The following is a 72089-nucleotide window of genomic DNA, read 5'->3' as shown; positions in this document are numbered from 1 at the left end:
CCACATGGTATGGAGCCTCCGGAATTGCAGGAGCTTGGTCCTCATCTTTAACCCTTGCTCTTGGTAAATGTACCCTTCTTTGTGGCATGATCTAGAAGACACAAAATAGTTTGTTAGTTACAGGAAGTCTTAGGATAACTCTAGGGCACGACATGAATCATTAAAAAGGGAAAACTTTCCTAAACATCCCATAGTCTCTCATTCATAATTGTGGCATGCTTCAAAATAATGAACAAGACCCTATTTGATGCAGTGTGTTGGACACCGAGGACCATTCAAAAGCTAAAACTCTAATACCAAGTTTGTCATAATCCAAGCCTAGGTCCTAGATGTGACACGGCAAATGAGACACTCGGAGGTACCTTACCCAAGTCTATTAGCATTCATTTAGCTTTTCATAGGTAATGACCTTCAATAACAAGCATAAATAAAAAGAAAAAGAGGGACTAAGGGAGAACATCATGGAATAAGAGCCAATGTCAAACTTAATACGTCATACATTTATGTCCAAACATACCTCTACTAAAATACTTGGCGGGGGATAAGACATGTCCCTAGTTCACCCTCAATCAAAATGGAAACAAGTACCATGAAAGGTAACCAAAAGTCTTTACATAACACAAGCTAGAAATAAAAGGAATATTATTCCCGAAACATAGGAACTTAACAAAATACCAGCCTGCAACAATCCAACTAGCCACGTGGATGTGAATGTGGAGCAACGCCGGTCCCTACATGGTGATATCATGTAGGCAAAAGAGTATGCATTAGTACTTTGAATGTACTAAGTATGTAGGCATGCAATTCAATGAAATGTTAAGGTACTGTAAAATAAGGTACATAAATAGATGCATGTATAAACAATAAATATGAACAACATTTGAAATGTTTATTTGTGGTAAGATGACTATAATCGACATCTAAGACCATAAGAGGTATTACATGGTATCCAACATAATCCCCTATGTTGGCACGGGGAAACTACTTGTCGGGTAGATCTCCATCAACTTCATTTATTTTTTAAAATTTAGGGCTATATGTGGATCCACTAGCCTTGGCCTACAAGGGCTCCTATGATGGAATATAAGTAATGCAACAAAGGGTTGCTACTAGGATTACCTTATTAAATCTCACCTCAATGACTTCTTAGGTGCTAAGTCAATCCCACAGAAAAATTTAATATAATGTAAGAACATAATCATTTACATAAATTTAGTTCATCAAAAGATCATTCGATAGAATAGCTCATTAATAACCTTTCATTGATTCACACAAGTGAGAATTGACCTTTCACAAGTAGAATCCATCAATCATAATCATTTCTTTATTCTTTTATTTTATAAGAATACCCTTGGAGCATAAACCTTACTTTCATAAACATTCATTAGGAGTCAAAGCTTTCAATTCAAACTTTATTGAGAATATAGTAACACTAGGTGGGTTCTATTCAATCAACTTTCAAATCATTTAAATCAATGCTAGCATGCATGAGAGTGGTAGAATGCATTAATTAAGGCAACTTTAAAATAACCCAACAATACACCTTAAAATCCTTTTCATGCTTTCATATAGGACATTGATAAATCAACCATTCCATGAATTTGGAGTCAATATAGGTTAAGATATATAAATAAACCTCAAATATTCCATAATCCAAACTTTTGAAATCATAATATGAAACCCTTGGGAGAAACCTTGAGAGGAACTTAAGAGGATAGGGTTTTAAGTCTTAAAAGTTTGAGTGAATATAATGAATTTGGGAAGGCTTAGGATCACTTTGGCAGGTTAGATTAAGTCCCTAAAATGACCTCATTTTAATGTTAAAATATGGGAAAGTCTTAAAATGCCCTTTTAAAAAATTGGTCGGAACTGACCCTACGACCGATCCTTACAACTCGTAGGACTTTCTATGATCCATAGAGAGGACTCATCCTGTAGGGTACGAGAAAGACTATGAAGACTGACCCTCAAAAGTTTCTCTGCGACTCATCTCTATGAGTCGTAGACTCAAGTCATCCTGCAGGGTTTAGACACCCTGCAAATCTATGCCTCTAAAGTTTCTTGACGAGTCATTTGTATGACTCGTCTAAACTTCTACGAGTAGTAACATGGACTTGTATACCCACTCCTTCCCTTAGACAAATTGACAACCTCAACCTATGTCCTACGAGTCACTCATAGGAGTTTCTACGACTCGTAGAGTTAGTTATAGAACCTGATTCCAGTCTATTTCCTAGAATTTTTCCCTCATTTTGACTTTTTAACTCATGGGGTCTTACAATATCTCACACAAAGGTATATGGAATAAAGTTATAGGTTCTCATGATGATGTTTTGATGCATTGACCACGTGAGTGTTTAAATCTTTTAAAGGTTTTACTCAGGTTTTAAGATATTTATCATGCATCCCATGTTCATATTGATTATGACCTATTTTCATTGTTCATGTATACTTCTCACATACTTAGTGCATTCCATGTACTAATGCATACGTTTGTCTAAATTGTATTATAATGTGGGGTCCGATGATCATGCCCATTCTCCCATTCATGGCTAGAACTTATTACTATTCTTATTATGCTGAGTCATCATGTTTCTAGGACTTGACAATTTACCTTTCCTTATGTTCTTATGAATTTTTCATATTTTATATTAGGTGATCTAAGAGCTTATCTTATGCCCCCAATTTTATTAGTAGAGGCATCCTAGATGTTATTGGAGTCTTTGTTGTCGAATTCCTTGATATTGTCCTATCCTTTATTCAGATATTCTTATTGAGACTTTATTTCTGCAAATTTAACTTGGTTTTATTACTTTAAATACCTTATGTATGTTTATGTATGATATGCTAAGAGGCTTGGTTGGGGTTCTTCGGGATTCTATTTTCCATGTAACACTTAAAGTCTAGCCTAGGTCGTAACAGTCAGCACTATGTGAGAAATCAAACTCTTTGGGTTTTGAGGGGAGTATGGTCGCAAGACTAAAACTTAAAAAGAATTGATGGAAGGGCACCAGCAGGAGTGGAGCCTGCGGCTTAATTTGACTCAACTCGGGGAAACTTTCTAGGTCTAGACATTGTACGGCTTGAAAAATAGAGAGTTTTTTCTTGATTATATCAGTGCTGGTGCATGGTCATTCTTAGTTGGTGGAGATGTTTGTAGGGATAATTCTATTAACAAATAAAACCCCTACCTACTAACTGGTTATGTAGATATATCCCTTCGCGACCAGCTTCTTGGAAAGACCATGACCTTTTAGGATGCGGAAGTTGGAGGTAATGATAGATCTATGATGCCCTTAGATGTTTTGGGATACATATGCGCTACATTAATATATTCAACTAGTTTATAGCCTTGGCTGACAAGCCTGGATAATATTTGAAATTTTATTATGATGGGAATAGATCAATGCAATTTTTGGTCTTCAAAGAGGAATTCCAAATAAGTGTGAGTTATCAACTCATGTTGACTACGTCCCTGCCCTTTATATACCCCGCCTGTGCCTCCTACAAATTGAATTGCCCATTGAAATTTTTGGATCGTGGCGATGTGGGCGGTTTACTGCTTGTGATGTCACCAAAATTCCATTGAACCTTATCATTTAGAGGAAAGAGAAGTCCTACCAAGGTTTCTGTAGGTGAACTAGCGGAAGGATCATTATCGAAACCTGCAAAGTATAATGACCCATGAACAGGTGTAAATATTAGGGTAGCCGCACGTTGGGGGTGCTTCGACCTCCACTTCACGTATATCCCTTCCATCCCCAATGCATGCTTAATTTCTTGTTTTGAGCGACTAATGAACACCGACATAAAATGCACCAAGGAGTACTAAATTGAGGGCTTACCCCTTGCGCCCTATTTGCAAAATGTATGGCAGGATATGTGCTTGTTCTGAAGCAAAAATAACTCTCAACAATGTATATCTGGGCTCTCTCTTCAATGAAGAATGTAGTGAAATGGAATAGTTTGAATTACAGAATCCTGTGAACCATTGAGTCTTTTAACGCAAAGTTACACAAAAAGACATTATGTCGAGCGCACGTCCACTAGGGCGTCATGAATCACATCATCCCCTACACACTATAAGGCATTATAGGGTGGATACTGGTCTCTCATAAGCCTTGAACTTGTGGAAATCCTAACTATGAGTCCATGTCAGCAGATGTCACATCAATTGGTGAATGAAACTCAACTCTCTTAGTTGCGTAGATATAGTACATCACGATTATAGACTCCTAAACCCTCTTTGAGCTAAGACTTTCCATCTGCGATCTTAGTTCAGACAGGATTACCCGCTGAGTTTAACTAATCAATAAGTGAAGGAAAAGAAACTTACAAGGATTCCCCTAGTAACGACAAGCAAACTATAATATCCCAGATATGAGAAATATAGAGTATGATATAATAAGGTGAATAATTAGCCTTGGTGAATGCATTGATGGGTCAAGAGAGATTTTCATTAAGGGCATTACAGACTTTTACTCTATTTAGTGGGAATGAATCTAGACAGTTTTGAGGCTAGTTTCCTAATCTATTTAATCTCCAAAGCTCCTAATTCTCCTTATTCATTCACTAATCACCCATCAAAAAACATTCTCTCTCTACAAGACCTCCACTGAAGACCTAGCAACAATTCTCCCAATTTCTTTATTGATTTTCAAGTTTTTTTCTCCAAGTTTCTTGATAATTCATATTCAAGGTATGTGGGTTTCATACATGGGTACTTTCACCCATGAAGTTTAAAGAATTTCTGAAATCTTTCATTAATTTCAATTACATACTTGAACCTTCTAAATTTTGATTTCAAATGCATGAACTATGATGTATCTTGTGAATTCAAATCTATTTTTGGAATAAATTGGTAAATAATTGCTTGGTATTGATAGATTCTTCATATATAATCACTATATTTGTCACGACCAAAACTAGGGCCTAGATGTGACACGATAATTAGGATTCCCGAAGAAACTCCAATCAAGCCTCTTGACATATCACAACACATACATAAGGTAAAGTAAATATGAAATCTCATAAAAGTTCAAAAAGAAAAAGCATAACTACATAAAATCAAGACAACATAGACTCCATATACATATGCCTAACATGCCTTTACATGACTACATAGGCGAGGACTAGGACATGTTCGTAGCTCACCCTCAAAGAAAGTAATGACATAACATAGAATAGTCTTCAAACATCACCATAGTCTAAAAATGATAATAAAAAGGAAAGAATGATTCGGGTTTCCCTCGAAGCATTAGGACTCACCAGACTAATCTTTAATGGAACACCAACTAGCCATGAGAAGAGGATAGAGCATCCATCTCTACATTGTGATATAATATAGGCAAAAAGTATGCATTAGTACATTTGAATGTACTAAGTATAAAGGCAATGCAATGCATAGAAAATCATGTTTGTGCAAATGCCAATTTTAAATAGCATGATAGAAGAAGTAGTAAAAATCATAAATAGTCATAAGAAGGATCAATGCATATTAACCCTTAAGAGTATCATATAAAGTAAAGGATATGATTAGTCTTTTAAACATAAAAAGGACCATACATATGTGGGAGATAACCGTAACCGACATTAAGACCATGCTATCCATAACATGGAATTCGATGATACCCGCATCAAGATGGAGGAGGCTACTTGCCAAGGTAAACTTCATCCAATATTATCATTATTTAGACCAGGTACTCACCTCTAGTCCTTGAGATTGGGTACTCGTCTCTAATCTTTGAGATTGGGTACTCGCCTCTAATCTCTTGAGATTGGGTACTCGCCTCTAATCTTTTTCCTACAGCGGCACGTAGTTTAGGACATGAGTAATCACCAGTAGTCTACTCGGTGCTAAGTACACATATCATATCTTAATATAAACATATCACACAAATAGATCATTACAGATCTCAAGTCACCCATGAAGGATCTTGAGTAACCTTTTACATTAGAGTCTTGAGTTACCTTATAGGATCTTAATTCACTCTGTTCTAAGAGTCTTAAGTCACCTTCAAGGATCTCAAGTCACTCTTTCATTAAACTTGCTTGAAACATCATTAAACATATTTTTCACATAACATCATTAGAGTCTTAGGTCACCTTCCTCATCAAAGATCCTAAGTCACTCTCTTTCATAGACTTGCATACAACTCATGTTTAGAACATACTTGAAATTCATGATCATAGCTTATACTTAAAACTAGGGTAGAAACATGAATACATGATTAATTGACTTAAAAATTATGAAATAAACTTGAAAATATGCATGATTATATAATTTATATCAACCCATACATAATTCATGAAAATAACATTAATTGAAAGTATATTTAAAAATACACATAATTCATATCATGTACCCTAGAGAACAATGTAGTAAAATTCATAGAAAAACTTTTCAATTCCATACAATAATTATCAATTTATCTTAAAATAGACTCATAACTAGAATCATAATTCATATAATTGGAATGATGATCACAAAACCCATAAAATATATACTTTAACTGATTGAAAAATAAGAAATTTGTTGGGCTCCATGAGTTAAAGCACCCTAGGATCAAGTACCCACATACCTTGAGTGAGAAGAAAAAAGAATTAGGAAGAATTTGCGAGTTTGATGGAGAGCTAGATTGAATTTCTTGGAAGTCTTCAATAGAGTCCTTGAGAGCCTTTTGTAGATAGAGAAATATTTGAGTGGGTGAATTGTAGAAGAATGAATGAAATTCGAGGTGTAGGTTAGTTTATAGAGCTGAATTAGGTTCTAAAAACATCCAAATTTATTAACTAATAATTAGGAAAATTTCTAAAGTACCCTCACTTAAAATTAAATTTGGGAACATGTAAATCGCATTTAGGAAATGTGTTTTATGAAATATAAGGTAAATTGCATTCATCACATGCGATGTATGCCTAATTTGTCCAAAAGTAATTTTTGGCCAGATTTTGGGTAAAATTGCACTATAGGGGAGCATGTCTGTGGACATGCCACGCACCCTACTATTTTGTGCAAGTTCTTGAAAAAAATTATTTTTCGATATACGGGGTCCTAAAAATTCACTGAGGCCATTTTTGGAATGCTTAACCTTATTATATCATATTCCAATCTTCAAAATATTGGGATGCTACAATATTGGTATTTGAGGCGTGGGATCTCATTATGATGGATGAATAATCTTGAAAAATTTGGAAATTCATTAGGGAAAAGCTGGGGAGGTGCGCCACCAATGTGCCAGGAATAAACCCCAATAATTTAGGGGCTGGGGCGACACACAGTAGTGTGCCATCACCCAATAAGCCATAAAACGCATGCAGTGAATGCGATTTATGTTTTATGCATATATCACATTCACCAAATGCGATTTATATGTTGAACGTTTTTTATTTGATCCTTACCCCTTATCAACTACCCCTTCAAGTGCATGAATAACATTTTATTTATGATCTATCCTCTCATCTAAGAATGAATTGCTACCTAACTACTGATGTTACTTTTAAGTATGACTAAGTACGGTTTAATGTATGTTTCAAATTTGAGTTGCATGCAAGTTTATGTAGGAGTGACTTAGGATCCTTAATGAGAAAGGTGACCTAAGACTCTAATGATGTGTATACAAGAAGTATTTTGTAATGATAGAAGGCCTACACCTACATTGCATGATAATGAACTTAACGAAAAGGACTCAAGATTCTTCCTGGGTGACTTGAGATCCTTAATGAGATATTCCTATGAACATGTTATGAAGTATGATTATGAAATATTATGATTTTATGCAAGTATGAACTATTACTATGATTATGATAATGAAATATATTCCATGTGTTGATATACTTAGCATCGAGAGGAATTTGAAGTGAGGGCTCAACCTAAGCCTTGGTAACAACTTTTAGTCCGTTAAACTATGTTGCCACCATAGGCTACCTTTATGGCCTAGCTAGTGGATCCACATATAGCTCTAAATGTCAAAAATGATTGGATGGAGTCTACCTTGGCAAGTAGTCTCCCTCCTTCTCGATATGTGGATTATCGAATTCCATGTTATAGATCATAAGGTTTTAATGTTGGTTATGGTTATCTCCCACATAGTTATACTCTCTTTTATTTTTTTATGATTCAATTATATCTCTTAATGCTTTGAACATTACGATTTCTCTCATGAAGTTACTTATCCTCTTCTATGTTATGTTTATTATTTTGATCATTGCATCTTATGTTTTATGTTACATGGAAGCCCACATACTTAGTACATCCATACGTTCTAACCCAAATTTACCAATATTGTATTATAATATAGGGGTTGACAATCACATCCATTCTCCACATGGTTAGAATTGAGTTTCTACATTCCAATCTTGGTGAGTCCTCATATGTCGAGGGCAATATTATGAGTTACTTTTATGTCAAAGACTATTTTCCTTCATTGAGGGTGAGCTAGGAACTTTTCTTAGCCCTCACTATATTGTTATGTAGCGGCTTGTTGGACTTCTTGTGTATTGGTCAATGTTGTATTTTGTCTTGTCTATGATACTTCCGCAAAACTCTCTTCTAGTCTATTGAGTTTGATGCTTATTATGCCTTGAATGTTTTCATGTATGATATGTCAAGGGTCTTAGTTGGAGCTCTTCAGAGTTTTTAATCATTGTGTCATGGTTTGGCTCTAGTTCGGGTCAGGACAAACTTGGTATTAGAGCACAAGGGTTAAGATTATCTTAGGGAGTACAATATGTCACGCCAAGTAGAGTCTTGTTCATAGGTGTGAAGGGTGCCACATCTATGAATAGGAGGTTATTAGGTGTTTTTAGGAAACCCTAACTTGTTTCATGATCTATGTCGTGCAATAAAGTGTACTGTAAGACTTTCTCTCCTAAATGATTATTCTTTTTGATTTTCAGAAATGCCTCTAAGAAGAGAACCATTGCCAAGAGGAGTAAATGCTAAAGGATACCAAGCTCCTCTAGTTCCTCAAAAAAATGGTCCTTTGCCCGACCAAGTGACTAATGCAGAGTTTCGGACTGCTTTCACTATTTTAGCTCATGTGGTGGCCAATCGAGGAGGTGTTGGTCCTCCTAATGCTCATACTCTAATATTTAGAGTAAGGGACTTTGGAAGAATGAACACTTCTGAGTTCCATGGTTCACAAGTAGATGAACATCCTCAGGAGTTCATAGATGAGGTATATATGGTGGTGGACATTATGGGGGTGACTTTGAACGACAAAGCAGAGTTCGTGGACTACTAATGCAAGTTCACGTCCTACCAACTCAAGGGTATTGCCCAAGTTTGGTATACTTAATGGAAGTCTGAGAGAGTTGACCAAGGTCTTATTGGTTGGGAAGTCTTCAAGCTTATTTTTCTTGATTGTTTCTTTCCACTTGACCTAAGGGAAGGAAAGGTGATGGAGTTCATTAATCTTAAGCAAGGCCATATGAGTGTGAGGGAGTATGCCCTCAAATTCACCAAGTTATCTAAGTATGATCTTTCATTAGTTGATGATCTTCGTCCCCAAATGAGTCAATTCATATCGAGAGTGTCTAACTTGGTTACTGAAGAATGCCAAACCGCGATGCTTATAAAAGAAATAGACATATCTCGGATCATGACCTATACTAAATAAATGGAAAGAAAGAAGCTTAAGAAGAGAAATATGAGGCAGTCCAAGAGGGCTTGGTTTGAAGGCGGGTTCTCCAATACTAAGACCGATGGTGGTAATGACCGCTTTCAACAAGATAAAAGATTCCAAGGTCAAGGTTCCTCAAGCTTCATGCCAAAGATTTGGCAAAGATAGGGTGTCATACCATAAGGGCCAAGGTGGAGGTGTAAATACTAGTGGTACTACTCTTCTTAAGTGCACCAAGTGTAGAATAAATCAAGGGGTAAGTGTTTGGTTGGAACAGGTGCTTGTTTTGGATGTGGTAAAATTGGGCACAAGATCTCTGAATACCCTAACAAAGGGAAAGAATGATGTCTTCAAGGGCAAGCTACTAAAGGTGGACAAGCTCAAAAGGTGGGGGTCAATGCAAAAATAGGTTTTATGCCCTACATGCTAAGTAAGATATAGATGAGACTCCTGATGTTGTTATAGTTATGTTACGGGTCTTTTCCTTTGATGTCTATGCATTACTTGATCCTGTTGCCAACTTATATTCTGTTACTCCTTATCTTGCTACGAAGTTTGATATATTTCCTAAAATTTTATTAGAGCCCTTTTCAGTTTATACTCTCATTGGTGCATCGGTGTTAGCCAAGAGAGTTTATAGAAATTGTCCCGTGTTGGTCTTGCATAAAGTTATTCCATGTGATCTTGTTGAAATTGACATGAATGATTTTGACACTATTCTTTGTATGGATTGGTTAGATGCCGCTTATGCATCCATTGATTGTAGAACCCGTAGGGTCAGGTTTTAGTTTCCCAATGAGCCTATTCTTGAATGGAAGGGTAATAATTCAGTGATTAAGGGTCGATTCATCTCATGTCTAAAAGCCCAGAAAATGATTTCTAACGGGTGTATCGATCATATAGTGAGAGTTAAGTATTTTGATTACGAAACTCCTACTCTTGAGTTGGTCCTTATTGTTAGTGAGTTTCTCGACATGTTTCTCAATGATTTGTATAGTGTTCCTCCTGAAAAGAAAATTGACTTCAGTATAGATCTTCTTCTTGGTACTCATCCTATTTCTATTCTTCCTTACCGTATGGCTCCGGTGGAACTTAGGAATTAAAAGAGCAATTGAAGGACTTGTTGGATAAAGGATTCATAAGGCCAGGTATTTTACCATGGGGTGATCTTGCGTTGTTTGTTAGAAAGAAGAATAGATCACTTTGAATGTGTATAGACTAGTGACAATTGAATAAGGTGACCATAAAGAACAAGTATCCAATTTAGAGAATAAAGGATTTCTTTGGCCAATTGTAAGGGAAAAGTTACTTCTCTTAAATTGATCTCTGTTCCAGGTATCACCAATTAAAGTTAGGAGAGTGTGATATTCCCAAGACGACGTTTCAAACAAGGTATGGTCTTTCTGAATTCTTAGTTAGTCATTTGGAATGACTAATGCTACCACTATCTATATGGATTTGATGAATCAAATTTTAAAGTCGTACTTAGATATGTTGGTGGTATTTATTGATGATATCTTGATTTACTCTCGAAATAATGAAGACCATGTGGGTCACTTGAGGATTGTATTGCAAACATTGAGGGATAAATAATTATTTATAATATTTAGTAAATGCGAATTTTGGTTGAAGTATATGGCATTCCTTGGTCACATTATCTCCGGTGATGGTATCATGGTTGATCCAAAGAATATGGAAGCGGTAATTGGCCTAGAACATTGTCGCATTCGGATATTAGAAGCTTTCTGAGCTTAGCAGGATACTATAGAAGGTTTGTTGAAGGATTTTTGTCTATTGCTCCACCTTTGACCAAGTTGACTCAAAAGAAAGTAAAATTTCAATGGTCGAACAAATGTGAGAAGAGTTTTCAAATATTGAAGGATCATCTTACGTCGGCTCCTTTTTTGACATTGTCGGAAGGTTCTGATGGGTTTATTGTCTATTGTGATGCCTTACATATTGGTTTGAATTGTGTTTTGATGCAATATGGTAAATTTATAACACATGCTTCCAGGAAACTAAATGTGCATGAATGAAAGTATCCAATTCATGATCTTGAACTTGCGATAGTTGTGTTTGCATTGAAAATTTGGCGTCACTATCTTTATGGCATGCATGTGGATATGTTCACCGATCACAAAAGCTTGCAATATGTGTTTATCTAAAGAGATTTGAACCTTTTGCAAAGGAGGTGGCTTGAACTACTTATGGATTATGATATGAGTGTGTTGTACCATCCGGGTAAAGCTAATGTTATTGCTAATACTCTTAGTTGGTTGTCTATGAATAGTATTTCTCATGTTATTGAAGGTAAGAAAGAGTTGGTTAAGGATGTTAATAGATTAACATATTTGGGTATTCGTTTGATTTATTCTAAGGATGGTGGTGTTCTTGTGCAAAATAGTTCGGAATGATCTCTTGAGGCAGATGTTAAGGGAAAACAATACCATGATCCATTTTTGGCTGAATTGAAGAAGTCGGTTGCTAAAAAAGTCATTGAGGCTTTCTCCCAAGAGGGAGATGGGGTACTTCGTTATGAAGGTTGCTTGTGTGTCCCTAATATTGATGATCTAAGGGAGTTGATATTAAATGAGGCCTATAGTTCTCAGTATTCGATCCATCCGGGATCCACTAAGATGTATCATGATTTGAAGGTGTATTGGTGTAATGGTATGAAGAAAGATATAGTAGAGTTTGTAGATAAGTGTCATAATTGTCAATAAGTGAAAGTTGAAAATTAAAGGCTGGGAGGTCTAGCTCAAATATTGAAATCCTTACTTGGGTTTGGGAAGATGTGAATATGGACATTGTCAAGGGTTTGCCTTGTACTAGAAGGAAACATGATTCTATTTGGGTTGTTGTGGACTGAATGACTAAATAGACATATTTTTTTCCGGGTAAGACTTCCTATGGTGTCAAAGATTTTGCTAAGTTATATACTCGTGAGTTGGTAAAGGTTCATGTTGTTCCCTTGTCTATTTTATCGGATTGAGGTACTCAATTCACTTTATATTTTTGGAAGGTGTCCCAAATGGGTCTTGGTACAAGAGCCAAGCTAAGTACCACTTTCCATCCTCAAACCGATGGTCAAGACAAAAGAATGATTCAAACTTTGGAGGATATGTTGAGGGAATATGTTATTGATTTGAAAGAAAGTTGGGATGAGAATCTACCATTGATTGAGTATGCCTACAACAATAGTTATCACGCAAGCATTGAAATGGCTCTTTTTGAAGATTTGTATGGGAGAAAATGTACGTCCCCGGTGGGATCATTTGAAGTAGGTAAGGTAGCTTTGATTGGTCCTGATTTTGTATTTGATGCTACAGAGATGGTAAGACTTATAAGGTATAGGCTAAAGGTTTCCCAAAGTCGCCAAAAGTCCTTTTCAAATAACAGAAAAAGAGACCTTGAGTTTAGTGTGGATGATTAGGTTTGTTTAAAGGTTTCTTCCATGAATAGTGCAATGCATTTTTGTAAGAAGGGAAAGTTGAGCCCTAGGTATGTAGGGCCCTATAAAATCTTGAAGTGTATTGGCAAGGTGCCATATGAGTTAGACTTGACATTGGAGTTAGCTATGGTTCATCTGGTATTTCATGTATTAATTTTGAGGAAGTTTGTGGATGAACCAAATTTTATTGTGCCAAAGGAAAAGGTGAATATTGAAAAGAACTTGACTTATGAGGATATTTCGGTTGAGATTTTGGACCATCAAGTAAAGAGGTTAAGCAACAAGAAAGTAGTATCCGTTAAGGTCTTATAGATTAATAAAGAAGTTGAAGGTGCTACATGGGAAATGGAAGAAGACATGAGGAAACGATATCCTTACCTCTTTCCTTCCAGTCCATCCGAAGGTACTTAGGCATCTATACTCAAATACTCTAAAAACTCCTACGTTTTGACTTCCCCGTGTGATGACATATGCATTCATACCATGAAAATGATTTTTAAATGATGTTTATGTTTAGAAGTTGTAGTGTTATGTTCATGTTGGACTATTGTATACCCACTCTATTCTATGCCTAGCTCCTATCTAATTCGAGGATGAATGTTCCTAAGGGGGAGGTATTGTAATATCCCAGATATGAGAAATATAGAGTATGATATAATAAGGTGAATATTTAGCCTTAGTGAATGCATTGATGGGTTAAGGGAGATTTTCGCTAAGGGCATTACAGACTTTTACTCTATTTTGTGGGAATGAATCTAGACAGTTTTGGGGCTAGTTTCCTAATCTATTTAATCTCAAAATCTCTTAATTCTCCTCATTCATTCACTAATCACCCATCAAAAAACATTCTCTCTCTACAAGACATCCATTGAAAACCTAGCAATAATTCTCCCAATTTCTTCATTGATTTTCAAGTTTTTTTCTCCAAGTTTCTTCATAATTCATATTCAATGTATGTGGGTTTCATACATGGGTACCTTTCACCCATGAAGTTCAAAAAAATTCTTAAATCTTCCATGAATTTCAATTACATCCTTAAATCTTCTCAATTTTGTTTTCAATTGCATGAACTATGATGTATCTTGTGAATTCAAATCTATTTTTGGCATAAATTAGTAAATAATTGCTTGGGATTGGTAGATTCTTCATATATAATCACTATATTTCTATTTAGGGCATAACATCTCATTATGGGGAATGAGTACTCTTGAAAAACACCAAAAAATATGGGAATTCATCGGAGAAAAGCTAGGGTGGCACGCCACCAATACGCCAACAGTGTGCCATCACCCAGTAAGCCATAAAATGCATTTAGTAAATGTGATTTATGTTTTGTGCATAAATCACATTCTGCAAATATGATTTATGTGTTAATTATTTTTTTATTAATCTATAACCCTCATCAAATACCCATTCAAAAGAACGAATTGTGTTTTATTTATGATCTAGCCTCTCATATAAGCATGAATTACTATCTAATTACATGATGTTACTTTTAAGTAAGACTATACGAGTACGATTTTACGTATGTTTCAAATATGAATTGCATGCAAGTGTATGAAGAAGTGACTTAGGATCCATAATAAGGAAGGTGACCTAAGAATCTAATGATGTAGATACAAGAAGTATTTTATAATGATAGAAGGCAGACATATACATTGCATGATAATGAACTAAATGAAAAGCAAACTCAAGATCCTTCATGGGTGACTTGATATCCTTATTGAGCTATTCTTATGAACACTTGATGAAGTAAGATTATGAAAAGTTATTATTTTATGCAAGTATGAACTATTACTATGATTATGATATATATTTTGTGGGTTGATATACTTAGCACCGAGAGGACTTTGAAGTGGGGGCTCAACCTAAGCCTTAGTAGCAATTTCTAGTCCCTTAAATTATGTTGGCACTGTAGGTAGACTTTATGGCCTAGCTAGTGGATTCATATATAGCTCTAAATTCTAAAAATGATTTGACGGAGTCTACCTTGGATAGTAGTTTCCCCTTTCTTAATGTAGGGATCATCGGATACCATGTTATAGCTCGCACGGTCTTAATGTCACTTAGGACTATCTCCCACATAGGTATTCTCTCTTTAATGTTTGTTTACGATCTCAATTATGTCTCTTAATACTTTGATCTTTACGATTTCTCTCATGACCTTACTTATCCTCTTCTATATAATGTTTATTATTTTGATCATTGCATCTTATATTTTACATTACATGGCATGCCTGCATACTTAATACATTCAAATGTACTAACGCATATTTGCCTATATTGTATCATAATATAGGGGTTGACGATCACATCCATCCTCCACGTGGTTAGATTTGAGTTTCTACAATCTAACCTAGGTGACTCCTCATTTGTCAAGGGCGAGATTATGAGTTTGTTTCATGTCGAAGACTATTTTTCTTCATTGAGGGTGAGCTAGGCACTTGTCTTAGCTCCCTACATATTTTCTATATAAAGGTTTGTTGGACATCTTATGTATTGGTCTATGTTGTATTTTGACTTGTCTATTGTAAGACCCCAGAAATGTGGAAGGTCCTAAACCAAGGAACAAAGGAGGAAATCTCAGAAAGTTGCAGAAACTGGCACCAAGAGTTTACCACGGAAGCCTCACGGGCTGTGGTAAGCACCAAGAACTGTGGTAGAGATTCAGAGAGTCAAACTTGCAGAGAAGGAACCACGATGGAGGACCATAGACCGTGGTGAGCACTACAGACCATGAAGCTTTCCATGGTGACCCCTTCTTAAGAACCTTAGAAAACTTCCCAAGGAAAGGGCCACTGACAACCACCACGGATAATGGATCCCTCTACGGACCGTGGTGTAATTTCATGGTGGGCACTCTATTGGCCTCCTGCTGGACTTGCACCACGGCCACATTCCATGGGCCGTGATACACTTATTGGAATGTGATAGGTCTCCATGGAGAAAGTTCAGAGACCCACCCTGCAGGCTTTCCAAAATATTTCCCATAGCCCTTTACCACGGGACCCCACCATGGGTCGTTGTGAGTATCACAGAATGTGAAGGGTCCCCATGAGGCTAGCTCTGATTAGTTTTCTTAAGGGATATTTTGGCCTTTTCCTGTGTTTTAAATCAAAGTGGAGTCGTTTTGAGGGAAGGATTCACCCATCAAAAGACCCTAAACCCTTCTTAACCCTCAATCCTCGCACTTAGACTCAAGACACACAAATCCTCTCTTATCAAATTCTTCGAAGAGTTTTAAGCCAAGCTATGGTTTTATCTCAAAGTATCTTCAAGTCTCATTTCCTTCTCAAGGTCTCATTAGGGATTTTGTTTCCCCAATATATGTGGGTTTCATCCATGGGTTCTTCCACCCACTGAGCCCAAATATTTTCTCAATTATGTATTTCAATTTTAAATGATGAAATCTTATGGACTTTTACATGATTGTAAATCCATAGATTATGGCTTATTTGAAGTTTATTTACCTATATTAATATGTATTGACTTCGAATTTCATGAAATGAATTATTTATCAAAGTTCCTATATGAAGGCTTAAAGGTAGTTTAAGTATAAAATATTGGTTGTTTTAAGATATGTCAATTGATGCATTTAAATCAATCTCATGCATGCTAGCATCATTTTAAATATGTTTGAAGATCGAATGAAGTGAACCCACTTAGTTTCATTATGATTTAAATGAGGATGAATTGAAAGCTTTCAACCCTAATGAATATTTTATGAAAGCAAATGTTATATTTAAGTAAGTCTTATGAAAAGATTGAATGATGATAAAAGAGCTTCTTAGCCAAAGAAAGGACTCAATGTGAAAGGACAATTCTCACATATTTGAATTAAATGAAAAGTTTTAATGAGCTATTCGACAGAATGATGGTCTGATGTTTAAAGTTACGTAAATGGTTATGTTATTATGATATCTAAATGTATTCTGTGGGACTGACCTAGCACCGAATGTAGCATGTTGATGGGGACTCGACCTAAGGGTTTCTTAAGTAAAGTCTCGTGTTGTATTAACTATGCGCCAACATAGGAACCCTAATAAGCTATTTAGACTAATGGATCCGCGATTAGCAATTAAATTTAAAGTTAAAGAAATGATTAAAGTTAACAGAGTTCTACACGACAAGTAGTCTCCCCGTGCCAACGTAGGGGGTTATGTTGGATTTCATGTAATAGATCGCATGGTGTTAAATGTCGATTACAGTCATCTTCTCATAGAATAATGTTTTAAGGTTTCATATGATGATTTATCATGCATGCATTCACTTATTCATATTGCTTATAAATGTCTTAATGTTCTCCATTGTATAGCATGATCACATGCTTAGTACATTCAAAGTAATAACTCATACTTTTGCCTATATGATATCACTATGTAGAGACTGGCGTTGCTCCACAGTCTCCTTCCCATGGATAAGTTCGGTCGTTGAAGACTACTACTATTTGGTGAGTTCCCATGTTTCAGGAAAAATACCCATATCTTTCTAGCTTATGTTGTGTACAAACTATGGGGTTGCTTTTTAGTACTTTTGGCTTATATATTCAGAATGAGCTGGGAACGTGTATTAGCCACCACCAATTCTTTAATGTAAAAGGTATTGTTGGACACAATATATGATGTTTAAGTCGAATATAACTCCTATTCTATGTTGAATCCCTTAGTCCAATTACCACACTTATTTCCTCTTATTTGAATGATAATACCGATGAAAAGCTTAATGAATGCTAAGAGGCTTGGGTAAGGTACCTCCAGGTGTCTCATTCACCGTGTCATATTTAGACCTTAGGCTTGGGTGGTGACAAATTTGGTATCAGAAAATGAGGTTTTGAAATGGTCCTCGGAGTTGAACATACCACGTCAAATAGGGTCTTATCCATGGTTGTAAAGCACGCCACAACTATGAATGGGAGACTATGGGACATTTAGGAAAGTTTTCACTTCTTTCAAATTCACTATGTTCCCTATAGTGTCCTAATACTTCCTCTATTTAATGACCCATTTTGTGTTCTCTGGATAATGTCTCATGGAAGAGCACCTCCAAGAGCAAGGGTTGATGATGAGGACCAATCTCCTCTGATTCTCGATGCCCCACATCATGAGGAAGGGGTAACCCATGCAAAATTCCAGAATATCATCACATTGTTGGCTCAAGCCATAGCCAACCAAGGGAAACAAGGTGTTTCTCCTCCTCAAGTGCAAAATCCAGCTTCTACGATTCGGGATTTCAATAGGATGAACCCTCCCGAGTTTGATGGTTCTAAAATAGATGAGGACCCTATGAAATTCATTGAGTAGGTGTATCAGATTGTGTCTATCATGGGTGTACCTCAAAATAAAAAAGCTGAGCTAGTGTCCTATAAACTCAAAGGTGTGGCACGATTTTTGTACGAACAATTAGTTATTGAGAGTGGTGAAGAAATAAGGTCGATAGGATGGAAAGAGTTCAAAGGTACCTTTATAGATCGCTTCTTTCCATTGGATCTAAGCGAGGATAAGATCCAAGAGTTTAGCAACCTTCACCAAGGGAGTGTGAGTGTGAGGGAGTATACCCTCAAGTTCACTAAGTTGTCTAAGTATGCTCCTTTCATGTTCTCCGACCGGGCAAAGATGAGCAAGTTCATTTCTGGTGTCTCAAGCTTGGTGTCAAAGGAATGGAAAACAGCCTTGTTGGTCAAAGATATGGATATCTCCCAACTAATGATGTGTGCATAGCAATTTGAAGAAAAGAACTAAAGAAGAGGTTGAGAGGGTTCAAGAAGGCTAGAGTGAATGGTGGAGGGTTTAACCCTCAAAGGTCCGGTTATGGTAACAATGGCAAGGGCTAAGGTGGGCAATGGTTTGTGGGACAAGGTTCCACCAATACTCCTCCTCCAAGGATCAACAAAGATAAGGGTACTAACCCAATGGTCCCAAGAGAGAATGTTGGCATTCAAGCTTTCCCCACTTGCAAAAAGTGTAGAAGGACCCACAATGGGGAATGCTTAGCCAGCTCCAATGCATGTTTCAAATGTGGCAAATCAGGTCATCATGCTTGGGATTGTAGGGGTGGTGGTGTTAGGCCTCAAGGACAAGTTGTTCATGATTAATAATCTCAAGGATGTGGATAATGCACCAACCACTTCTATGCCTTTCATGGAAGGTAAGAATTCGAGGAAGCACCAAATATTGTTATCGGTATGTTAAAGGTCTTTTCTTTTGATGTTTATGCATTTTGAGATCCGGGTGCAAAGTTGTCATTTGTTACTCCATTCTTATCCAATAGGTTTAATGTATTACTCGAAATGTTAGTAGAGCCTTACTTGGTGTCTATCCCTATTGGTGAGTCGGTTGTTGCTAGAAAGGTTTACAAGAAATGTCCCATATCTATCATGCATAAAGTGTTCCCTCTGATCTCATTGAGCTAGACATGGTATGTTTTGATATTATACTTAGGATGGATTGGCTACATGAATCTTATGCATCCATAGATTATAGGACTCGTCGAGTCAAGTTTTAATTCCCAAATGAATTTATTCTTGAATGGGAGGATCACGGTTAGGTGGTGAAGGATAAGTTCATCTCTTGTCTTAAGGAATGAAAGTTTATTGCTAAGGGTTATATTTACTACATTATAAGGGTCAGGGATATCAACTCCAAAATTCCTTCTATTGAGTCGGTTCCCATAGTAAATGAGTGTTCTGATGTCTTTTCCGATGACCTCCTCGGTATCCCTCCTAAAAGGAAAGTTAATTTTGGTATCGATCTCCTTCCCGATACCCAACCTTTATCTATTCCTCCCTATCGAATGACCCTGGTGAAATTAAAAGAGTATAAGGAATAATTAAAGGACTTGTTAGAAAAAGAGTTCATAAGGCCAAGTATTTCATCATGGGGTGCTCCCGTGTTATTTGTCAGGAAGAAGGATGGGTCACTTTGGATGTTTATAGATTACCGCCAATTGAACAAGGTGACCATTAAGAACAAGTACCCAATCCATATAATAGATGATTTGTTTGATCAATTACAAAGGGCAAGCCAGTTCTTCAACATCGAGCTTCGGTCCGGCTATCACTAACTAAGGGTGAGGGTGTGTGACATTCCCAAAACTACATTTCAAATAAGGTATGGACACTTCGAGTTTGTAGTGATGAGTTTTGGGTTGATGAATGCACCGACGGTGTTTATGGACCTAATAAATAGGGTGTTCAAACCCTACCTTGATACTTTTGTTGTGGCCTTCGTTGATGAAATCTTGATTTACTCTTGGGGTGAGGAAGAACATGAGAACCATTTGAGAATTGTGCTCCAAACCTTAAGGTATGGAAGTTATTTGATAAATTTAGTAATTGTGAGTTTTGGTTGAAAGAGGTGGCGTTTCTTGGCCACATAGTGTCTGGTAATAGAATCAACATTGACCCTAAGAAAATGAAGGCGGTCATGAATTAGCCTAGACCATTATCTCCTTTGGACATAAGAGCTTTTTGGTTCTAGCCATTTATTATAGAAGGTTCATTGAAGGGTTCTCTTCCATCTCATTCCCTATGACGAAATTGACCCAAAAGAAGGCAAAATTCATATGGACAGATGAATATAAAAAGAGTTTCCAAACTTTGAAAGATCGGCTTACCTCCGATTCTATTTTGACTCTACTAGAAAGGTTAAAAGGGTTTTGGTTTATTGTTATGCTTCAAAGGTTGGTTTGGGTTATGTTTTGATGCAAAATGGAAAGGTTATAACTTATGCTTCTAGGCAATTGAAGGTACATGAACGTAACTACCCTACACACGATCTTGAGTTGGCAGCCATTGTTTTCGCTTTAAATATTTAACAGCATTACCTCTATGGAGTGCATGCGGATGTGTATACCGATCATAAAAGTGTCCAATATGTGTTCACCCAAAAGGACCTTAATCTAAGGCAAAAAAAATGGTTAGAATTCCTAAAAGACTATGACATGAGTGTGCATTATCAACCAAGTAAGGCCAATGTGGTTGCCGATGCACTTAGTAGAATTTCTATGGAGAGTGTGGCCCATGTCAATAAAGTGAAGAGAGAGTTGGTAAAATATGTTCACCATTTGGATAGATTAGGGGTTAATTTGAGTGGTGTCGATGATGGTGGTATAGTCATTCATAATGGGTCAGAATCTTCTTTGGTGGTTGATGTTAGGTCAAAACAAGACCTTGCCCTGGCAATTGTGGAGTTAAATAGGTTGATAAAAGAAAAGAAGGTAGAAGTCTTTTCATAAGGGGAAGATGGAGTATTACACTACCAAGGTCAATTATGTGTTCCGGATGTTGATGACCTAAGGGTTTTGATTTTGAAGGAGGCCCATAATTATTCGTACTTTATTCATGCCGGTTCGACAAAAATGTACCAACACTTAAAAGAGTTCTATTGGGGTGGAATGAAGAAGGACATAGCAAGGTTCATGTTCGAATGTCCAAATTGCCAACAAGTGAAGGCCGAACATCAAAGGTTGGGTGGCCTAGCACAAGATATTGAAATACCTACTTGGAAGTAGAAAGACGTGAATATGGATTTTATAGTGGGTTTGCCTCATATTCGGAAATGTCATGATTCGATATGAATAATTATTGATAAAATGACTAAGTCATCTCACTTTCTACGGGTCAAGACTTTTTATAGTGCCAAAGATTATGCTAAGTCATATATTCAGGAGTTGGTGAGGCTGCATGGTGTGCCGTGGTCGATCATTTTGGATTGTCGTACCCAATTCACCTCTCACTTTTGGATATTGTTTCAAAGGTGTCTAGGTACCAAGGTAAAGTTAAGCACCGCATTCCATCCCCAAACTGATGGGCAAGATGAGAGGACAATTTAAACATTAGAGAATATGTTACGGGCTTGTGTGTTGGAGTTCAAAGGAAGTTGAGATGATCATCTACCGCTCATAGAGTTTGCCTATAACAATAGCTACCACTCAAGTTTTCAAGATGGCACCATTTGAGGCTTTGTATGGGAGACGATGTAGGTCTCTGGTTGGTTGGTTCAAAGTAGGTGAGATAACCTTGTTGGGCCCGATTTGGTGTTTGATGCTTGAAAGAAGGTGAGAGTCCTTAGAGAAAGGTGAAGATGACTCAAAGTCAACAAAAGTCCTATTTCGATAACAGGAGAAGGGATCTTGAGTTTAATATGGATGATTGGGTGTACTTGAAGGTGTCACCCATGAAGGGTGTGGTTTGGTTTGGTAAGAAAGGGAAATTAAGCCCCATGTATGTAGGGCCTTATAGAATCTTGAGATGTGTTGGTAAGGTTGCTTAACAGTTGGAGTGGCCTTTGGAAATGGTCATGGTTCATCCGGTGTTCCATATGTCTATGTTGAGAAAATGTGTGGGTGATCCTAGTTCTATTGTGCCTTTGGAAGTAGTGAATGTTGAAGAAAACTTGGCCTATAAAGAGGTCCCAATTGAAATTTTGGACTGCAGATCAAGAGGTTGAGGAATAAAGAAGTTGCATATGTTAAATTCCTTCGGGGGAATTAACCAGTGGAAGGTGCTACATGGGAAGCAGAAGCGGAAATGATAAAACATTACCCTCATCTCTTTCATTCTACTCAAGCCTAAGGTATTAAGTTATTCATGCTCAAATGTTTAAGACTTTTATGTTTCAGTTTTCTAAAGTCTTCCTATGCATGCATGTTCATGAAGTTAAGTTTTAAAGTTATGTTTTTTGCTAAAGTTTAAAGATCTCATGATTGATGCATTTCAACTGTCATTATATTCATGTTGGCCTGTAGTCCTCGTGCCAAGTCCTTTTCTATGTAAATGATTCTCATTCGACAATGAATGTTCTCAAGGAGGAGATATTGTAAGACCCCAGAAATGTGGAAGGTCCTAAACAGAGTAATAAAGGAGGAAATCTCAAAATTTTACAAAAAATGGCACTAGGAGTTGACCATGGAATCCATAACGGACCGTGTTAAGCATCATAGACCATGGTGAGCAATCGTGGTAGACATTCAGAGAGTCAGACTTGCAGGAAAGGAAGCACGACGGAGGACCACTACTGTGGTGAGAAACACGGACCATGAATCCCTCCGTGGTGACCCCTTCCCAAGACCCTCAGGAAACTACCCAAGGAAAGGGCCACAGACAACCACCACGGATTGTAGAGCCCTCTATGGACCATGGTGGTCACTCTACAAGCCTCTTGTAGGACCTGCACCATAGCTACATTCCACAGGACGTGATATTCTTCACGGACTGTGAAGGGTCTCCGTGGAGAATGTTTAGAGACCTACACTATAGGCTGTCCAAAATATTTTCCAAAGTCCGTTACCATGAGACCCCACCACAGGCCGTGGTAAGTATCACGGACCGTGAAGGGTCCCAATGAAGCTAGCTCCAATCAATTTTTTAAGGGATATTTTGGTATTTTCCTACATTTTAAATCAAAGTGGAGTTATTTTGAGGGAAGGATTCACCCATCTAAAGACCCAAAACCCAACAAAACCCTTATTCCTAATACTTAGAAGCAAGACACACGAAGCCTCTCTTCTTAAACTCTCCCAAGAGTTTCAAGCCAAACTAGGGTTTCATGTCAAAGCATCTTCAAGTCTCCTTTCCTTCTCCATTTCTCATTAGAGATTTTATTTCCCCAAGGTATGTGGGTTTCATCGATGAGTTCTTCCACCCATGGAATCCAAATGTTTTCTCAACTTAGTATTTCAATTTGAAATGATGAAATCTTATGTACTTTTACATGATGATTCTAAATACATAGATTATGGCTTATTTGAAGTTTATTTACCTATATTGATATGTATTAACTTCCAATCTCATGAAAGGAATGATTTATCAAGGTTCGTATATGAAGGCTTAAAGGTAGTTTTCAAGTATAAATGGTGGGTTGTTTTAAGATATATCAATTGATGCATTTCCGTCACTCTCATGCATGCTAGCATTAGGTTTAAATGTATTTAAAGATCAAATGAAGTGAACCCACCTAGATTCATTATGATTGAAATGAAGATGAATTGAAAGCTTTGACTTCAAATGAAGATTTTATGAAAGCAAATATTATGTTTAAGGTAGTCTTATTAAATGATTGAATGATGATCAAAGAGCTTCTTAGCAAAAGAAAGAATTCAATGTGAAAGGACAATTCTCACATATATGAATCAAATGAATTTTTTTAATAAACTATTCCACCGAATGATGGTTTGATATTTAAAGTTACGTAAATGCTTATATTATTATGATATCTAAATGTATTTTATGGGACTAACCTAGCACCGGATGTAGCATGTAGATGGAGACTCAACCTATGGGGTCCTTAAGTAAAGTCTCATGTTGCATTAAGTATGTGCCGACATAGGAGCCCTTTTAGTCTATTTAAGCTAGCGGATACATGATTAGCCATTAAAGTTAAAGTTAAATAAATGATTAAAGTTGACAGAGTTCTACTCGGAAAGTAGTCTCTCCGTGCCAACTTAGGAGTTCATGTTGGACTCCATGTAATAGCCCACATGGTCTTAAATGTCGGTTATAGTCATCTTTCCACAAAATGAATGTTTTAATGATTCATATGATGATATCTCATGGATGCATTCAGTTATGCATATTGCTTATAAATGCCTTAATGTTCTTCATTGTATTGCATGCTCACATACTTAGTACATTCAAAGTACTAACACATACTTTTGCCTATATGTTATCACCATGTAGGGACCGACGTTACTTCACACTCTCCTTCCCGTGGCTAAGTTCGGTCATTGATGACTACTACTATTTGGTGAGTTCTATGTTTCGGAAACAACACTCCTATCTTTTCTAGCTTATGTTGTATACAGACTGTTGAGTTGTTTTTTCATACTTTTGGCTTAGATCTTGAGGGTAAGCTAGGGACCTATCTTAGCTTCCACCAAGCCTTTAATGTAGAAGGTATTGTTGGACATAATATATGATGTTTATGTCGAATATAACTCCTATTCTATGTTGAATCCCTTAGTCATACTAACCCTCTTATTTCCAGTTGTTTGATTGACAATACTAATGAAAATCTTAATGAATGATAAGAGGCTTGGGTGAGGTACATATGGGTGTCTCATTCACCGTGTCAAGTTTAGGCCCTAGGCTTAGGTCATGACATCTATGATATTTCCGCAAAACTTTCTTCTAGTCTATTGAGTTTGATGCTTATTATGCTTTGTATATGTTCATGTATGATATGTCAAGGAGCTTGGTTGGAGACCTTCATACTTTTTGATCACCGTGTCACGTCTTATCCCTAGTTTGGTTTGTCAAACGAACCAAGAATAGCCTAACCTTACAATCAGGCGGTATTGTCATCTGAATTATAGTTCAGAGAAGTCCATAGTAGCCTACCAAGCCCAAGTCCTTTGGAAGGGGGTACCAGAGAGGGTGAGATCCCCACTGTGCCCCGAACCTCTCGCACCACAAAGCGTTGTCTATGAGTCGTGTTGTTTGGGAATGCAACCCAAATCGGGTTATTAATTCCATCCAAGGCTCAATATGGGCAAGAGACCAATAGCGAACAAGTACAATGAGGGAAAGATGAAAAGGATAGTGAAAAGAGAGTAAAAGAGTGCTTGAAATTGTAAGGAGGGTAGTGGATGGGGGGTGGCGATGCGCCCCTATCAGATGTGGAATAGTGATGAGCCAGTCTGCCGATCGACTCCGGGTATGGACCAGCGTGGATTGGAGGGAAAAGATCGGGTTGTTGATACACCTATGGAATTTCGTCTCCCTGATTGTGGTAGGAAGAGCATGTCTCCGACGTTCTTCATCATTTATGCACTCTGGACACTGGCCTATAGTTTGTTGTCATTCCTCGAGCCTACACATTGGACATAGTCAGCCCTCAGAACCATTGCTAGTCCCAAGCAAACCTTTGTCCTGGCTGACTACTAATCTGAAGACTAAACATACATGCAGAAGTTTTAAAAAGTAAACCTTTAAAGCATTTAAGTAAATCTCATGCAATGTCTGAATTAAACTGAATAATAATAATATTAATATTAATAATCACAATAATAATCTTAGTAGTAGTAGTAGTAGTAGTAATAATAATAATAATAATAATAATAATAATAATAATAATATTAATAATAATAATAATAATAATAATAATAATAATAATAATAATAATAATAAATGTTTAAAACATCATAATACAAAAAAACTGAACTGACTCACTAACTTTAGCTATCTATGAAGCATCTACTAAACTGAGATGGTGTCGACACTAGACCCACGACTACCTGGCTAAAAATCAAATAAACAGAACTAACTAATTTGGAGCCCTCCGAAATCAAGGAGATCTCACCAACTGTTGATGAAAAGAGATCTTACTGAAGTATTTGCGATCGTGAGTACTTGAATCTGCATCATGACAGATGCATCACCGAATGGTGTCAATGCATGGAATTTAGGGTATGTAAAATAACAGAAAAGAAACTTACGAAAGAATATTCAACTCAACTCAATCGGTAGGAAAACTTTCAACTCAATTTTGTGCTAGAGGATTCTTATGACCCTAATTCACATTAGATATACTTCAAATACTTAGGAATTGATCCTAACACTTATAAAATATTAAAATTATCTAGTTCAATCCTATACACATATGAAGAATGGTGTGGATCTTAGATTAATTTTTTGGGGGTGTTACAATATCTCCTCGTTGGGATCATTCGTCCTCAAATGATGACAAAGCTAGGAAAATACACAAATCATGAATGCAAAGCTGGAACTGAAATATTCACTCATGAATAGATACTGAATTTGAAACATGGAAAGGAGTATTACCTCAAACTCTTTCATCAAAATTTTTTCATAACTTTTCGGAAGAGAATTATGGGAATGATATAAGAATAGGATTACTATGAATTATGTGATACGACTGATAGCTTTTGATCTTAGCAACTCTTCTCCACTATGCTCTTCTTTTGAAGACTGCACTTTATTTGTTCAAACTTATGACTCCCACCAAAGCCTATGTCTAGCTGCTTGCTCTCATGGACTTGAATCCTAACTAAAAGTCACAAGGTTCTACCCATAAGATGATCAATTAATCCAATACACCGGATTCATGTTATATAACTTTGTAGGGACTTTCATTTAGAGGATATGATTCCTTCTTACTACTCTAATACCCTTACTTGAAACTCTTAACAAGAAGTTATCAATAGGCTACTACAATCATTCACATAAAAACAACCGCACATTCAAGCCTATTATTCTAATGCCTTTATGGCTTCTTTGAAGTCAACATCACTTAAAAATTTTCATGTCTTCCTAAGCATCTCTACACCCGCAATTTCATTAACTTCTCCTAAGAGGTATACCAAATACTCTTTCCTACGTATTACATAAAAAACCTCATCTTGCTCCTTCTCCATATTTATAACCTTAAATGGAATAAACACAACACAGCTATCACATTATGGAACACCCACTCTCTCCCATCAGGCATAACACAACTACTACCATCATCATCTCTATCAAGACTGAAAAAAGAAAGGATCAATAGAAGTACTTAGAGAAAAATATCATAAGCACAATTCATTCAAAAAATCAGATAAGAGAATAGACATGAGTCGTATAGAATAGGGATAGATTTTCTTAGAAGTGCATTGGTCTGGGCCAGGGGTATGGTGTTGATAAACAAGATAAGAGTAGGGTGTCATCTCGACTGAAATATAACGAAGTTATTTGAGATGGAAAATTATTGATGTCTCATCCTGGTCAACTCATCACAACCTGAAGCTCAAAAACCTACTTTGGTTCATTACCTCATCATATCACCAGTAGCTCGAAGGTCACCACCCAAAGTCTGTGGACCGATGCTCTTTTCTAAGCTATAAGCACAACACTCCACACGGTCGGGGCATCACTATGCACACTAATAATTAAACTTTATTGCTATACTGTACTCGAATCAAATATATCAAGGGCAGATGCATATTGGCAACTAATGGATATTAACTAGGCACCCACAGCAAATCATAAACTTAGAGCCTCATACACCTATATACTATCTCTGATACACATTTTAAGCCTCTTCATACCCGATGATTTATCCACAATACACTATTTACATCTAAGGGTCACACACAACACATTTAGGACATCACATTCCTTATAAGTTAATATCTTAACTTCTCGCATACTCTATGTCAAGCCTACTAGAGAAAATGTCAAAACTAACACTACCACACTCATAATGCTATTCTTTTGTTTCTAAATACTTATAAAAAATTCAAGGTTAGGGACTAGTAATTAACATGTACATCAATTCACATGCTAGGTACTATATTGACTTTGGACTACTAGATAAGATTTAGAAACATTAGACTACTAAAACCTCATGACAAGAAATAGATCTTTACCTAACAGTCTGGCTAATTATAATCTATCGTCACCTTTCCTTTCATAACCTAAGTACTATCCACCGGCTCATTATACCTCATTGCTTAGGTAGGCTCATAACTCCATGAATATCTTGGGGCTCTCCCTTCAAAATCATAAGCCTAGGTTAGATCTATCATATCATGACTACTCTGTTCTTCTGTTAAACACCATATTTGGTCTTTACTTATCACGACCCAACCTAGAGCCTAGTCATAATACGATGATCGAGATGTGAAACTATAAGCCATCTTAGCCTTCATTGCATACATAAGGTAAAGAACAATATAAAGATAAGTGAAAGTAATCATTAAGTGGAGAATGGGACTAAGGGAAATCAACTGTATAACTGTCCAATTCGGACTACATCGATGAATATCGTCTAAATATGCCTCTAGTCTAATCTTTGACGGTGTCTTAAGACAAGCTCCTAGTTCACCCGAACAATAGAATAAAGTGAAAACAATAATAACATGAATAAAAGTCTTGTCCTCAGTAGAATGAGGACTCACCAACTTCTTCAAAATATAATGAAATATCTAGCCATGTAGGATGATTACGAGTGTGGTCCATTCCTACATTATGAGATAATGTAGGTAAAATATGCGTTAGTACTTTGAATGTACTAAGTATGTGAGATATTCATGAACAATGGAATAAGGCATAAAAAATATGAACATAGGATGCATGATTAATGTAATGAAAAGCATGAATAAGGCTCCCAAAGCATTTGAAATCATAAGAAAAACTTATGGTCAATGCATCATAAACATTATAGTAAAACTTACTTTATGTCATATAACTTGTGAGATAGAACCTTGTAACTTATTGAGAGCGACTGTTAATCGACATAAACCATGTGAGCTATAATATGAAGTCTCAATGTTTACCCATACATCGGAGGAAATGGGGAGACTACTTGCCAAGGTTGACTCTTATATGCCTAAGTGGACCCACTAAGCTACACTAAGGATCAAGCCTCAACTACTGGTGACCCTCAAAGGTATCAAGCCTCTTCTATGGGAGATCCTCTAAGGAATCAAGCTTCTTCTATGGGTGATCCTTTATCCTACAGTGGAACGTAGTTATGGGATAATGGGATCTTTCTACGTGTCTCTTGCCTTTGCTACGGGAGAGAATAATTATCCCAAGGTCCACTCGGTTCTAGGTAAACTCTCAATAGAATCTCATAAATATGATCATAACAAAATAAGGAAGGATAGTAACTATCTATCAATCCATCTTTAAAATATATTCGGAATAGCTCATCTACTTAGTGATTCATAAGAATCTATAACTTCGGTGAAAATTATCCTTATCACCATCTCAAAACATCTAATGATCTTAACTCTGATCATCATCTCAATCTTTAATTTAAAAATCATAATCTCAGTTATAACTCATTGAAAACTATCTTTAGAAATCATTTAACTCATTATAAACTCATCATTAACTTTGATAATCATTGTAACTTTCATCATAAAATCATAATCTCAACTTTAAACCATGAAAACTTTTTTTGAAGATCATTGAACTCATAATCTATTCATGAAAATCATCTTTAACTTCATAATCTTAACTTGAAATTAGCTTCATGCATGGACATTAATAATTCAACTCAAAATCATGTAATTCGTATAAAAACATGTATATAATGACCATTGACATCATCTAAAAATGAAATTAAATCACCCCAATGCAATTCATCAAAACTAGGGTTCATAATCAATTGAAATTGAAAGAAACTTTGAGAAAACTTTGGGTCTTCATGAGTGAAAGGAACCCCTTAATCAATCCCCACATACCTTATTTGAATTCACTAGGAATTGAAGAAGAACCTTGAAGAAATTTGGAAACCCTAGCTTGAATTTGGAAGGAAACCTTGAGAGACCTTGTGAGTTCTTGCCTTGGAATATTTTGAGAGAATGAATTGATTAGGAGGGGTATTGAAGAAAAGAGTATTTATAGACTTTGAACTTGGCCATAAAAGTGTCTAGGTTCATTGAACTAAAATTTGGAAAAGACACAATTGCCCTTCATTAAATCTGGAAAATTGGACCTACGGACACCCTTCTACGGGTCATCAAAGTAACGATAAGTCGTCTAAACGACTCATCCTATAAAACTGAGAAAATGGACTAAAAACATAGTCTCTGAAGTTTATGAACGACCATTGTTTATGACCCATCGTCTCAGGGACGTTCAGTTCTCAAGGATCGTCTTGTAGGTCCCAAAACATGCAAATATACTAGTCACTAAAGTTTTAGATGGGTGGTTCTTACGATCCGTCATTTCTTCTACGAGCCATCCTATCAAGTCGTCATCTTGGCCTTAGGGAAACTTGGAACAAACCTTACGAACGTCTGGTTGATGAGGGGTTTCTATAACCCATCTTCTCGAGGACGACTCGTCCTGAAAGTAGTAGAACCTCTACTGAGGAAAACTTCAACTTCTGCTCGAATGGCCACTCTACGACCTAACCTTATGATTCGTGTAAAGATCTACAACCCGTAGAGGGACTTGTTCGTATGGATGGGTTTGAAATTTTGAGACTTTTCTCCTTGGTTCCAACTTTCTGACTTATGGGGTCTTACAATATCCCCCCTTTTGAAACATTTGTACTCGAGTGCGATTAACTTATCATAGGAAGGACACGGAAAGAGGACTAGCAACCCAACATGAATTTGATGACATCTTAAAATGCATGGAACATGAAAACTTCAACTTAACATAAAATCATAACTTTGAAATCAACTTTTGCATGAACATGCATGCATATGAAAAGACAAGAGATTAACTAGAATTCGGGAATTTGTAAGAATAGAAATGAGAAGCTAATACTTCAACTAGCATTTAAACTCAAATACTCGGGTTATCAAGTCAATCATGGTACAATGGATACAAAACCAATCCATACCCACCATTATCATGACCAAAGGAAACTCGTAACATATCGGATGAAGCAGCCTGAGCCATCTCCCTTCCTCTTCTAGTAGCCACCGGGCAATCCCTCATCTTATTCCCCATATCACCATACTTGTAGCAACCCTCCTTACCAGCCATGAATTCTCCTTGGTGATTCCTACCACACCTTTCACAAGGGGAAAAAGGACGTCCTTTCTTGTTAGGGCTAGACGTCGGGGTATTAATGAACGATTGACTACTATCGGTTCGTGCCCTCTTGGAGTCCCTAGATTTCTCCCTTAACTTCTCATCTTTTATTTGTTCTGCATATGTCATGAGTCCGGAGATATCCATCTCCCTTACTAACATCGTCGTCTTACACTCTTTAGACACCAAGTCCGAAACTTCCAAAGTAAACTTGCTCATCCGAGCCCTAGAGTCAGCAACCATAAATGGGGCATACTTGGATAATTGGGTGAACTTGAGAGCATACTCCCTCACACTCATATTCCCTTGTTTGAGGTTGATGAACTCTTTCACCTTGGCCTCCCTCAACTCTAGTGGAAAAAGCAATCAAGAAACGCCGTTTTGAACTCATCCCAAGTCACGGGCTCTACCTCTCTGGGCCTCTCACTTTTCCATTGATCAAATCAAATTTGTGCAACACCCTTCAATTGGTACGTAGCCAACTCCGCCCTTTCAATCGGGCTAATCCCCATTATCTCAACAATCTTATGGATACTATCAACAAACTCTTGGGGATCCTCATCAACTTAAGAACCCTAAAACTCCGGAGGATTCATCTTCGTGTTCATCAAAGAAGACAAAGATCTTGTCGAAAAATAATGATGGCCGAAGGTTGAACCCCTCCGGCCAGATCTGAAATGTGAGAACAAAAATGAAGTAATAAAACTAAAATAAAAGGATTACGACCTGTTTGCTAGAGTAGGAGTTCATGGTTGTTGGTTGTTTTGATTGAGAAATATGGAGGAGGAAGAGATCTGGGGGCTTGTGTGTTTGTGAGGGAGAAAAAGAGGTAGAGAAGAAAAGTCCCCCCTCCTAGCTGCTATATCTCTCTCTATATATACATATATTGTGTCGTTTACACAAAATGGTGTATAATAGACAATAAAGAAAACTCAATTTGGAAAAAAAATTAATACTTTATTCTAATCCTTGATTTTTCTCCTATTTGGCGCACCACCTTTGAACATTGACTTGTGATCTCTCTTTTTGAGGAGGAATAAAAGAGGAGAGAGAGAGAGTTTGAAAATGGGGAAAGAAAGGGGGTCCGCAAAGAAAAAAAGGGGATATGTTTGAATAATTGGGTCTTGTATTTAAAAAATTGAAGTAGTTAATTTTGAGCACGGTAAACCAAAATTAAGTGCCAACACTTATGACCGTTATTTCAATATAATATGTATTAAGTGTGTGTGTATATATATATATATATATATATATATATATATATATATATGTATGTATACACATATTTTTTCTTTTCTCCACTATTTTACTCCATGCATTTTATATTACTTGACTTTTTTTGATATATATCATACCTCTTAAAAAATTAATTAGAGGTGTATTTGACTAAACTAACATTATTAATAGTATTTTGAAACCTTAAATTTGACTATTACTTCTTTAGGTAGTTATTTAATACTAAGGTTAGAAATAAAAAAAATATTAAAAATTTCTTAAATTTCATAAAGTGGACAAGTAAATTAAAACAACTATTTTTAGAATGAGAGTCAAGTAATATAAATGGTGGTGGGTATTCTCTTCTATATAACTAAATAAGTTTTGATTGACATTGATGGAGTATTACATAAATTATAATCTAAAATAATTTAAAATCAAATAATAGAATCTTTAAAAGTTTGTCCTTAATTAAATTAATTATTTGTATTTCCTACATTGAAATATGTTTGTATAGTTATTATTCTCTGCTATTTTTACTTGCATAAATAAATATTAGAGTTTTGACTATTAGTAGTAACATTAATTTTCTCATTATACTAATTTATTTCATTATAGAACATCATTAGCTTATATACTTAATTAGTATTTTTTACTTTTTTGTCCAAAAAATAATGTTTACGCTTTTATGAAAAAATTGCTACATTAAATAAAAAAATGAAAATGTCATGATTTCTAAAGAAGTAAAAAAATTGATAATGAAAGGGTATAATAGGCATTTTAAAAATTTAATTAAAATAAAAGAGGGAATTTGATTATTGTTCAAAGTTGAGGGGGAGAGGGAGTTTGATTTTAAAAGCAAAGTTGGGAATGAAAATGATTTTCAGCCTACTTCATAAAGAAATTCTTTCTTCTATTTTCATTCATTTATTAAAAGTTGCATTTTTTATTTTTGTGAAAACTGTAATTATATTTTTATCCAATTATAATTTATGGTAAAATAAACTTTTATTTAATAAAAAAATCATATCTACGGAAATTATGTATTCCAACTTTAAGATATAAAATTAATATTATAAATATATTACATAAAAAATATTTAAGTATACTAGGAACTAAATTAAAAACATACAATTTATAAAATGTTAAATTAAAAGTTTTGTATCATGAAAATAATAATAAAATATTAAAAAAATAATTTAGTATGAATGAATAGGGTCACACCAAATTTAGTGTGACACCATTGACACACTAAAATATTATAAAAAACAGTGTTGAATTAAAGCCCCAGAACTCCAAATTTTACACCAAAAACAGAATTTGGTGTTATTGTCGAGATGGTCACTATATATACATATTTTGATTAAATTGTAAAAAGAAATATACTATTACCGCGCGGATTTATTTACTAGTATCATATATATAGAAAATTTTCCCCTTATTGTTTTTCTGAAGGGGAGAATACATTCAAGACCATCACCGTGCTTATAAGATTAGCCCACTCCATGTAACTTCGAGAAATCCCCAAATCTATACTATTCTTTCTCATTCCTGCCGGCTGGGTCAGGGTGGCGCCACTGTCCTCAACGTAACAATAATCACTGTTCAGACTAACGGTGTCTCCCATGGCTGCGTCTGCTTGTACAGCTCACAGTTTCTCTCATCCCCATGTAGCCTCCACATCCCAATGCGTCCTAACCCTATCTCCTCCCAACAATAAACCTTTGGGTTTTCCCAGTGGTACAAGGTACAGAAGAAACACTACTACTGCCACAGTCACCTTCTCACCATTGCGCTTTTCGACTAGAGCAACAAAGAGTGACAGTGGAGCGAATGTCAGTAGTGACAAAAAGAAAGAAGAGAAACAAGTGTTGGAAGAGGAGGTTGAAGAGGAGCTGCCATGGATACAAGAGAAAGCATTGGACCTGGTTGAGTTTACCGGTTCTGTGACTCAGGCAATTCCTGGCCCCAGGGTCGGCCATAGCTCGTTACCATGGATTCTTGCGGTGCCCTTGACTTACTTTGGCATCACTTTTGTCATTGCCTTTGTCAAAACCGTCCGCAAATTCAATTCACCCCGAGAGAAGCGTAGAAAATTGGTCCGTCTTTCCACATCACCACTCTCCTTGTTTACTCATCCAATTATCACTGTTTTCCTTAGAACCTCTTGGAGACATTTAATATTTGCTAAGATACATAGACGTGTGTTTCCACCATTTGTCCTTCAAATCTTAAGTTGCCTCTCACTGTCTTCTCCATTCTCTTAACTTTTAGCAAGTTAGTTTTTGGAAAATTAGTACCCTTGTCTATCAATTAAAAATGGACATTTATGGTCAAACCCTTGATGAATCTCCTTGGAAGCAAAATGTTGATTATTATTATTATAATAGAAAGGACTGGAAGCTATTGTAAGGAATACAATTATATACAAACATTTCCTGAAAAGAAAGGAAGAGGTTGATATCCATCCAGTTATTTTTCTCCATATCTTCCTGACTAAACTGGTCCAAATGTCCTTTTTCAGTGTTGATGACAGAAATGAAATGCTAGCCTCGCTGATGCTCATCTAATCTTTGTATTTTCTCAAAGTATATTAAACTTCTTGAATAAAGTACTGCAAATCTGACGTTTCTTATTAGCAGTTTACCTGCTATGGAGATATTCTGTGTTCGCCATAATATCATGGCTTAAGAATATAATGTGTGAATATGATCAACTTCTCTTAATATAGAATATGGTCATTTTGTAGAAGGTGCAGTATTATGCGTTTCTTGATGAAAAACCTGACAAGTACAATGTTTTAGGTAAACAAAAATGCTGAGCTATGCAAGTCAATCGATGAGTTATTTGAGAAAGGAAAAGATTATGTCGAGCCTTCAACTTTAAAGGGACTGGCACAAAAGGTATGATGTCTTGTCCATATTGCTATCTTTAGGTTAATTTGACATGTCATCAAGTCCTTCTCCACGGCACAACATTTATTTTTCCTTGGTTTTAGCAGTAGGCTTTTAAAATTTCGTTACTTCCTTGTATGTTCTGGATTCACAGTTATGTCTTATCTACTGTGACACAGAGATCCTGCCTGGACTGGTTTAGAACATTATCTTGGTTTACATTTTAATTAATGTACTGTATCATTGTCAATTAGATGCTTGTAGGTCATAAGTACTAATCAAAATAAATAAGTCAATAAATGATTCTAGGAGCCCGTTTAAATGGGCTTAAAAAAAGTAACTTTTATGTATGAAGTGCTTTTAGAACTTTAAAGTGCTAAAAGTTATTTTTATAAATAAGCAGTTGAGTGTTTGGATAAAAGTGCTTAAATGAGGAAAATTATGTGAATTTTAGGGTTAAAAGAATAAAAAGGGTAGTTTGAAAATTTAGTTAAAATATAAGGGATATAAAAGTAATTTTCATGGTCAAAGAAAATGACTTTAAGCACTTAAAAAAAAGTTAGGAATCCTAACTTTTCATTTTTGACTGAATTTAAGAATTTTCTAGCTTAAAGTTAGCATTAGGCAAACACGTCCAAAAGCTGAAAAGGGGCTTTAAGTTAGTTTTGACCAACTTAAAGCCAATCCAAACGGGCTCTAGGTCATAAACTTATGTTGTAGTTAGTGCCTGTTTGGATTAACTTATTTTTTTATTTTTGAGAAATTAGTACTGTTGTATGCTTTAGCATTGGGAATGCTGGCCACCATCCAAAACATGTTACAAAAAAAGTAGACTCTAGCTTTACAAAGCTCCTAGAAATTCTACTAACTCCTCTATTTCCTCTATGCAGTTTTGTTTACACCAAAAAAGTAAAATCACCAAACAATTCCATTTCACATCATGGACTGGTCTGATTTTGTCTTCAAAACACCTTCCATTTCTCTCCCTCCAGACTAACCACCATATGCAAGAGGGTATTATCCTCCACCATTTTCTCTAACTTTTACTTCCCCCTCTTTTCATCCAACAGCTCATTAGATCAGTTGTATGTTCAGGCATTGTCCACAATGTCTTTATGAGACTAAAAAATAAGTTCCACAATTGAGCTGTGAATTTATAGTGCAGGAACAAGTGATTGTTTGTCTCCCCAGTCTCATTGCACAAAAAACATTTAGTCACCACAATTCTCCCTTCTTTTGTAATACTTCACGAGTACGTCATGCCTTTTTTCATTACTAACCATGTGAAGCATTTCACTTTTATAGGGGCTATGCTCTTCCAAACGTTTCTCCATATCTTCAGCTCTTCCTCCTGCATAATGCTATTCTCCCTCTTGTATAGCTTATTTATTGTGAAACTTCCTTATGAAATGTGTCTCCATCTAAGTTTGCCAGGCTCCATTGTTGTCCCACCAAAAGTATCCACTTCTTTTAACAAGTCAACTACTCTTTCTACCTCCTAGTAATTTAAATGCCTTCTGAAGTTAAGATTCCAACCCTTTTCAGGGTTGCTAGATAGTAACATGGGATCAGGAAATTTTATCCTGTAGTGGTTCTTCCCATATCCAGTTATTCTTCCAAAACCTAACACTGTTACCGTTGCGGGCTTTGATTTTAGAGTAAACCTGGAGCTTTGACCATAGACCTCTGATAGCGCTCCATACACCCATCCCATAAGTGCAATTAGCTTCATTTCAGCACCAAGGACCGTTCTGTCCAAACTTGTGAACAATTACTTCCTTCCAGAGGAAAGTTTCTTCATCATAGAATCTCCAAAGCCATTTAATCTAAAGGCATCTATTTTGAATTTCTAGATATTTTATTCCTAGTCCTCTTTATGCTTTTCTTAATTGGGTGACTTCCCATTCAATCGGATTATATGTCCCCCTCTTTGTTGCCTTTCCACAAAAAAATTCTTCTTAGTCTATCTAGCTTCTTCACTACACTGGCAGGAATAGGAAACAAAGACATCATTATGTAGGTAGAGTGTCCAACATTGAGTTTATTAGTGTGACTCTTCCCCCTAAAGACAAATATTGTGCTTACTTTTCACACCTTTCGATAATGCTGTCCCATATCTCTACTTCTCTGTATTTCCTGCCTAGTGGCATACCCACATACACAGTGGGCAAAATGCCCACTTCACACCCCAACACACTAGCCAAAGTCTGAACATTTCTTACCTTTTTGATGGGGAAGATACTACTTTTCCTCCCGTTCACCTTTAGACAGAAACAACTTCAAATACCACCAACATGGCTCTGACATAGGTAAGTTGTTCCACTGTGGCTTCACAAAAAATAATGGTGTCATCTGCATATAGAAGATGACACATCTCCTGACCACCCTACCCTATTCTGAAACCCTTTAGCTAATTGTTGTGAATTACTATTCTCATCATACTACTGAACCTTTCCATAGCCAAAATAAATAGGAAAGGGGATGGAGGGTCCCCTTGTCTGAGTCCCCTTTTAGAGGGGTAAAAAACCAACAAATGGAGAACCTAACCATTTTAATACAAAAACTGATCCACTTCAATCACCTGTCCCCAAACTCCATTTATTTCAGAACTCTTAGTAGGCAATCCTACCTGTTTGGATTGCTTATTTTTAGTGCTTTTAAGACAAAATGTTTTTTTAAGAATTTCTGGAGTGTTTTGTTGGTAAATTAAAAAAGTGCTTAAGCACTTGATTTTAACCTAAAATGATAAAAATAAGTCAAAAGCCATAAGTTAGAAATTCTAACTTGTGACTTTTTGCTTATAAGTCAAAAGCCAATCCAAATAGGCACTTAGTGTGCTGATTATTACTTGTAATTCTCTCTACATGGTCATGAAGAGACTACTTTGATCAATTGTTGAACATGAACCTGGACAATAACATTTTCGATATACACACGTCTGTGAATGATAGAAATTGTAGCTATACTCATAGAATTAGGTAGTCAGATGTAATGAATGCCATGAAAATATGTAAATTAGAAAAGCTAGTGGCCTAGATAGTATTACTATGGAGGTTTGGAAAAGTGTTATCAAAGGCGTGCTTAAGCCCTGAAGTAAGGCTCAAAACGTGTCGAGTGCTTCACCTCGCTTAATGCGCACTTCAATGTCGTCATCAAGGTTCTAAGACATACTTTTCCTTGCCAATGAACTTCTTTTGAAGAGATGACACTAAACAATTGATATTTCACTTTATTGTAAAATAATTTCAATTTCTTTTGTTCATATAGTTTTCATTCATGCTTGGACTAAACATATATATATTTGTATGTTTCTTCCTTTGCGCCTTTTTTTTAAAGCCCACACTTCATTTGTGCTTTGTGCTTAAAGTCCCAACAGGCCTTGGAGTTTTTTGCACTTTTTGTTGTTGATAACACTAGTTTGGAAGTTCCTTAGAGGTGTAGGAGTGGAATAATTCACCAAGCTATTCAATGCTATACTAAGAAGTGCTAGGATGTCCAATGAGTGGAGGAAGAGTATCTTGGTTCTGATTTGTAATAACAAAGGAGATATTCAAAGTTGTGTGAATTGTCGTGGCATTAAATTCATGAGCCGTACGATGAAGATCTAGGAAGTGCGCTAGAGCGTAGACTTAGGAACACAACAAGAGTGAAAGAGAACCAATTTGGATTAATGCCTGTTAAATCTACAATGGAGGCTATATTCTTACTAGCAAGATTGATGGAAATCTCTTGCTAAAAAAGATGAAATAGTGGTTATTGATCTAGAGAAAGTGTATGGTATCCTTTGTTGTGTGATGGAGAAGAAATTATCTATATTAAGTATATAAATGTCATAAATGACATGTATGACAGAACCATCACTAGCATGAGTTTCCCAGAACAGTTGGTATAAACTAAGAATCGGCATTGAGTCCCTACTTGTATACCCTAGTTATGGAAGAGCTAACCGACATAATACAAGATGAGATCCCCGGTGTATGCTATTTGTTGATGATGCTTTGTTAATTGACTAAACTAGCGAGGGTGTCACCAAAAGCTTAATGGTCTTACAGTTTTAGATATTTTAAAATTAAAAATTTTATTCAATAAAAATAATAATAAAATATTAAAAAAGTTATTTGAAGTTGATGAATAGTGTTGCATCAAATTTGGTGAAAAAAAATTGGTTGGAGTGCTTGCTTCAAATTTGGCATGTGAAGCAAAATTTGAAGCAAGGTTGGAGATGGTTTAGCACTTGGTATCACATTGGTGTTTTGGATATTATCAACAACAACAACAGCAAACCCAGTATAGTCCCACCATGTGGGGTCTGGGGAGGGTAGAGTATATGCAAACCTAACCCCTACCTTGAAAGGTTGGGCGGCTGTTTTCGAAAGACCCTTGGCTCAAGAGAGAAAAACAAGATAAAAGGTCAGATAGGGACAAGCATATCGAAAACAAGATGAAAACAAGAAATAGCAAAAGTGAGAAAGTCATGATAGAATAGTACGGAAAGAAAGAGACATTTACTACTATAAATAAATAATATAATCAAAGTACAATGGCTCTGCACTTATAAACAACAATACAATGCAGAAATCAAATGGCAATAAACATTGATCAGAACTACAACTACTATGGTGTAAGAATAAGTCACTTAACATTTTATCCTAATCTGTGTCCTCCACAAAAGAAATTATAGTGCGCTACTGCGCCTACTAATAGGGAAGAATAACGGGACTATTTACTAGCCTTCTATCCTAATGTGGGTCCTCCACACCCTCCTATCTAAGGTCATGTGCTCGGTAAGCTGTAACTGTGCCATGTCCTGTCTAATCACCTCTCCCCAATATTTCTTCGGCCTACCCCTACCTCTTCTGAAACCATCCATGGCCAACCTCTCACACCTCCTCACTGAGGCATCTGCGTCTCTTCTTTTCACATGCTCAAACCATCTCAGTCGCATTTCCCGCATCTTGTCTTCCACCGAGGCCACTCCTACCTTATCCCGGATAGCCTCATTTCTAATCCTGTCGCTCCTGGTATGCCCACACATCCATCTCAACATTCTCATCTCGGCAACTTTCATCTTTTGAACGTGAGAGACCTTAACTAGCCAACACTCCGCCCCATATAACATAGCCGGTCTAACCACCACTTTGTAGAACTTGCCCTTAAGTTGTGGTGGTACTTTCTTGTCACAGAGCACACCGGAAGCAAGCCTCCATTTCATCCACCCTGCCCCAATACGATGTGTGACATCGTCCTCAATCTCCCCGCTGCCTTGCATGATAGACCCAAGGTACTTGAAACTACTTTTCTTTTGGATGGCCTGGTCACTAAGCCTAACTTCCGCGCCAGCCTCCCGAGGTGTCTCACTGAACTTGCACTCTAAGTACTCTGTCTTAGTCCTACTCAGCTCAAACCCTTTAGACTCCAAGGTATGTCTCCAATCCTTCAGCTTAGCATTAATTTCGCTATGAGTCTCATCGATCAAGACTATGTTGTCTACAAAAAGCATACACCATGGCACCTCACCTTGAATTTGTCGCGTCAATTCATCCATCACCAAGGCAAATAAAAACGGACTAAGGGCTGATCCTTGATGCAACCCCATCACAACTGGGAAGTACTCTGAGTCCCCTCCTACTGTCCTTACCCTGATTTTGGCACCCTCATACATATCCTTAATCACCCTAATATACGCCATAGGTACACCTTTAGCCTCCAAACATCTCCATAGTATCTCTCGTGGAACTTTATCTTAAGCCTTTTCTAGATCGATGAATACCATATGCAAGTCCCTCTTTCTCTTCCTATACTGCTCCACCAGTCTCCTCATAAGATGGATGGCTTCTATAGTTGAGCATCCCGGCATAAATTCGAACTAGTTCTCTGAAATAGACACGACACGCCTCTGCTAACCCTCATCTCCACCACTCTTTCCCACATTTTCATCATATGGCTTAGAAGCTTGATACCTCTATAGTTGCTGCAGCTCTGGATATCCCCCTTGTTTTTGTATATAGGGATCATTACGCTCGACCTCCATTATTTGGGCATCGTTGCTGTCTTAAAGATGACATTAAATAACCTAGTCAGCCACTCCAAACCTACCGAGCTCGCGCTCTTCCAAAATTCCCCAGGAATCTCGTCAGGTCCGGCCGCTCTTCCCTAGTGCATCCTATGCACAACACCCTTAACCTCTTCGATCGAAATACTCCCGCAACACCCAAAATCGTGAAGCCTCCCTGTATGTTCCAAATCTCCCAACACAATCTCTCTGTCCCCTTCTTCGTTCAAGAGTTTATGGAAATACGACTGCCATCTCTGTTTAATGAGGGTCTCCTCTACCAAAACTTTTCCATGCTTGTCCTTAATGCACTTCACTTGATCCTCGTCGCGTGCCCTTCACTCTCGCACCCTGGCTAGCTTGACAATTTCCTATCCCCGCCTTTCTCTTCTAGTTCAGCATAAAGGAGTTCAAAAGCTGTCGTTTTTGCTGTCGAAACCGCCGACTTCGCCTCCTTACTCGCCATCTTATAAAGTTCCCTATTTGTCCACTTCTCCACCTCATCCTTGCTTTCTATCAGCTTCGCATATGCGATCTTCTTTGCTTCCAACTTCTCTTGCACTTCTCCATTTGACCATCAGTCCCCTCGATGCTGGCCACGGCTACCTGTCGAGACTCCCAACACTTCCCTTGCTACAGTCCTAATACAGCTAACCGTCCTATCCCACATAGTGTTCGCATCCCCACTACTATCACAGGCCCCCATATCTTTCAATTTCTCTTCTATTTTCAAGGCGCTAGCCGTGGTCAAACTCCCCCATCTGATCCTAGATTGGTCATCCCCGACCCTCTTCTTCCTCGTCATCTTGATCCCTAAATCCATCACCAAGAGCTTATGTCGGGTCATAAGGTTATCGATCGGAATGACCTTACAGTCTTTGCACAGACCTTTATCATCCTTCCTAAGGAGTAAGAAATCTATGTGAGTCTTAGCCACCACACTCCTAATGATTGAGCTTAACAAATGACTTCTGCTGAGCTCTGTAATTTTGGTTGTATGAAAATAGAAAGAAAAATTTGCGATGTTTCTCTAATATTTAGAAGCAATAAATTGGTACCTTTAGATCTTCTTTTGACGATGTGGCATGATCTAAAACTTGTCTTGGAAAAAATTAGAGGTAATTACCAGTGTTGTTAAAAAGCGCTCGCTTAAAGCAAGAAGTGAAGCGAGGCGACAAGTCGACGCTCTAATGCCTTGAAGCGAGGTGATATTGAAAAAGTGTGCTCTTCTGGGTAGAAGCGAGAAGCACGCTTTTTATAAAAGTGAGAAAAAGCTCGCTTAATTGAAATAAAGCGCTACCAGGGTGTGTTTTTTAATTTCTGTAAAAATACTTACAGTTAATTATACCAATTACTTTCACTCCTATCGACTACTGCTGTGACTGCTACTGAAGGTTAGTTCTTCTCTTCTTCTTTCCTCTCTTCTCTTCTTTTCTTCTACTCTTCTTCTCTTTTTCTCTTCTTCTCTTCTTCTTTTTCTGTTTATCTTCTGTGCGACTGTTGCTGAAGGTAACTAGGTCTTTTTTTCTTTCAATTTTCTGTTTGTAATGCTACTTTCCAAGGGAGAGACTGCATCCCTTTCCTTCGGTAGCTCGTTTGGTTCCCCAAGGATAGCGGTAGCTAGGGCAAAGCCCACTTAAGTAGTGTTATTTTGTTCTTTTTTTTCCTGATTTGATGTTCTCAGTATGCTCTGTTTGTAATGTTGTGTATGCTCTGTTTTTATTGTTTTGCTGCCAGCTGCTCTGTTCTGTCTCTATTTCTTTTTTCCTTTGTTTTTTTGTTGTTCTTACTTCTGTGATTGAGTTACTGTTACGAATTGTGAGGATTATTGCTATCTATTTACTTTTTAATCTAAGAATTGAAAGATTTGCTTAATATGTTACCTGTATTGAGTTCTTGATTATTTATCTATACATATTTAATATTTTTTATTTTTATACTAAATAGCATTTTTTTCTGAAAAAAGCGTGCTCTTCGCTTCACCCTTCTCGCTTCTGTGAAGCGAGCCCTCGTCTCTTTTTTCCGCTTCTCGCTTCGTAAAACACTGGTAATTACTGCTAGTTAAATTTCTCGACTTAATTTATTTGATCTTTCTTTACCAAAAAAAGTAAAATTTATTTTGGTATCATAACATAATTATGAAGAAAACATTAATACAACAAAAACTCATAAATTTTAGATTTTTTTTATTTGACAAAAAAATAAAATTATGTGAAAAAATGAAAGTTTATAGTTAAAAATGTGAAACATATCTATGTCTTAAATCTTCACAACTAATCCCAAACTATCGCTTCATTCTTCTTTATTTGTTTCTTAGGTTAAAAAATTCGCAACACAAGCATCAGAAGACTTGACATGGCGATTATTGATAAATAAATTATTGGCGGAACCCATCGATGCCCCCCCTAAAGTTGGCACCAACTTTCACTTAGACATAGCAACTGGGCTCTATTCATTTTAGACACCCTATATCACGTCCCGCTGTGTCATTTTGACACTTTTTCACAATCTTCTGTTGACCCTGTGCGCGTGTTGACCAAAAGTGTCCACGTGGATTAAAGGTCCAATTAGGTCATGCCATTTCATTTTAAAGAGAAAATTAAGTGTCAAATAAATTAAATGATTTTGACCAATTAAAAAAAGATTTCCCCTCCCACCCCTCATGCCCCTCCCCCGTCATCTTCTCCATCAAATTAAATTTCTCACTACAACCCACTTGATTTCATCGTCTTCTTCATCACACCTTTCTCCCATTTCTTCATTTAATTTGGTGTTCCGTTCGAGTTCCTTTTGCTCTGACACCACAAGTCTCATAAAGTAAGTTGAATTGCAAATTTGTAACGTTGTTTACTTCTATAAATCAACACTATGACAAAGATTCAGAAAAGAAAGAAAGAAATTTTAATCGATTCTAGATCTGAATTAAAAAAACGACCAAGCAATGGCGTTAATGGTAGAGGGGTGGTGGTTGTTCAAAAGAAGAGAAGAATTGGATGTGATGACAACGATAATGACAAATCTGGAAAAAAAATAAGATGAACACGATGGTTAAGGAGGTGAAGTGTCCGGAGAAAAAAATAAAAAGAAGGGTGTTTTATAGCGGCGACGTGGTGGTAAGGTGGAGGAAGTGTTGGCAACGGAGCACAAGGAAGAAGAAAGTGATTTTTTTTAATTTTAAAATATTAAAATTATTGTGCACAAGTAAGAAGAAAGAAAAAAATTAAAATAGGCTAAATAAGCCTCACACGCGCCATTAATGAGTGTATCACACTCACTTTACCTCATCAGCAAAAAGTGTCAAAATGACATAGCGGGGCATGACATGAGGTATTTAAAATGAACAAAGTCTAGTTGAGATGTCTAAGTGAAAGTTGGTGCCTCTTTATATAAAAAAAATATCTTATAATTATTTTTTGTGTGTTTCAACTCTAAAGGAAGTTGAATTTGTTATTCTTTATAATCTTTTTCTTCTTTTTTTCCTTTTGTATATTGTGCGTGTAAATTCTCAAATCAGTATTTTATTTGATTCCTAAAGATTTTTTAATATTTCAATTTTTATCTTTTACTTGAGAGTTGAGGGAGAGCATGGTTGAAATATATATGATATGTAAAAATTATTTTTACTACCCTTGTTATAATTATTACTCCTATAATGATTCATAGTAAAATCATAAAGAAGTGTTTGGTCAGTAGAATTTTTTTTAAAAATTTTATATGGCATTTTTTATTTAGTTATATTTTATTTTTATCATACCCGTGCGAAGTGCAGGCAAAATTACTAGTTTATATATATATTTAATGTATTTCTCACTTTTATTTTATTTATTATATATATGTATATTTTAACATACTTTTCCGCCTTTATTTATTTATTTATATGATGATATGAGCTTAAATGACGAAATGAGGATTCATATGGTCAACCTTAACTTATTTGGGACTGAAGCGGAGTTGTTGTGGTTGTATGTTTCCCCTTCTTCTTTCCTCCCTTTGCTAAAATAACTTGTTTTATCTTATAATTTCATGTAGATATGTCGTACCATGAAGTAATTAGGAGAGCTTTTGTAGAATCTGACCAATTAGTTTGCACTTTTGACAATCTTCTTCTGCTAGGAGCTAATCATTTGGATTACTTTAAGTTTCTAGTTATCTTTTACTCTCTTTTTTTTTTCCTGAGAAAGGTAACAGTATGTTAGTATCAGCAAAAAGGCTGTGCTGGAGCCATATTTACAATTCAAAAAAAGCTACACAGCGTAAGCCACTAAATTTATTTAGGTATTTGATTTGACAAGGTTATAAATTTCTGTGACTTGAAGCTTAGTGATTCTGGAAATTTCTGTCTGGGAAGTTATGAACAGGATGATATAGTAGAATCATTCCCTTTTACCTTTTCCTACCACTAGCAGTTGTGATAAAATCTTTCTGGGTGCAATGCCTCTGTAACTTTGCTTCAATATCTTCAGTAATATACTTCCCTTTTAAAGTGACTGCTACTTCTGCCTAAACTTTGCATCTTCTCAAGGTACTTTGTCTTTGCTTGTGGTATTAAATTTTTGAATAGGGATTTGTCTTTACTGGTGGGCAGGGGTATTAGATATTTGAATTAAGCATCTGCCTTTAGTGGTGATGAAGATAAACTGCTGCTTGTTATCCTTTTCTAATGCCCAATTCTTTTCTTTTTCTTTTAATATATCTAATCTGAATTTTCATCTGCCTGTTATTGATCATTATAGAGTCTTGAATTAAACAATATAACATTTGCAGACAGGTTTTGATATGGAGGAGATTTTCCGAAAATACATTCGGTACTCCTTGAATGAGAAGCCATTTAGCCCAGATTTAATAGCATATTTAATTCAGTTGAGGAAAGCATCAATGCTGACTGATACTGAAGTAGCTGGAATACTGAATGAAATTTCACGTCGAGTTGTTCAAGACAAAGGTATTGGTTTTACTGGATTTCTTGCGAGCCCTTCATTCTATCTCTCCTTGATTGATCTGTTGTATGTTCTTCTGGTTTAGAAGATAAGGTCTGATCTACACTTGTCAAAAGAGAATGCCTGGTTACATTCTCACACACACATGCACACACCCCAATGGGGAGAAGTAGCAAAAATATTCTGCCTCATTGACTTAGAAGAAACTCATGTTTTTATATAGTGAATGGAGCTACCTCGTGGCTTATGGTTGGACTTCTTGATGGAGAACCTACACTTCCAATGATCTAGTGTTCTTTCTATTGGTCAAAAGTACATGGACATCAACAACAACGATCTGTTATTTTCTCGGTCTGCGGAAGGATATGTACCCATGAAGTGCACCCTAACCCACACATCACATGTTGCACTCTTACTACTAGACCAAGGCCCTAGACTTCATCTACTATTTCAAGGACCTAAGGTCAAAAAAAGATTTCATTGCAATGTGGATGTTCATTTAGGCTTGGTTTAAAATCTGTTGAACAAGCAACTCAACCATCATTTGTTAGTTATTTCACCATTTAGCCAAAAGGACTTTGTATCATGGTCTTGAATTGTTTTCTTCATAGAGTTTTTCCCTCTCATATAAACATTATAGTGTACATAATCTGCTAAATTTTGTATCTCTTCAACACTGTTGTAAACAAGACTCAACTTTCAGGTCCAGTTGTTATGGATATATCAGGCTATTCTGAGAAGGGTTTGAAGAGAAAACTTGCTGTGCAAACTCTTTTTGGGAAGATTTATTATCTCTCTGAGGTAAGGGGTCCTATCAAATGAGGACCTCATCCTACTTTTTAACATATTCTGCATCAGAATGATTTCAGATGTTCCTTTTCCTCTGGTTATGATTGCTTATTTGATATCTAGATCCCTTAGTTCTTGAATAACAGTGCTTAGTAATTCTTTTTTTCTTTACTATTTTGACTTTGAAGAGTATCTTCTCCTCAAGTTCCCAGTTTCAAAAAAGAAGAAGAGAATATCTTCTCCTCACCTCTCATATATAATACCCTCCTTTTGAATCCGTCATTGTATATTTTCCCTCACTATATTGACTCTGAAAATTATCCCCCTTAAATTCGTTCCTTCCCAAGCTTGCTTTTGTCTTTACTGAATGATCTAACTTCATAATGAGATGTAGACAAACTAGTGACTATGGATACAATAGCATTTGCATCTCAACTTGCTTGCTCAGTTGTGTCATTTAAAGCTTAAGATTTCTATGTTTATATTTAAGTGGGAGACCTGTGAACTGCCACCGGTCTGGGACAAAGATATAATTAAACTTATCTGCATCCATGGTCAGGTCCAATTCATGGCAGATCGTTGCTGACCCAGATATAAAAGTACTCCCTCTGTCCAAAATAGTCCTCATTCCCTTTTGGTTGACCACAAAACGGTTTTCATTTTTTCCCTTTCACAAGAAAAGCTTTCTATATCACTCAAAGTAACCTAAGATGCATCTCTATTCTATAATACACCACTTTTACTTTATTGTATTTTCCTAAATTCAAAATATGTACATTTCCCAAATTTTCCCCTAGAATTACTAAAAATCTCACTTTTCTTAGCAAGTTTATTAGTATCTGTCAGGGGTCAAACTAGGATGTGTTTCAGCTGAACTAACTTTCTTGGTAATGTCTAGAATATTGAGTCGTTGCATCCAACTTTTGTAGTGCTCTGCATTTTCCTGGGTTTTGATAGATTGTTATTCCTACTCTACCCCATCTTGGTTAAAGATGTAGAATTTGGTTCTACCACTTTAGATGAACCCACTCGTACAGTAGAATTTTTAGAATTTCACTGTGATGTGCTTCTGAGTTTACCTCAATTGATCGTCTTGCTCTCTGTGTGAAACAGCTTCCAGAATTCTGCTCAAGGGATAGCTCCTTAACTGTTAAAGAAATATTTGGAGTGGCTGAGTAAGTGACCTCTTCCAAGATTTTAGCCAATCATTGTGTGAGACAGTAGAATTTAGCTAATCAGTCTTCGCTTTTCCTTGCGTAATATTTCTCAGTGAGGATGCTGAAAAGCTTCGGTTACATACTATCCCAGAAGCTGGGAACATGGATTCACTTGAGAGGATGGTGAACGGTTCAGATTCAGAAGATTCTGAGTGATGATTTGGCTACTGTTTCTTATTCATGTACACTTGAGTGTAGAGAAGTTGTAGGTTGGGACATTGTGGAGAGTAATACAAAATATGACAGAGAACTCTATTCCTACCCAAGTTATCCCCAACAGCGGGAAAAGAAAAGTTAGAAGTCAGAACGTATAGCCCCCATGAAGCTTGTGAAATTGTCTAGAATTGCTTCAATTTTGTGCCCACAACACTTCTGATACAAAATGCTTGTGTTGCATATTTCTGTTTCGAGGTAGACATATTTCAATAGTGCAAGCCTTAAAATAGCAGAAATTATTACAAATCCCCCAGTGCTAGGGAAAAGTACTTTTTGACATTGACATATGGAGTAGTTTGAATTTTTTTTTATCATCTCCAGTTTCCATACTAGATATTAAATAGTACGAAAATGGGTCAAAATGCCTTTAAACTATATGGAATTGAGTACAACAGTATCATTGGCTAATTGTTTGGTCCAAAAATTACCCTCGTGTTAAACTTTGACCCAAAGTACTCTTATGGTTACTTTGGATAAAAAATGTCACAACACATGTATTTAAGAATTAAGACTATATTACAAGTCATAAATGTACTCTTTAATATTTACTAAAATAAGATTTTAATGACAAGTCATAACAAATTAAGATTATTTTAAATTATAATATTTTTATTTATTGATACTTTCTTTTCGTATTCAGGCATAATAAATAGAAGACAAATATGTTTAATTAATATGGATAACTATTAAGTTATTACAATTTAGGAATTACTGTTCAATTTTCAAGAAAGAAAACAATTCTCATATTCTTTCTCCTCCATTGTTCTTCTAAGAAATTCGTTTTTGGATCTCCTCTCTTTCATTTTTCTACTTCTATTAAATTTCTTCGTGTTATCATGGTTTTTTCAATTCTATTTATGTGGATTTATTTGATGCACGTCTTCCCATTTTAGATTTGACTCTTTACAAAAATATCAGCAGAAATCGATTGAAATCTACTCCTGGGAAGATCCCCAGAATACATGCGTCTACTAGAACCTCTCATCGTGATTTTCTCCGCCCTATTCTCACATTCACTTGAGCACCTTTTACCATTGTTAACCCAATGTAAAAAATGAAGAAGATTGGATAAGCAATCCAACATCGTCCATTACAGTGTTCAATAATTTTTGGATCGAAAAAACTCCATCAACAATAATTTTGAATCTTGAATTAAAATTTTAGAGTTTCAATCGAAAACGTTTTATGGAATTAGGAATGAATTGGAGTGTGATATTTTCCAATCCAAACTCACCCAGTAATAATTATTTTTTTAATTCTTATACATTGTATGAAATCACTATATAATATGATATACTTTTTTATATCATTTTATATACATAACGTATTAGTGTATTGTCACGCCCCAAAACTAGGGGAGGGCGCGACTGACCTCAATATTGACTGAATCCAGAAGCCAGAAATATACTATTTGAAACTGTAATACTTAGGCCAACCAGACCACCTATCATAATCACCTGGACTGGCAAGGTCGCAACTAAATAAAATTTGAAAAACATAAAGTCAACTAGGTCATAATACAACAGAGCTGAACAATGGAAAGCCGACAAGGCCATAAAACCAAGCTAAACTAAACTATACATACATGTCCACAAAATTCTCTAAAGAGTAACAATAATAGTGCACGGGACAGGCCCTGCTTACTTATACAAAACATCAAAACATAGTAGTGTCAAACTAGAACATGGCTCCTAAAAAGAAATGAGCATATCAACTCTCAACTAAAGTCGGACTCCTACTGCAACTAATGATCAGATCCTCTACCTGCACCTGTAGCACAAATGCAGCGTCCCCAAGGCGAAGGGATATCAGTACGAATAACATGCACCAGTATGTAAGGCTCTGTAAGTATATCAAAGATACCAAAAATTAGGGATAGAAATAACCTACGACTCTGGGAGCTGAAATTTTGATATCAACATAACCTTTCTATGTGAATACAACCAAGTAATCTCATATACAAATCATACTGCTCCCCTAAAGGTGAACTATACGATAATCCTATCATAATGATGACCCTGCCTAACCAAGTAGTGATCTCGGTAGTATAGTAACTGAATAAACATCTGCCCACCAGGCATGCCCGCCGTGGTGGTGTAATAACTAAATAAACATCTGCCCACCATACATGCTGCCGTGGTGGTGTACTGAACTATAGATGCAACTATTACTATATCTGTCTACCAACATTATGTCACGACCCAAATTAGGGCCAAGCTACGACACGACGATCGGGATGCGAGAGACCCTAACCATAAGCCATCGTAGCATACATTGCATACAAAAGGTAAATAATACGATTAAGACAAGCGAAAGTAATAATCTCAAAGGGTATGGGACTAAGGGATAAAATCAACCAATCAACGTCCGCATGGACTACATCATAATATTGTCTAAATATGCCTCTAGTTTAACCCTTTATGACAAGATCCTAGCTCACCCTAACAATAGAAAAAAGTCAAAACAATAGTAACGTGAGTAAAGGTAATGTCCTCAATATAATGATGACTCACCAACTTCTTGAGAAATCTAGGGCAATCACTAGCCACGAATAAGATGATCGCGAGTGTCGTCCATCCCTACATTATGAGACAATGTAGGCAAAATATGCATTAGTACATGTGAATGTTCTAAGTATTTGAGGTATGCATAAACAAGTAAACAAAAGTAATCAATATGCCATAAGATGCATGACCAACAATGATGAATATGAGTAAAGGTTAAAAGCAATTTAAAACATAAGAAACTCTTGGTCAATGCATATTATAAAAACTTTATTATAAACTCATAACTTGACATCTCATAACTTAACTTCAACTTGTGTGGGATAGGATATTAACCGAAAACTAAGACGATGCGAGCTATTACATGGAATCTGATAACTCCTGCATCGAGATAGGCCGATGATTCCTGCATCAAAACAGGGAAGTCTACCTTGCCAGAAAATACTCCAAAAGTAACTATTTTCATCTGCCTGTTATTGATCATTATAGAGTCTTGAATTAAACAATATAACATTTGCAGACAGGATTTGATAAGGAGGAGATTTTCTAAAAATATATTCGGTACTCCTTGAATGAGAAGCCATTTAGCCCAGATTTAATAGCATATTTAATTCAGTTGAGGAAATCATCAGTTTAGGTTGCTACTAGGATTCCCTTGGGTAACTAACTACGTTACCAGATCAAACTCCACCTAGAAGCTCTCTCAGTGCTTAGTCAATATCCCAATGGAAACTCATAAAAACATGATCATAACATAATAGGGAAAGATAGTAACTGCGTATCAATCCATTTTTAAAACATATTAGGAATAACTCATCTTAACTTAGTGATTAATAGGAATCCATAACTTCGGTGAGAATTGTCCTTATCACCATCTTAAACATACTTGTGTGAGAATTAGAATTATCATACTATAATAATATCTTTGATTTCAACTTTGATCATCATCATACTTCAACCTTAAAATCATAATCTCAACTTTAAATCATTGAAAACTTTTATTGTAAATCATTTAACTCATGATCAACTCATAAACTCGTCTTCAACTCATAATTATAGATTGAAAATAGTGTTATGCATGGGCATCTATAAATCAACTTCAAATCATGCAATTCATATGAGAACATGCATATAATGATCATTGATAACATCTAAAAATAGAATTAAATCATCCCAATGCAAATCATCAAAACTAGGGTTCATAATCAATTATAAATTAATTGAAAACTTTGAGAAGCTTTGGGACTTCATGGATGGAAAGGACTCATGAATAAATCCCCAATACCTTAATTGAACTCACTATTGAAGAAGAACCTTGAAAGAATATGGAAACCCTAGCTTGAATTTAGAGAGAAACTTTGAGAGTCTTTATTCTTGCCTTAGTCAAATTTTTGGGAGAATGAGTTGAATACCAGGGGAATTTGAAGAATTTAATATTTATAGACTTTGAACTTAGCCATAAAAGTGTCTAGGTTCATTGAACTGACTTTGGAAAAGACACAATTATACCTCATTTAACTTCAGATTTTGAATCTAAGAACTCGTTCCTATGGGTCGTCGAAGGGATGACGAAATGACTCATCCTGCAGGTTTGAGAAAAGGTCTGAAAATTAATTCTCTAAAGTTTGGGAACAAGTCAAGTTTACTACCCATCAACTTGAAAATGAGTCATTCCTTAGGCTCGTCCTGCAGGTCCCAAAACCTGCAATTTTTAGGGTCTTTGAAGTTTCGCGTCGGGTAGTTCTTATGACGCGTCCTGTCAAGTCGTCACCTTGGCCTTAGAGAAACTTTGAACAAGGCCTCTGAAATATGGTTGACAAGGGGTATCTACGACCCATCAATAAGACGACGACTCATCCAGTTGAGTTGTAGAACCTCTCTTGAGGGAAAAATCTATTTTTGCTCGAGGGGTCACTCTACGACTCAACTTTACGAGACTTAGAGAGCTCTATGAGATGTAAAAGTGACTCGCATACTTGGGTCAATTCAAGATTTTGAGACTTTTCTCATTGGTTCCAACTTTCTGACTTTTGGTGTTTTAAAGTTTTCATGTTCCAACTTTCCGAAAGTTTTCATGTTTCAACTTAACATAAAATCATGACTTTAAAATCAACTCTTTCATGAAATGCATGCATATGAATGACATAGGAGGAACTGAATATGTAAGAGTTCAATTTATCTCGAAAAAGAGAAACTTACTACTTTAGGCTTTAGTAGAGGGAAAGAGGTACGGGTATCGTTTCATCATATCCACCTCCGCTTCCCAAGTAGCACTCTCTACTTGTTGATTCCTCCATAAGACTTTGACGAACACAACTTCTTTGTTCCTTAACTTCTTAACTTGCCCATCTAAGATTTCCACCAAATCTTCTTCATAAGTCAAATTTTCCTCAACACTTAAATCTTCTAAAGGCACAATGGAGTTTGGATCACCCATGAACTTCCTCAACATAGACAAATGAAATACCGGGTGAACCATGGTTAGTTCAAGCGGAAAATCTAACTTATAATCCACTTTTCCAACACGTATCAATATCTTATAAGGTCCAACGTATCTAGGACTCAATTTTCCTTTCTTACCAAAACGCATTAAACCCTTCATAGGTGAAACCTTCAAATAGACCCAATCATCCAATTCAAATTTAAGCTCTCTTTTCCTAACATCGGAATATGACTTTTGACAACTTTGAGCCGTCTTCAACTCTCCCTTATGAGTCTTACCTTCTCCATAGCATCTATCACCAAATATAGACCAATCAAGTCCATCTCGCCTACTTTAAACCATCCCACCGGGGATCTACATCTCCTTCCATACAATGCTTTGAAATGAGTCTTTTGAATGCTAGAGTGATAGTTATTATTATAGGCAAACTCAATCAATGTAAAATGTTCATCCCAGCTCCCTTTAAAATCAATAACACACGCCCTTAACATATCCTCTAAGGTTTAGATCGTTCTTTCGGCTTGATCGTCGGTTTGAGGATGAAAAGCGGTACTTAACTGAAACTTTATACCGAGACCCTTCTGAAACAACTTCTAAAAGTGCGAAGTGAATTGTGTACCTCGATCCCATATGATGTACAAGGGCACACCATGAAGTCTTACCAATTCATGAACATAAAACTTAGAATAATCTTCGGCACCGTAAAAAGTCTTACCTGGTAGAAAATGAGCCGACTTGGTCATCCAATCTACAACAACCCAAATAGAATCATGTTGCTTTTTAGTAGAGGCAAATCCGTTACAAAATCCATATTAACATCTTCCCACTTCCAAGTAGGAACTTCAATATCTTGGGGTAGACCTTTTGGTCTTTGATGTTCAACTTTAACTTGTTGGCAATTTGGACACGTAGCTACAAACTCCATTATGTCCTTGTTAATGCCATTCCACCTATACACTTCTCTCAAGTCACAATACATATTGGTGGAAACCAGATGAATAGAATATATTGAACTATGGGCCTCATCCAATATCAATTATCTCAACCCATCAACATTAGGTACACACAAACGACCTTGGTAACGTAGCACACCATCTCCCCCTTGGGAGAAATCCTTAATAGTTTTTTTAGCAACTGACTTTTTTAACTCGACCAGCACCAGATCATGGTCTTGCTTCGCCTTAACATCCACTACAAGAGATGATTCCAAACCATTATGAACAATAACACCTCCATTATTAGAATCAACCAAACGCACACCTAACCATGCAAATCTATGAACATCTTTAATCAATTCTTTCTTTTCTTCTTCAACATGTGCCACACTACTCATGGACAATCTACTTAGTGCATCAACAACCACATTAGCTTTGCCCAGATGATACAACACACTCATATCATAATCCTTCAAAAATTCATGCCATCTTCTTTACCGAAGGTTCAAGTCTTTTTTCTTAAACACATATTGTAAACTCTTGTGGTCGGTGAACACATCCACATGAACATCATAAAGATAGTGCCTCCAAATTTTCAAAGCAAACACAACCACTGCTAGTTCAAGATCATGGGTTGGATAGTTTCATTCATGCACCTTAAGTTGCCTAGAAGCATAGGCTATTACCTTACCATGTTGCATCAACACACAACCCAGGCCAACCCTTGAAGCATCACAATATACCACAAAGCCATCAAACCTTTCCAGCAAGGTCAAGATAGGAGCGGTAGTGAGATGATCAACTCTTGAAAACTCTTTTCACATACTTCCGACCATTGAAACTTCACCTTCTTTTAAGTAAACTTGGTCAAAGGTGATGAGGTCGATAAAAATCCTTCCACAAATCTCCTATAGTATCTGGCTAGGCCCAAGAAACTCCTAATATCCAAAGGAGATAATTGTCTCGGCTAATTTTTAACCGTCTTGATTTTCTTAGGATCGACCATAATGCCTTCATCGGACACAATGTGACCAAAAAAGCCACCTCTCTTAACCAAAAATCATATTTGTTGAACTTTGCAAATAGTTGCTTCTCTCTTAGAGTTTGCAACACAATCCTCAAGTGAATAGAATGCTCCTATTCATTCCGAGAGTAAACCAAAATATGGTCAATGAATACAATCACAAATATATCTAGATATTGTTTGAATACCCTATTCATTAAGTCCATGAAAGCCACAGGAGCATTGGTCAAGCCGAACAAAATGACTAAAAACTCATAATGGCCATACCTTGTTCGAAATGCCATTTTGGGAATGTCACACTCCCTTACCCTCAATTGGTGATAACCAAAGTGAAGGTCTATTTTGGAGAAGTAACTCGCCCCTTGCAATTGATCAAACAAGTCATCTATCCTCGTAATTAGATACTTATTCTTGATGGTTACCTTATTCAATTATCGGTAGTCAATGCACATACACAATGAACCATCCTTCTTCCTATCAAACAATATGGGAGCACCCCATGAGGATATACTTGGTCTAATGAAACCCTTGTCTAACAAGTCTTTCAATTGATCCTTCAACTCCTTTAACTCCACCGAAGTCATTCGGTAAGGAGGAATAGAAATAGGTTGAGTATCCATAAGAAGATCTATACACAAATCAATCTCTTTTTTGGGAGTAACACCGGATAGATCATTGGGAAATGCATTCAGAAACTCATTTACAATGGGAACCGAATCTAGGATAGGGGCTTTGGAATTCTCATCCATAACCCTTACAAGATGGTATATACAGCCTTTTGAAATCATTTTCTGAGATTTAAGGCACGAAATGAATTAACCTTTAAACACGAAATTACTACCCTTCCATTCTAGGACCGGCTTACTTGGGAATTTGAACTTAACCACTCACATTCTACAATCAATAGAAGCATAACATGCATATAGAAAATTCATACCAAGGATAACATCGAAATCATTCATCTCAATATCGACTAGATCACATAAAGTAACTTTATCGAAGACCGTAACTGGACAACTTCTATAAACTCTTTTAGCCACAACCGACTCACCTACGGGTGTATAAATGGAGAAAGGATATAACAATGTATCGGGACTAACATCAAATCTCATGAACACATAAGGGAAAAAAAAGACAAGTTTGCACCCTGATCAAGCAAATCATAAACATCATAGTGAAAGACCTATAACTTATTGGTGACAACATCGAGAGTATCCTCCACCTCTTTCCTACCATGGAGAGCATAAAACCTATTGTTGCATTGACTACCCTTTGGTTGTACTTAGCCACCTTGAGCAACTTGGCCTTGAGGATGAGCATCCTTGACCTTGCATTCCTTAGCATGATGACCCAGCTGACCACACTAGTAGAACACATTCAATCTGGCTAAACATTTTCCCTTGTGGTTTCTACCACACTTCTTGCATACGGGAGTAACTTGGCCTATAGGAGAACCTCCTTGAGGTTTAGGGTTGGGCACCCTATCATTATCAAATCTTGGATTTGTGGCATTAGAACACCCTTGGATGGAGTACTTTTGGAGAAAACAAGGACGTCCACCACTTCCGGACATGGCATGGGAAAAGTCACTATTATCGGTCCTTGTCCTCTTGGACTCCATATTCTTCACCTTTAGCTTATCACTCTCTATTTTCTATACATAGGTCATGAGTCTAAATATATCCATCTCCCGAATCAACATATCCATTTTGCACTCCATCGCTACCATATCCAACATCCCCAAAATGAACTTGCTTATACAAGCTCTTGAGTCGGCAACCATGAATGGAACATACTTTGACAATTGAGCAAACTTGAGGGCATACTCCTTAACATTCATACCACCTTGATTAAGGTTGATAAACTATTGCACTTTAGCCTCCCTCAACTCTTATGGGAAAAAGTAATAAAGAAACACCTCTTTGAACTCATCCCAAGTCACGGGTTCCGCCTCTCTAGGCTTCTCATTTTTTCATTGATCAAACCAAATTTGGGCAACACCCCTTAATTGGTATGTAGCCAATTCTACCCTCTCTACCAGGCTAATCCTAATGATCTCGATAATTTTATGGATGCCATCTACAAACTCTTGTGGACCCTCATCAACTTTAGAACTCTAAAACTCCGAAGGATTCATCCTCATATTTCACGAACTCTTGTCACCGCCGTAATAATATTTGGGTTCATGGGAGCAACCACCTCATGGTTTACTTGAGCCGTAATGGCTTGAGCAAGTATTTGAAAGGCCGCTCAGAACTTGGCATTGGAAACTTGATCATTCATAGGTTCGTTCAGAGCTTGTTGCTTCTCTTTAATAATGTTCCTTCTAGTAGGGTATCTTCGTGGAGGCATACTCTGAAAATTGCAAAGAACAAGTATTAGAGGGAAAAAACTTAACTACAATAACGGTCAACATAGATCAGGAAAGAAGTGAGACTTTTCATAAGATGTTTTGTAGCCCCCTATTCATAGATGTGGAATGCTTCACACCAATGAATAAGACTCTACTTAACATGGCATGTTAGACTCCCTAGGACTCTTCTAAATCTTATGCTCTGATACCAAGTTTGTCACGACCCGAACTAGAGCCAAGCTGTAATACGACGATCAGGATATGGGGGACCCCAACCATAAGCTATCTTAGAATACATTGCATACAAAAAGTAAAGAATGTGATAAAGACAAGTGGAAGTAATAATATCAAAGGGTATGGGAATTAGAAATAAACTCAACCAATCAATGTCCACATGGACTACATTATAATATCGTCTAAACATGCCTCTAGTTTAGCCCTTGACGGGGACAAGCTCCTAGATCACCTTAACATTAGAAGAAAGTCAAAATAATAGTAACGTGAATAAAAGTCATCTCCTTGATCGAATGAGGACTCACCAACTTCTTGAGAAATCTAGGGCAATAACTAGCCACGAATAGGATGATCGCCAGTGTCATCCATCCCTACATTATGAGACAATGTAGGCAAAATATGTGTTAGTACATTTGAATATATTAAGTATGTGAGGTATGCATGAACAAGTAAAGGAATGTACTCAATATGCCATAAGATGCATGACCAATAATGATGAATATGAGTAAAGCTTAAAAGCAATTTAAAATATAAGAAACTCTTGGTCAATGCCTATTATAAAAACTTTATCATAAACTCATTACTTGCCATATCATAACTTAACTTCAACTTGTGTGGGATAGGACCATTAACCGACAACAAGACCATATGAGCTATTACATAGAATCTGATGACTCCTGCATCGAAATAGGGGAGGCTATCTTGCCAGGGCATACTCCAAAAGTAACTATTCAACTAGGCTATGTATATCCACTAGCTAGGCCATAATGGCAACCTACGTAGGCAACGTAGTTTGGGACTTTTGGTTTCTACTAGAATTCCCTTGGGTAACTAATTACGTTACCGGACCAAACCCCACCTAGAAGCCCTCTCGGTGCTTAGTCAATATCCCAATGAAAACTCATAAAAACATGATCATAACATAATAGGGAAAGATAGTAACTGCCTATCAATCCATCTTTAAAACATATTAGGAATAGCTTATCTTAACTTAGTGATTCATAGGAATCCATAACTTCGATGAGAATTGTGTTTATCACCGTCTTAAACATACTTGTGTGAGAATTAGACTTATCATACTATAATAACATCTTTGATTTCAACTTTGATCATCATCATACTTCAACCTTAAAATCATAATCTCAACTTTAAATCATTGAAAACTTTCATTGTAAATCATTTAACTCATGATCAACTCATAAACTCGTCTTCAACTCATAATTATAGATTGAAAATAGTGTTATGCATGGGCATCTATAAATCAACTTCAAATCATGCAATTCATATGAGAACATGCATATAATGATCATTGATAACATCTAAAAATGGAATTAAATCATCCCAATGCAAATCATTAAAACTAGGGTTCATAATCAATTATAAATTGAATGACAACTTTGAGAAACTTTGGGACTTCATGGATGGAAAAGGCATCCCACATAACTTGCTTTAACTCACTAAGAATTGAAGAAGAACCTTGAAGAAATCTGGAACACCTAGCTTGAATTTGGAGAGAAACCTTCAAAGACTTTATTCTTGCCTTAGTCAAATTTTTGAGAGAATGAGTTGAATAAGAGGGGAGTTTGAAGAATTTAATATTTATAGACTTTGAAGTTGGCCATAAAAGTGTCTAGGTTCATTGAACTGAAATTTGGAAAAGACACAATTAACCCTCATTAAACTTTAGATTTTGAATATACGAACCCATTCCTATGAGTCATCGAAGGGATGACGAGTCATTTCCTGCAGGTCTGAGAAAAGGTCTGAAAATTGATTCTCTGAAGTTTTGGAGTGGGTCAAGTTTATGACCCATCAACTTAAAAGCGAGTCGTTCCTAAGGCTCGTCCTTCAGGTCTCAAAACCTACAGTTTTAGGGTCTCTGAAGTTTTACGACGGGTGGTTCTTACGACCCGTCCTGTCAAGTCGTCACCTTGGCATTGGGGAAACTTTGAATAAGGGCTCTGAACTCTGTTTAATAAGGGGTTTCTATGACCCGTCAATAGGATGACGACTCATCCTATTGAGTCATAGAATCTCTCCTGAGGAAAACATCTATTTTTGCTCGAGCGGTCACTCTACGACTCAACTTTACGAGCCGTAAAAGTGACTCACATACTTGGGTCAGTTCAAGATTTTAAGACTTTTCTCATTTGTTTCAACTTTCTGAATTCCAAGGTCTTACAAAGTACCCCATTGGTAGTGCAACATAAAGTCATAACAATTATCACCTACTTAGATGATCATGCTCATATCGAGTATATTTAATAAATATAACACATGCAAGTTGACTCTAATATTGCAGCCTCAATAGGCCACTTCAAGACTCGCGAATTGAAACTATGTAAAGTTAACATATAATGCTATCAAATAGCATATACGTAAGCTTACTAAATACTTAAACAGAAGGTTTAGATGTCACAAAGGATCTAGTAGGCTAATGAATGATTTCTAAGGACATTTCAGCCGCCTTAGAGTATGACTTGAAGAAGAGAACGTATATTTATATTTCTATGTAATCCCATAACATTTAAGACCTACACACACACACACACACACACACACACATATATATATATATATATATATATATATATATATATATATAAATATCCTATCCATAAGGTGCTTACTTTACCCGCGCCGATAATTATACAATTGTACTTTCGTTATTAACTTATCCTGTTGATGGTCAAAAATAGTTCTTAATTATTAGGCCTTACATGGAAACAATGAACTCATATACACTACTACTTTTTAATGAAAACACATATAGGACCAGCTCATAGTGCCCACGATAAGGGCTCACAAAACTCATTATACAACCACTACTAAAAAACTGGCAAAAAATGACAGCCAAAATAGCGACAGACAGAATCATCTAAAAAGGTAGACGAAAATTGTGACGCTGTCCGTCGGTTTTGTTATTTTTTTATTTTTTTATTAAAAGCGACAGATAGAAATGTTAAGTCCGTCTTTTATTTTGGCGGATTTTTGCGCCAATAATATATAAAGTAATACTTTATTATTTTATAATATTTTGGATGACGTCCGTCACTTTTAAGTTAAAATAATTATTTATATATCTATCCTTAACGATGCTGTCCGTCGTTTATATTTGAATTTAATTTATTATTATTATTTTTGAAGAAGCGACGGTCGGTGTTGCTTTGTCCGTCGCAATTGGTCAAAATAATTGATTAACTATTTCGAAAAAGCGACAGACAGTGTCGCATTGTCCGTCAATGTTTTGGTCAAAATCATCGTCAAACATTTGAAATAAAGCAATGGACATGACGACATTGTCCGTCGCTTTTCTTAAAATATGTGGGAGACTAGATCGGGTTTTCTTATTTCTCTCTCTCCATTTTCTCTCTTCTCCTCTCCCTTCTCTAAAAAACCATCGACCTCAGTCTTTTTTTCCGCCGCCCCCCGCTATTCTACCAACTCTAGAGTCCTCCCACCTCTGTCTCGCCGCCCTAGTAGTCCCCCCTACCCCACACCATCCTCTTTCTTGGTTTGAAGGTTAGGGTTATTCAACTTACTTTTTTTAAAACTAGTGTAATATGTGATTGTTATTTAGTTTATTGAATTTTGTTTGTTGAATAGATGTTATTAACATAGTTTTTAGTAGTTTGTTGAATTTAGTTTGTTGAATATATGTTATTGAATTTAGTTTGTTGAATAATACTGATTTAGGGCTTAAATTTGAATTGGGGATTTTTAATTAGATTGTAAATTGGGTAATCTTTTAATTGCAATTAAAGTATTTTGAATTTAGAATTAGAATTAGAATTAGTTGAAGTTTTGATGTTAGAAGTTAATTGAAATACTTGAATATAATATAGGATATTTAAAAGTTTGATAGTTGAAAGTTGAAGTTAGAAAAATATTGAACTGAAATTTTAGGACTTTAGAACTAATTAGAACTTAGAACTTGAATTTTAGGATAATTAAATTTAGATCATCGTTTTGAGATAATTCTTTTTTTTTAAAAAAAGAACTGTGCAGTCCGTCGGTTTTTGCAACCTGTCCGTCGCTTCTTGAAAAGCGTCGACCAAAAAAGCAATGAAAGTGACTGCATCGCTTTTCCGTCGAATTTGACCAAAAAAGTGACCCTTTCCATCTCTTTTGGCCATCGTTTTCACCATTTTTTTAGTAGTGAGCTATGACAAATTTTTTATATAAATCACCATTCGTGTTGCATTTATATACCATAAATATTAAAACAATGATATACCATCACCATGTCTTTCTAACCTTTTAATAGAACCATATCATACCTCAATGTGAGTTTTTAACATAGGAATACTAGTCCTAATAACAACGTAGATTCGTGCTTGAAAATAAAGGAATGGGGCACCTTTACATACCTTGATTTGAGTCCTTTAACGTACTACCGTGGTTGAATGATCCCTTGCCCCTTCAATATAAAATAACATCCAATGAAAATTCAACTTTCAATAGTTACACGACATATCCAAGTCGTATCGTCAATTCAACAAACGTATGGGGGCGTAAAATCAAGAGACATTAAAATCCATCAGTGTTTATAGTATTCAATCCCTCATATTACTAACAAATAATACATTATATTTAAACGGCTTCTACACATTATCCATTAGTTGCCATACACTCCACACACTCCCTTCTTACCAAATACATCAATTCAACTTGGATGAAACATGGATTCACAGCTTCCTATTACCGTCTCGCGAGTCCTTCCATAGAATATAGCTAGAACATGAAGAACATCATATACAAGAGAGTAGGAAACATGGTCACAACTTTATTGAAGATAATACAATTCCTTAAACTCATATTAACCAAGGAGAAATGTTGTCTCTTCAATCCAAAGAGGGACTTAAGTGAACTCTAGGCATGGTTGAAGAACAACACTTCATTCTTGGTTGATTTCTTAACTGGGGCTTTAAATGAGGTAAGGAAAGAACTAGTAAGAACAACTTCTAGAATCACTTTGAATCTGTCTCTAATGAATTCAACTCGTGCATATCATATTTAAAACGTTTAAACTAACTCAAAATATGTTGGTCAGGTGCCTAGCGCGGCTAATTTAGGCCTCTGCGTAGTTCATAGTAAAACATGCATATCTTAGTACTCCAAAGTCACATTGATGTGCGGTTTTGTTCTTTGAAGACTCAAATATATTTCATTTGATATATTATAGTCCCTATAACTCAATATATATTGGAATATTCCCATCCCAAGTCATATAATATATGAGATTATATCGTTGTAGAGTTACCCTCAACTTGTACTATTGTTTGAAGACTTCCTTAGACCTCTAACTTTGATATAAAACTTATTGTAAAGTACTATAAGTAATACAAAATATGATCATTCATTTAAAATATTGTTCTCCGAACAACTCGTCAACAAACTACGCAAGGCAAAAAAATAGAATATTTGACGCATATGTCTTAGCTTAATGAGTTAGTCACCTTAAAATATATGGGTGTTACATGAATGAAATTGATATCTAATATGATATACATATTTAGATAAGCGGGTGTTATATATATATATATATATATATAATATGGTATACATAATTTTTTCATACAACATTATATACAAACATATATTTGTGTATAAATTATGTATCAAAATATGGTATACAAATTGGTTTATGTAAATACTGATGATGCATCATGTTGGGGAACCATCAACCCATCTGTGGCTTGAGAACCATCTGCTGAAACTCTGGTAGAACCTACTTATGCTCCAACCGGGTCCACCAAAAACCTCATACTATCCATCTAAGAAAGAGTGGATTTCAAAGGATGAATTTTAGAGGTTATTCAATGTAAGGACACATGATAAGGAGTCAAGATTTTTTCTTTCTAAATATACCCCATAGCCTCTCAAAGATATGATTCAGATGTCTCCACATCAATCGGCAAGACTCTACTAGGCATTGCCCTCATACCAACGATGCCGATAAACCTAGAGCTCTGATACCAACTTATGCCAGGTCTTGGGGATGGTTCTTGGATATATTTATGTTTGTTTATCTTTCTTTACATTATTATCGGTTTCTTCTTCATTTATTTCTCTTCTACTTGATAGCCCATTACTTCTGGCTTCGGGCTATGGGTTAGGCTTCCTTACCGGTAGGTTGGAGTAGGTGCCATCATGATGTGAGAAATTTGACCATGAATTTCTAGATGTGGTGTACAATGCCCACACACTTTGGTAGCGAATAGTATCCCAATTTGTTTTCTAATACCATTGGTCTATTCTCTCCTTTTGTAGGTAAGATCATTGTGGCATGCTGGGAGAGCTCATGGAATCTAGCCTCATACTCTGACACGGTCATGGAGATCTACTCCAACAGCGAGAAATGATCTCTAACGCTCCTTGGGATGAACCTGGCCAAGAAGGCCTCAGAAAACTCTGTCTATGACATTGGTGGAGACCCACCTGTCCTAGTATCTAAGTCGACTCCTCGCGACTTAAACAACCACAAAGTTAGAATCCGCTTGCAGTAAGTAAAAAGGAAATTATGGGCATCCTCCTCAATGACTCCAGAAAACCTCAGTGGTGATAATATAAGAAAAACCCCAAGCATTTTCTACTCACAATGCCACTCTTTAAATCATTCGTCTAGGAATAGACAGGTGCTAGTGGCGGCTGAACCTATGGTGCTACTGGTGCAGGCTGGCCCTGCGATGCTGGAGAAGCTGGAGCTAGGGCCTGCTGCATCCCCCTATAACTGCCAATATCTAGGCGAGCATCGCCTGAAGATCCAGAGTTGCTATTGGTGCGGGCGGTGGCTAGGCTAGTCCTGAGCCTATCAACTGGTGATAACCTAGAACTACCTATGGCTCCATCTCTAGCTCTGGATTCTGCTCTTTCCCATGGGCTGGAGCTGCAGCCTGGGTACGACCTCAAGGTTGGCTTCTACCCCTGGCTGGGGCTCTATCCGTGGGACAGGTGCATCACCCCCAGTCGCTCTACCACATATGCGAGCCATCCTGTAACATAGCGGAGCAAGTGAGGTTTCATGAAACTAATAAAACACACATTGCGCAAAAATGATACAAAAGAAAAAGAGTTCCTAAGGATATCCTGTAGCCTTCTGAAGGTAAGTCACACATGTCTCCGCACAAATCTGCAGGACTCTGCTAGACATTAGCTCTGATACAAATTCCTTCAAATCTCTATCCAAGATAGAATTTAGCTCCTTAATATAGGTCAGACGATCATCCAACTCAACCGTATCATACTAGAGCATATGAGACTCGTCTGGAATATATTTTTATGAGACTCGTTTGGAATCTAACTCATAGGCAACATCTCCATCTATCCTCAAAATTTCAAAAGGGCTAACATACCTAGGGATAAACTTACCCCACCTCCCAAATCTTATCACGCCCTTCATGGACAATACTCAAAGGATTACTCTGTCATCAATGGTAAATTTCATCAGACGATACCTATAATCCGCATAAATCTGGTATCTACTCTAAGTCATCCTGAACCTATTCTGAATCACCTTCACATGATCTAAGACATCCTACATCAAGTCTTTACCATGTGACCTAGACTCCTTAGACTCAAACGAACCAATCAGAGAGCAACAATGCCTCTCAAAAGGGCTCAAATGGGGTCATCTGAATACTAGAGTGGTAGTTTTTGTTGTACGCATACTCTACCAAAGGCAAAAAACTGGTCCCACTAGCCTCCAAAGTCCATAACACAAGCCCACAACATATCCTCAAAAACCTAAATAGTGCACTTTAACTGACCATTAGTCTGCTGGTGAAAAACTGTGCTAAGATTAACCCGAGTGCTCAACTCCTCTGGAAAAGTCCTCCAAAAGATGAATTTGAATTATAAGCCTCGTCTGAAGTGATAGAAACATGCATACCATAAAGATGAACCACCTCTTAAATATAGATACGGGCCAACCTCTCAACACTATAGGAAGTATTACCCAAAAGGAAGTGTGTTGACTTGGTCAATCGATCAATGATGAACCAAATACTATCAATACCTCTTAAAGTGTGAGGAAAAACCATAATGAAGTCCATAGTGATACGCTCCCATTTCCACTCAAAAATAGGTAACCTCTGAAACTTGCCAGCAGGTCTCAAATGCTCGGCCTTCACCTATTGACAACTCAAATAATGGGACACATAGTTTGCAATGTCTCTCCTTGTACCTCTCCACCAATAATACTGCCTCAATTCATGATATATCTTAGCTATACTCGGATAGATAGAGTATCTAGAATCATACGGCTCGCTAAGGATCAACTAGATCAAACCCCCAACCCTCAAAACATATAGACGATAAAAAACCTTAATACCCCATCAGGTTCTAAGGTAGCCTGACCATCTTCTCCCAAAACTTGATCTAGAAAAGTATCCAAATCCTTATCCTCAAACTCACGGCTTCTAGTCCAATCTTATAGGGATGAATGAACTCCCATATAAGCTATCACACGCCTAGAATCAGAAAAATCAAGCCTAATCATTTTGTTAGCTAAGGATTGGACATCTAAAGCCAAAGGTCGCTCCATAATAGAAAAGAAGGCTAGAATTTCCATACTCAGTGTCTTTCGACTCAAGGCTTCCTCTACTACATTCACCTTTCCCAGATGGTAGAGAACAAAGAGGTTGTAGTCCTTTTGGAGATCAATCCAATGGTACTGCCTTAAATTAAGATCCTACTGACTATTAATGTACTTAAGGCTCCTATGATTAGTGTAGATCTCACATTGAACTCCGTATAAGTAATGCCTTCAAATCTTAATTGGGATAGTCGTGCTCATGTAGATTAAGCTACCTCGATGCATAAGTAATAACCCAGCCCCATTGCATCAGTACACAACCCAAACAAACACCAAAAGCATCACAATAAACCATGAAGCCCTTACCCTCAGATAGAAGAGTTAATATAAGAGCGGTGGTAAGGAACTCCTTGAGCCTTAGAAAACTCCTCTCCCACTCCTCCGACCACTCAAAGGGAATATCCTAGTGAGTCAATTGAGTCAAAAGTGCTGCTGTAGTAGAAAGGCCCTCAACAAAATGCTTGTATTACCCTGCCAATCCCATGAAGCTATGAATCTCAATCACAGAGATGGGCTTGGATTATTCACGATTAGCATTAATCTTCACCGGATCCACCATAAGGCAATTCTTGTATACCACATGCCCAAAGAATACTACAGACTCAAGCCAAAAATTGCACTTTGAGAATTTGCATAAGGCTGTTGATCTATTTAAGTAGCTTCAGAGTGCTGCGGTGTTTTCCAAGATTGATCTGAGATTCGATTACCTTAAGTTTAGGATAGTTCTCTAGACATGTCACGAACTTCTCAGGTCATGATGGAACCTACTCCAATCCACCATTAGATAAGCCTAACCCATAGCCCAGAGCCAGAAGTAATGAGCTATAAAGAGGAAGAGAAACAAATGAAGCAAAAATCGACAATAATGTAAAGAAAGAGAAACGAACATAAATATAGCCAAGAACCATCCCTAAGACTTGGCATCAGTTGGTATTTGAGCATCTACTCAAAATAAAATTACAAGGCTTTTACAAGTATAAAAAGGGTACATACTTTCATTGAATAAAACATAAAGACTAGCCTAGCCAAAATAGATGGAAATTGACAACTTTGGATGCTAGGAGCTCAACAAATATTTGAATCCAAGTTGCTCCATACTAAGTCCAACTAACCGATGATAACTCATATTATAATCTGCAAGGTGCAAAAGTGTAGTATGAGTATCAAATGAGTGGTACTCAGAGGCCTATGCAGGCATAGGCCAACTGAGCTCCATAGATAAAGCAAATATAGCTAACATATAACCAAGTAAATACATCACAAGTAACTAATCAGGAGCTAACACAAGGTAAGGCAGGAAATAAGAGTCAAGAGACAAAATACATAGAGAAAAGAACTAGAGTCAAGGAACGTAAATAAAAACGCTAGCCACCAACCTATTTACAATAAGTAGGCACTATAGGAGTAAACTAATCTAAAACAAAATATTGTCTGCCACCTCTAACCATATAGTCACCTATAGACTAATCCAACCGAATCTAGCAGGAAGTACAAATAGTAAATCTAGACTAAGACACCCTATAAACAAACAACAAATACAATATAAGATGAGTACAAATAAAATCAAACAATAACCGATCGGATGCCCATAACCACAAAAGGTACAAGCAATAACAAACATACCCTCGCCCCCCATAAAATCAGGGGACCTAAACTAACAAGTATACTGGTGATAGGTGAAGCTAATGAATTCAAGTTTGCTGTAAACAAATAACATCATCGGTGGCTCTCAGAGATCATCAAAAACAAGTTTATAGACCCACCTTGACCCTCAGCCTTCCAAGTGGGACCCAAGTAGCTTCCTCATCCGATTTAGTGGTGCACTGACTAGAGGGTCCCATAGGGACACTAAAAGTCTGTATACACTGCATAGGCCCAAACCAGGCTTTATACATAACATATAACATCCCTGTAGTGGTACCACAGAGTGAGTAGCAAGCCGATGTAGAAAAAGGTGATGCCACGTCAAATAGTCAAGTACAAATTAACGGCATCCCAAATACAATCAATGTAGATAAAAGCCGATGCCACGCTAGTTATCACTAAAAATTAGTTGCATCCTCAATGCCTTTGATACTGCCAGTATAAAAAGAGTATGTCCTCGATGCCTCATAAGTCTCAAAACTAGCATCCAAATGATCCTGGTTGTACGACTCTCATTAAAAACTAGTTTTAAAGATATAGTAAAAGTGTGATATTTCCTTCTCAAATATAGTAGTAAATATCCATGAACGAGCTAGGATCGTAGCATAAAAACATGTGAAAATCATTAATCAATGCAAGAATGCCATCACTAGTATCCATATAAGCTACACATGATCAGCAATAAAATACCAACTCTTAAAACACTGCCAAGGCAAAGAAAACTAACTTGGGATCCAATATCACCTCAAATACAACCTTGGTCTCAATAATATAATACTGTTCAATAGGGCATCACAACCTACCGCTAAATATAAAATGAAGAAATTGGGAAATGGATCAGAATCTGATAGGGGGAGAAATATAACTAGGATCGATGCCTTACTCCAAAATATGTCATTTCAGTTCCTAACAAGCAAGACTAATCCAAACCTATAGCTACAATGATTCACTGAGGTCTTTGGCACTAGCAAAAGGTACACCATCCATAACAAGCCCTACTGAAAGCTACACCTATCTATAAGGGTGGTACAACACGTGATAAAACATCTAAGTCTCAAACCTAGCCTAAGACTGCAATACCAATTGAGGATAATAATGCTAATTCAATACCACAACAAAGCCCAATGGCCTAAAATAAGGATTTCACAAGACTATTCTAGTCTAAGGCTTAACCAGCAACTAAGAAAATAAAATGGAGGAGTACAAACCTAAAATCATATGTAATATATATGAAATGATATCTAATAAAGCTAAGTCAAAGAGGGAGATCGTAGCCTACCTCAAAGTCGATCACACGTGCTCTCAATCTTGTAATTTAAAGCTTTTGATCTTTGAATCACATCCAATTATTGCCATGCTAACAAAATATTTATCATGACGTCAATACAAATGTTTTGACACTAAAATCGTATTATTTAGAGAAAGACCTAAAATTAGATCTAAAATGAGATTGTAGGACCTCGCCAGGAATCCCAAAATTGACTCTGTCAAAAGGTTCAATTGAGCTTACTAAACTTGTGTCCCAAAATAGGACACAATTCGATGCTTGGAAATGGAGAAGTCAGCTCATGCAAATATTTTTACCATTAGAGCTCAAGAAGAGAGAGATAGAGCAGTCACATTAGGATGAAAATTACCTCAAACATCAAGTCCCCAGTGTCCCCTGAGCACTATATTGCATAGACACGAAAATCCAGAACACGCTGGACTTTTAATCATCATAACGGAGTCTCCTATATCTCATTATCACATTTTAAAGTTGAATAGTGTTTGAAGGACTTTAAGTTGCTAGGAATTAACCCTTTGCGAATGTGGAGCTTCCATGCACATGAACGTGGAGAAAAACCTCATTAACCCTCCACGAATGAGGAGAAATAATATTTGCTGCACCAGCAGTAGTGCACTAACACACTTCCAAGTTGAGGAAAAGTACTGACGGGGCCTCGAGACTCATTTGAAACCATGTGAACAAAAATGAACTATGCTATCCAACTAAATTCAACATTGTGGACTCAACGGTGCATTCAAAATTTCTTTCTGAGGTCATCTCGATAAAAAGTGGGTCCAATACTCAAGTGCCATCTTAAGACAAAATCCATAAGGAGGCTTGGAACTAGATCAGAAGCCTCGAGAACCGCACAAAAGTTTATTCTAGACCAAACTCGACATTCCGAAGCTAACCATAGTGATTAAATTATATTTTGAGCATGTTTTCTAAGAATGTTGACCAAAATAATGTTTAGGCCAAAGCTTAAAGTTTAAAATACCTAATGGCTCAAACTCATACTGAAAGCCTCGGGACTATAGCCAAAATGCTACTAGCCTAAAATGACCATTCCAAATTGATGGAACCATTAGAATTCCATTCTGAGATCATTTTCTTAGATCTTTGATCGAAGTAAACTGTTCAAACTCTAGGAGCTCCAAAATAGGGAAACGGGCATAAAACTCAAATGAATGATCAGGCGACTGGAATGTCTATGAAAGCAAGTCATAAATGAATTGGGGTCACTATAGGAAAGCTCTAAACGCTGAAAAGGTCAAAAAATGGAGTAATGAACTTCCTTTCTAAAGTCATGATGAAACCTACTCTAACCCACTAGTAGGTAATCTTAACCCATAGTGTGGAGCCAGAAGCAATGAGATATCAAGCAAAATAGAAAAAATAAAGCAGAAACCGATAATAATGTCAAGAAAGAGAAACATAAATATATCTAAGAACCATTCCCAAGACCTGAGATCTGTTGTAATCAAAAGAATAATACAAGGCTTTTACTAGTACAAAATGGGTACATGCTGTCTATGAATACAACATAAGGACAAGCCTAGCCAATATCGATGGAAATCTGCAACTCTAAATATCGGAAGGTCACCAAATATCTGAATCCAAGCTTCTTTGCATTAAGTCCAAATCATCATTTATAATGCCTACTATAATTTTCAGAGTGCAGAAGTGTAGTATGAGTACCAAATAAATGGTAGTCATAAGGCATTGGCCGACTAAGCTCTACTGATAAGCAAGTATAGATAATATATAACCAGGTAAATACAACACAAGTAACTAATCAAGAGTTAACACAATGTAAGGCAGTGAATAAGAATAACAAGACAGAATACATAGAGAAAAGAACCAGTCAAGGAACGCACTTGAAATTGCCAGCCAACAACCTATTTACAATAAGTATGCACTCTAGGAGTCAATTAGTCAAAAAAGAAATACTGACTACCACCGCTAACCATATAGTAACCTAAGGACTATCCAACTGAACCTCAAGAAGTACCAATAAAACATCTATCATGCCAAGTCATATTGAGACGGACAAACACCCCATGCCCTAAAGAACCGAGAGAACCAACTTATAACTTATTCTTATTGTATATGTAACTATGATAATTATAAATATTTGATGAGTATAGGTAAAATAGCATGATATAAGACCAATGTAAATTGTCCCAAAATAGATATACATGT

At 36.6% G+C, this 72089-nt stretch overlaps 1 protein-coding gene across 1 annotated transcript; it reads left to right on the top strand.

The window, feature by feature from the left end:
* The first annotated feature begins 34216 nt into the window (after positions 1 to 34216).
* Positions 34217 to 49198, top strand: LOC129873071 (uncharacterized). Its single transcript, XM_055948074.1, has 6 exons — positions 34217 to 34878; positions 35584 to 35682; positions 46490 to 46667; positions 47366 to 47463; positions 48565 to 48626; positions 48722 to 49198. The coding sequence occupies exons 1-6, from the start codon at positions 34405 to 34407 to the stop codon at positions 48822 to 48824; spliced, it is 1014 nt and encodes a 337-aa protein (XP_055804049.1). The 5' UTR covers positions 34217 to 34404; the 3' UTR covers positions 48825 to 49198.
* The last annotated feature ends 22891 nt before the right edge of the window (positions 49199 to 72089 follow it).

This window comes from Solanum dulcamara, chromosome 11, assembly GCF_947179165.1.
Source record: "Solanum dulcamara chromosome 11, daSolDulc1.2, whole genome shotgun sequence".
In the NCBI taxonomy this organism is placed as follows: Eukaryota; Viridiplantae; Streptophyta; class Magnoliopsida; order Solanales; family Solanaceae; genus Solanum; species Solanum dulcamara.
This window is presented reverse-complemented; position numbering and strand designations above follow the sequence as displayed.

Coding starts and splice junctions, on each gene's coding strand:
- LOC129873071 (XM_055948074.1), top strand. CDS start 34,405: ATGGCTGCGTCTGCTTGTACAGCTCACAGTTTCTCTCATCCCCATGTA. Junction 47,464..48,564: donor AGATTTATTATCTCTCTGAG/GTAAGGGGTCCT, acceptor TGTGTGAAACAG/CTTCCAGAATTCTGCTCAAG. Junction 48,627..48,721: donor GAAATATTTGGAGTGGCTGA/GTAAGTGACCTC, acceptor AATATTTCTCAG/TGAGGATGCTGAAAAGCTTC.